The sequence below is a fragment of the Quercus robur genome, chromosome 11, assembly GCF_932294415.1.
Source record: "Quercus robur chromosome 11, dhQueRobu3.1, whole genome shotgun sequence".
NCBI lineage: Eukaryota > Viridiplantae > Streptophyta > Magnoliopsida > Fagales > Fagaceae > Quercus > Quercus robur.
This window is the reverse complement of record NC_065544.1, coordinates 28,630,312-28,702,400: the sequence shown is the minus strand read 5'-3', so window position 1 is coordinate 28,702,400 and position 72,089 is coordinate 28,630,312. Positions and strand designations below refer to the sequence as shown.

General features: G+C 33.7%; 2 protein-coding genes, 1 long non-coding RNA gene and 1 pseudogene across 5 annotated transcripts; 2 read left to right on the top strand and 2 right to left on the bottom strand.

Annotated features, from left to right (window-relative positions):
* The window catches only part of LOC126704911 (pentatricopeptide repeat-containing protein At3g18970-like), an 11,843-nt pseudogene extending 7,335 nt beyond the window's left edge, over positions 1-4,508 (bottom strand).
* An 8,463-nt stretch (positions 4,509-12,971) lies between these two features.
* On the top strand, positions 12,972-18,111 carry LOC126707459 (uncharacterized). Of its 3 annotated transcripts, XM_050407109.1 has the most exons (5): positions 12,972-14,021; positions 14,116-14,667; positions 14,761-15,168; positions 16,478-16,726; positions 17,671-18,111. In XM_050407109.1, the coding sequence occupies exons 1-3, from the start codon at positions 13,047-13,049 to the stop codon at positions 14,869-14,871; spliced, it is 1,638 nt and encodes a 545-aa protein (XP_050263066.1). In that variant the 5' UTR covers positions 12,972-13,046; the 3' UTR covers positions 14,872-15,168; positions 16,478-16,726; positions 17,671-18,111. The 3 variants fall into 3 exon arrangements, with proteins under 3 accessions (XP_050263066.1, XP_050263065.1, XP_050263067.1); XM_050407108.1 differs by lacking the exon at positions 17,671-18,111 and having other exon boundaries at positions 16,478-16,940; XM_050407110.1 differs by lacking the exons at positions 16,478-16,726; positions 17,671-18,111 and adding an exon at positions 15,586-16,471.
* LOC126707458 (K(+) efflux antiporter 3, chloroplastic) lies at positions 17,876-32,338 on the bottom strand. The gene is made up of 19 exons (XM_050407107.1): positions 31,988-32,338; positions 30,522-30,911; positions 29,775-29,876; positions 28,883-28,963; positions 27,757-27,858; positions 27,074-27,151; positions 25,420-25,488; positions 25,184-25,234; positions 24,201-24,314; positions 24,023-24,124; positions 23,798-23,932; positions 22,808-22,989; positions 22,578-22,713; positions 21,694-21,765; positions 21,464-21,565; positions 19,660-19,821; positions 19,242-19,331; positions 18,959-19,120; positions 17,876-18,471 (listed from the first exon to the last, which is right to left on the bottom strand). The coding sequence occupies exons 1-19, from the start codon at positions 32,036-32,038 to the stop codon at positions 18,172-18,174; spliced, it is 2,481 nt and encodes an 826-aa protein (XP_050263064.1). The 5' UTR covers positions 32,039-32,338; the 3' UTR covers positions 17,876-18,171.
* A 21,097-nt stretch (positions 32,339-53,435) lies between these two features.
* Positions 53,436-68,335, top strand: LOC126706735 (uncharacterized). Its single transcript, XR_007648702.1, has 3 exons — positions 53,436-53,831; positions 66,145-67,761; positions 67,873-68,335. It is a non-coding gene; the product is annotated as an uncharacterized LOC126706735 (long non-coding RNA).
* Positions 68,336-72,089: the final 3,754 nt, after the last annotated feature.

Here is a 72,089-nt window from a genome sequence, read left to right as displayed (position 1 = left end):
CACTCTTCGTGCCGAAAAAACATCCTTACTATTAGCATAAAAATGTATCATTGTGGTTTGCACCAAAATATTTGACATAACACCATGTCTCAAAACTTGTCCATGTATCTGTCTCCCTTACCATAATGTTGCCAACGAAGGAGCTCTAGCACCAAGGATGGACCTAGGTAGAGGGCTAAGGGGGCCTGGGCCTAAAAAAAGAAAAAAAAATTAGCAAGTAAAATTTTCCCAAAAAAAAAGGCTTGGGCCCCCCTTGAGTTTTTAGCTCGAGCCCCCCTAATTTTTAGCTCGGGCCCCCTCCCAAAAATCATGAACCCCTAGCCCATCATCTGGCCAGGAGCCCATGACCCATGTAAAAAAAAAAAAAAAAAAAAAAAAAAAACCTCGGCTCTTAAGTCTCAGCAGTCTAAAACCAAATGGAGAAAGCAAAAAGCGAAGGAAAAAAAAAGTGAAAGGCAAGACAGAGAGATAGAGAGTACTCAAAGACGAAGAGACCCATCTTGATCGAAGACCCGTGTCGCCGTGACGGAGAGAGACAGAGAGATAGAGAGCCATGTCGCTGCTGACGCTGTGGTCCGTGACGCTTGAGAGACCAGAGACCCATCTTCATCTAATCATCTTGTTACCTAGTCTAGTACCCATGCTGGCGAAACCCACGCCGCCACGCGAGACCCACTTGCCGCCGCCGCCGCCACCGCCCACGGAGACCCATCACACTCACAGGTATTTACTCTTATCACAGAAACTAAGAATCTGTGCTTGTGATCTAAGAATCTAAGATTCACAGAAACTGTGCTTATGCCTTGTGGACTTGTGTTATTTCATGTTTGTGTTTTTACTGATGAGTGATGAACTGAACTGATGTTGGTGATTGTGAATTGAATCTGTGCTGCCTATGGTGGCTTTTTTTTTTTTTTTGGGCTTTTTGGCTTTGTGACTATCACTCTATGTTTGTGACTCTCTCTCTTGCATTATATAGATAAGAGAGATAGAGAGAGAGAGAGAGAGAGAGTAGAGTTTGTAGAGATAGTTTTTTCTTTGTTGACTGATAGTTGGGCATAATAGGGCAAGTGGAGTTGGGCAACGGACAAGTGACAGGAAAAAAAAAAAAAAAAAAAGAAAGAGAAAGAGGTAAAGTTAAGAAAAGTTTTCGTTAGCAGTGTCGATAGTGGGATTCATTGGGTTAGTGAGTCAGAATTAAAAAGATGGAGACAACACAAAGACACAAAGACATAAATAAAGGCAGAGACAACACAAAGACATAAATAAAGGCAGACCAACCAAACACAAAGACATAAATAAAGGCAGACCAAAGACAAAAAGAAAAAAAAACAAATCATATAATATAGAAAATTGTCACACAAATTTAAGAAAATAACGGTGATTCTTATATGATTTTTATTTTATTTGTAGATCATGAAAAAATCAATTACAATGCTTGATTTTTTCAAAAGAAAAGGTTCAACTTCAAATTCTTCCAAAGTTAACGTGGAATTGCCAACAACTAATGTTGCTATTCCAATTCTAGAAAATGTTGATGTTCCAATTCCGGAAAATGTTGATGTTCCAATTCCGGAAAATGTCAATGTTCCAATCTCTTAAACACAATTTCAAAGAATTGACCTTGATTCTTTGGATTATGATCCTGGAACACGCAAACAAATATTGGAATATCATGTTAATCAACGTGATGAAATTCGACGAGCTTACATTATAAAAGGTCCGCACCAACCTTCTCTAAAGACATTCAAAAAAAGTGGAAAGCACAATCGTAGCTTTCAAGCTTCTTGGTTTGGAAATTATTCAACATGGCTTGAATATTCTCCTACGACAGATGTAGCTTATTGTCTACCATGCTTTGTCTTTTATAATTCAAATGGGGTTGTGGGACAAAATACATTCATTGTTGGTGGATTTAGAAATTGGAGAAAGGTTGGGGGCAAAGATTGTTATTTTCAAGGTCATATAGGAAAAAATTCTAACTCAGTTCATAGAGTTGCTGAGCAAATGTGTAAGGATTTGATGAACCAATGGCAGCATTTACAAAGGGTAATTGATCATTTCACTGTTGAACAAATTGCAAATAATCGGTTGCAACTGAAGGCCACAGTTTTTATTGTCTAATACCTTGTCTTTCAAGCTTAGTTTTTAGAGGTCAAGATGAAAGTTTTAGTTCATTAAATCGTGGGAACTTTTTAGAATCATTGGGTATTATGACTTTTTGGAATGAGAAGGTTGCTGAAATAATAGAAAAAGCTCCCAAAAATGCAACCTACACATCACCTAGGATTCAAAAGGAAATTCTACATGTTTTCTTAGTCAAAGTGAAGAAGGCCATTCGGGAAGAAATTGGTGATGCAAAGTTTTGCATAATGGTTAATGAAGCTCGTGATGAGTCTATGAAAGAGCAAATAGCTGTGGTTTTTAGATATATTGATGTAGAAGACTTTGTGAAAGAACGTTTTTTTGGGCTTACTCATGTTGTTGACACTGCGGCTTTGACTCTAAAGAAGAGGATATATTCTTTGTTATCTCAACATTACTTAGATATACAAAATATTTGAGGGCAAGGATATGATGGAGCAAGCAACATGCGAGGTATGTGGAATGGATTACAAGTTTTGATTTTGAATGATTACCCATATACTTACTACATCCGTTGTTTTGCACATCGCTTACAATTGGCATTAGTAAAAGCATCAAAACAAGTTGTTCCCATTAGTCATTTTTTTCTTACATTACTTTTTCTGATCAAAATTGTTAATGTTTCATGCAAGCGCAATGAGCAATTGAAAGTTGCCAATGCTAATGAAATAGCACGTTTGATTGATCTTGAAGAGCTTGAGACTGGAAGTGGACTTAATCAAATTGGCACTTTACAACGACCTGTAGAAACAAGTTGGAGTTCACATTTTAGATCAGTTTCTAGTTTATTAAGGATGTTTACTTCAACTGTTGAAGTTTTACAAAATATAATTGATGATGCAATTGATGGAGAACATCGGGCAGAAGCAAAGTCAGCTTATGAGGGTTTAACTTCATTTGAATTTGTCTTCATCTTGCATCTTGAGAAGGAAACTATGGAGATCACTAATAAACTTTGTCAAGCTTTGCAAAGCCAATCTCAAGACATTTTAAATGTCATGCATTTAGTTTCATCTACTAAAGCACTTATCCAAAAATTTAGAGATGATGGGTGGGATGGCTTACTCACCATTGTGATATCATTTTGTGAGAAGCATTGCATTGATGTCTTGGATATGAATGCTCGTTATGTTGCGAGGCGAGGTTGAGCTCGTAATCAACAAGATAACGTTACAATTGAGCATCATTATCGTGTAAATATTTTTTATGCTACAATAGATTCTCAACTACAGGAACTAAATTATCGATTTAATGAAGATGCAATGGAGTTACTTAGGCTTAGCTCAGCTTTAGAACCTCGAGAGGCATTAAAATCTTTCAGAAGTAGTGATCTTTGTTTGTTGGTAAAGAATTTCTATTTACAAGATTTCACAGATTATGACAAACAAATGTTGGAGAAGGAGCTTTATCATTTTGAGCACAATGTAATCCAGGATCCAGAGTTCAAAAAATTGAAAAGTTTATCTGAGTTGTCTCAATGGTTAGTGAGAACTGGAAATTTAGAACACTACAAACTTGTTTATAGAATAGTGAGACTTGTGCTTACTCTTCCAGTTTCTACTGCTACTATAGAACGAGCATTTTCAGTTATGAAAATTGTCAAAACTAACCTTCGAAACAAAATGGAAAATGATTTTTTGACGGACTCTTTGATATTATACATTGAAAAGGATATAGGTTCAACATTTAGTTTTGATTCAATCATAGATAATTTTGAAAATTTGGAAGAGCGTCGAGTTCCCTTTTCATAAATGATTGTATAAAGAAATAATAGTGTTTCGTGTCTTTTGTTTTTGTTAGTAGATGATTGTATCTTAATATATTAAGAAACAATGATTTTTTGGTATTTGTCTTGGTGGATAGTTTATTAATACTATATGGATGCGTATTTGAATTTTTTTTTTTTTTCGTTTATCTCCGGCCCCCCCCCCCCCTCCCCAACTAAAAATCCTGGGTCCGCCCCTGTCTAGCACAAGCTCCAAGAATCAAAATATGAGTACGTAAAATCATCAAACACTAAGCCCCCTCCTTGAAACCCAATTGGCAAAAACGAGAAGTGAGTTTTTAGGTTGAGTACATCGTATCGAAGTGTTAAAGAGGAACACGTTTGGCTGCCCAAAGTGTTTGAATACTAAATAGGCATAGGGAGATGATGAAACGGCACAGTATTGGTCAATGAGTTTGGCAAAAAGAGGGGGTGACTTGAGGCCATTGGGGGCATGGATTTATTTGAGGTTGTGTGCAGTTTTGGGTTTGATCTGGTTTAAGAGGGAGAAACAAATTAGTCTTGGGAGGGGAGGGCATATGAGTGGTTCTTGGACTAGCAATGATAGACCAAGAAAATAGGTTAACATATATGACATTAATAAGTCTCAAGTAAATTATAAGCAACATGCAAGAATATCATCTCTAGAATGGTATCCTATTTTGTGTTTTTCCACCCACTTCGTGTGAAACCATCTTATACATGAAAACAAAATGTCTGAGCTAGCCAATAATATATACTACTATATGATAACTACAATAACTATAAAGCCTAAGCTCAAAAAAAAAAAAAAAAAGGCTGTTAGACAAAAATGTCATTCGGCTGTTTAAATCTATATATATATATATATATATATAGAGTCAAAGCAGTAAGAAATTCAATTAAATTTTAAATTAGATTCTAATTGTTATCTAATTTTGCACCAAATATCTTATTTAAGTTTTTATAATTTTTGTCATATGTGAATTAATTTTGTGCAAAAAAAGAAAAGTCTAATATAAATAAGCCATAAAAAACCCAGTAAAAAAATAGTAAACTCATGTCTATATCTATTAAAAAAAAACTGTAAAACTCAAATATATATCTATGATTTAAAAAATGTGTAACTCTTATACTAGGTGTATTTTAAACCTATATATGTTTGTAATTGTGATTATTTTTAATTATACCATATATACACACGAGTTATACATTAATAGAGTATGATTTTAGTAACAAATGATGGCCAAAGGAAATACAAAAAATTAGAAGCACCAAAAACAACATCAAATGTGAAAAAATCCTAGAGAAAAAGTTGTACTAGAGACACTCTACTTTTCAATTAACTAGGGGTTGTTTAGATTTAAAAAAATGCTCACTCATCACTTATTACTCAAATATCATCACTCATCACTCTGTAACTCATCACTTATCACTAAAAATACCACAACTTTCTAAGGTGGCATATTTGACACTTGTTTCCAACTTTGATAACTCAAAAAAATTTACTTTTTGTGGGACCCACAGATTGACTTAGTGCAGCTTTTATTTCCTCTTTTTTCTTTTCTTTTTTCCTTCAACCCCCAATACCCAAATTCGCCGAACCCAAATTGCTCTCAAGCACCGTTCATCGCCTCCCTCTTCATCCATTCACCGAACCCAGCACCCAACGAAAAAAAAACCATCACCGTGCAACCACAAAACATCAAACCAATCCACCAACACCTTCAACACCACAACAAATTACACTATAAAGCTTAGAAAGAACTAAAAGAGGGAAAACAAAGAAGAGAAAAGATCGTGAGAAGTGAAAAAAAAAATGCAACCAAACCCAAAAACCCAATGTGAAGAGGAAAAAAAAAAAAAAAAAAAAGAGAACCCAAGCCCAGAAACCCAGTGAAAAGGAATGAAAAAAAAAAATGCAACCAAACCTAGAAACCCAATGTGAAAAGGAAAAAAAAAAATGCCCAAGCCTGAAAAGGAATGGAACAAAAAAAAAAAAATTCAACCAAAACTAGAAACCCAATGAGAAAAGGAAATAAAAGAAGCAAAAAAAAAAAAAAAAGACAACGTGTGTTAGAGAGAGCAAAAAGTCTGACCGTGGGTTTTATGTATGTGTGTTTATTTACCAAAATGCCATGGAAACTTAGTTTTGATAAATTGAAAATACATAAAATGTGTTTTCAGTTTCCATAACTCATCACTCAAAAATCAAATAATTGAGTGATGGAAACAAAAACTAAAAACACATCTAAACAAACTACTCAACCGTGGGACGCATCAGTTTTGAGTTATGAGTGATGAAAACAAAATTATGAATGATGAAAAACTACAAATCCAAACAGCCCCCTAAACACTTGATAGCGTGACTATTCAAGTGCTAATCTAGGAAGCACGAACGTAGATATGGATACAAGTACAGGTACAACACAATAATTTTTGAAAAATTAGGATATAGGTACAGCAAGAATACGTATATTAATTAATTATTAAATATATTTTAATTTATATCTTTATATATGATTAAGCATTTATTTTGCATATAATATTATACATTTATATATATATATATATATATATCAATTTAAAAGCAATAATGAATGATTCATCAAATAAAAGAGCAATAATGAATGTTTTTTTTATTAAAGTCTAAGAGTCTTTTATATTTATTTATTTATTTAATAGAGATCTAAAATATTATTTCCTTTAATAATTTAAGCCCATGTCCGAAGTATATAAAAAGTTAAAAACTCATTATGTGAGTTTCATTTTAACATGTGAATTGAAAAAAAAAAATATTAAGAGACGCGTGGATGAGAGAGAGGAAGTGGCTAATAGCTGGCCACTTAAAAGTAAAATTGTAAAGGAAGAGATAGTCAGCCTGTCAGCCACAAAGCTATTAAAAAAAACCAACAGATAAGTTTTGAAAACAAAAAAACGAGAGAGAAAGTTAAGAAAGATGAAGAAACACAGCGTGAGAGAGAAACTGAAAAAACATAAAGAAGGCTGAAGACGGAGAATGGAGACGCAAAGTTAAAGATTCCCCCCCTTTCTTTTTTCTTTCTTTTTTTGGCATAAGTGGTGTCCTAGCCGTGTACAATAATTTATAATTAATAAATAAAAAAAAGTTGTGATACACGTGCAGCTGTGTCCCATGCGTATTCGACATGGGCAAAATTCCTTGTGTGCTTTCCAGGTGCTAATACACAAGCCCTTTTCCCTAGATTATATATGTATCCCAAATATTATCATCAAACTCAACTAACCTAAGCCTTCATCCCTACAAAGTAGAGGTCAACTTCATGGATCTTATTAACTAATTGAGCCTGGATATATATCTTTTTTCTCCTACCTAAGGCTCATATTTTTCATTAGCTCCCTTCTTACCATAAAATATATTATCTACAACCAACAAATTATAGATTGAGCTATTTGGTCACGAATGACTTTCATCTCCTCACAATGTCTACTCTTCACATTTTCCTAACTGCTACTATCTACTTCAACGACATTGCTTCCCAATTCACCTGAGTTACACTCTCATCCCATCTAAATCACACACCCTCCCTATCATGGATTCTTAAAAAAAAAAAAAAAATGTAAGATACCATTAGCAACTATAATATTTATTTGGATTAAGGGTATCTAAGCATCAACCAAACAATATTTCCTAAACAAAAACTAACACGTGAGATATGCATGAACAATATCTACTCATAGGTTTTAAAACACTGGTGTTGGCCTTTTTTTGTTATTATTTATTATTATTATTTTTAATTAGAGCCTATTGTGGTGCTTCAAGGTCAAGGTACAGCCCAAATAGATCCATGCCAGCGCTTTCAAGAGCTATAGCAGCGTTTTTGAAGCGCCGGGATATACTCTTTTCTTTTTTTTTTTTTTGGGTAGCGCATCAAGATTTAAAAACTTGTTTGAATCTAACATTTGCAAAAATGATAATTAGTTCATGAAGTGCATATAGTTCATAGATATGAATCCATGACTTGAAATGGACACTTTGCTCCCTACATACATACAATATGATAAGAATGTGAAGATAAATTGTTGTGTGCACTGCATATTATTAGCAGAATGAAGAAAGTTATCACAGAACAAGTTTTATTTTTGTCATTCTTTTGGATAGCTTTGTGTGTCTTCACTAAAGCATATTATATTGATGAATAAATGTTTTAATAACAATTACATAAACACACAAAAAAAAAATCATGAGAATTGGGAATATTCAGAACTGAGTAATTAAAGAAAAAATAATGCTTATCTTATTGTGACACACAACATAAATTAGATTAGCAAGTAATATCTTATTATTCTGACAGACACAAACACTGACACAGACAAACAAATCTTTGTCGGTGTCAATAACTAATAAACTGACACACATCCACACTCAAAGACATTGTCTATAACAAACTTTCCTTTCAGTATCAATGTCTCAAACTTTCCTTTACGGATTTTAATATTGATTATTCCCATGATCTCCTTTCATTTTTAATTCTTTACCCTATATTATATTAGTTAATTAATTAATTAGCATTTCTTTCTTTTTTTCATGGTTATAATCATGGGATCTCCCCAACCCAGCCTAGATTAGTCAAGCATCTACTACTATTAATTAATTCCTATAAAAAAGAAAAAAACTATTTTCACTGGATTTTTTGCACCTACTATTTTCACCCAAAATTATTTGAGAATTGTCGTATTCACAACATTTTTACAATATTTTCAATACAAATTTTAGGTGATAGGTTGTTACGGATTTTTAATCTAAATCTACTATTGAATTACTTTTTTAAACTCATTAGATACAACATCGTTTTTAGGTGATAGGTTACTTTTTTAAACTCATTAGATACAACATCATTTTTAGGTGATAGGTTGTTACTTTAAACTCATTAGATACAACATCATTTTTAGGTGATAGTTTGTTACTTTTTTAAACTCATTAGATACAACATCATTTTTAGATACTTTTTTAGGTGATAGGTTGTTATGAACATATCATTTTTCAAATTATTGGGTAAATTACATATTTGGTCCATATCCTTTACATTATATTTCAATTTAGTCCCTAACCTTTCAATTGTGTCAATTTGGTCTCTAACCTTTCAATGGCGTGTCAATTTAGTCTCTGCCGTTATCTCTTGGATGGAAAAGTCTGACGTGTCAAACAGCCTAAATAAAAAAAATAAAAAAATAAAAACAATTTGCCACATCAACCGCCACCGGACTAACATATCAGTTTTTTTTTTTTTTTTTTTTAAAAAAACCAAATCAATTCTTTTTAATTTGATTTAGAATTTTGATTATTTCATTTAAACAAGGACAATCACAGTCCCATGTAAAACACTCTCCCTAAAATCCAAAATCTCTTCTCCTCCCTTTCAGAAGCGCCTTCTCCTTCATTCCGACGACGCCTTCTCTATTCCAGTGGCTTCAAGTTCGTCCCTCTCTCTCTCTCTCTCTCTCTCTCTCTCTCTCTCTCTCTCTCTCTCTCTCTCTCTCTCTCTTTGTGTAATCCAAACAACAATAAAACATTCCCAAACCCCTGACTCTTCCTCCACAATTCCCTATACCCATTTCCCTACTCCATAGTTTCATCACAAAATTGTCCTTCATGATATAAAAATATCTATTCAATCTGTTGGGTATTGAGAAAAAACAAAAAAAGTTTGATTATGTTCTTTGAAAGTGGTAGTTGTGTATTGTGTTGTTTTCATTGTTATTGCTTGAGTGTTTGATTTGTTAACAGTATTTGATTTGTTCATTGAATAAATTTTCTGGCTTTTCAATGTTTACACTCTAGCGGCATAATATCACGTGTACTTAATTTATTTTGGTATGTTTCAAAAATACCACACATTAATAAAATTATGAAATATAATTAATGTTGATGTATTTATTTATTTATTTATTTGCAAGAATGGATCAATTTTATGTGGAAGTTCATCATGGTGGGAAACTTCTAAACAATCCAATTAGGTATGAGGGGTTTGCTATAAATTATTTTGATGGCTATGATCGTGATTGTTGGTCTACCCAAGAATTGAGAAATATGGTTGAAGAGTTGGGGTATATGAGTTATGGTAAGTTGTGGTATAGGATGCCTATGGTGAGCTTGGAGGATGGTAGGCTTAGACCTGTAACTACTGACAATTATGATTTGGCTATAAGAATGGCAGATGCTATTTAGGGCCATAAGGTGATAGAGTTGTATGTTGAGCATTGTGTGGATGTGCCTAACATAATTGATGATGTGGGAAATTTCACTTAATCTGTTGCAGCTGGTGGTGGGGTTGGTTGTGATGCATCTTTTGATGATGTGTTTAAGGGATATGATTGTGATATGGATGAGAGTGATGATATAAACATTTCTGACAATTCTGAAGACTCAAGTGATAGTGTTGATGATACTTTTGACAAGTTGGTGATTGGGCCAGTTGATTTGGGCCAGGTAAGCAAAGAACAAGATAGTAACATGGTGACGGGGTCAAATGCCAAGATCGTAACTGGTCTTAGTGACAATGACCAACCTTATGAATCTGAGGTACTCTACTTGTAATGGGTTCACAATCTTTCTATTGGTCCCCAATCCCTTCATTATATCAGTAAAACTTCATGTTGTCCACTATCCAAATAATTTGTTACAAACCTATTCAATTCTTCAGCAGTGAGAAGATAAGTTCAGCATATATTACTTTGCAGTACATAACAGGTTTAAAAAGTTATATATAAGGGAGAGTTCCAATCAGACAAAGCCTTCTTGTGGTACATGAGATATAATTGTTGGATGTGAAAAGTTTGTTGTCATTATCATGGTCATTACGATTACAATCAGTAAATTTCTTCATCCCACTATACAATTGTCCCACTTTATGAGATTGAATCTGATTCCTGAAATTAGAAATAGTTTAGTCCTTTCTTTATGCAACAAAATGATTGATTCTGATTTTGACACAGGTTTTATACAACAAAATCATTATGCACTTAAGGGGAAAAAAATCCAATGAATTCATATGAAGAGCAATAATTTATTCAAACAATTGGGTATCAAGAAAATTTTATTTAAACGAAGAAAAGTTCAAACACATCGGTACACAAAACAAGATAAAAAAGAGAATAAAACAAATCAAATCTATCTACAAAAGACCAAGAGGCCTCCTCTGATGCCAACTTTCTTTGCTCTGCCACAATAGCAGGTAGGATCTGCAAATCTTCAAAAAAGAGCAGTAGCTTTACATAACTTCTTATTTTTGTTGACAAGTAGCTTTACATAACTTTTTAAGATCACTATTGCATTCCTTCCCTAGTTACTTTTTCTCATATTGCTTCAGAACAAAAATACTTCACTCCAACTAGTCAAAAGGATGACTACTTAAATCCAAAGCTCCTTAAGGCTAAATAAAGCTTCTCCCACAGCAAGCAGAATGATTGTTGTTTTATGAGATAAGTCTAGCTAAAGTCACAGCCGAGTAAAAAGGTCTGCCATTTCTTGCTTTACACAAAATACCACCTCTGTCTTCCTTTGTTGCTCCTATATCCACGAGTATAGAATTGCTTGAAAATATGGAAAAAAAAAAGTGTCATAAAAAGACCTTTAATGACCTTAAATTAAAGCAAAAGCAGATGAGTAGTTTTAAACAAAATTATGGCTACACTACTACTTCCAATTTACCTATCATGGAAGATATTGTGCTCTTACACACTGGTATTATCCTCCATATATATGTTGTCATTGATCAAAGACTAATAATAGCTAAGGTTCTTAGCTAGAAAATTTCAAACAGCATTCCAAAGTATTAAAGAAAATCAAGAAATAAACACAATTATAACAAGAACAAATTGTTCCCAATATATTGCTCTTAAAATACTAGCACAAGGAATATTAAGAATGAATATATCCTAAATAAGTGAGGGCTGTTCAGAATCAAAGGGTTACTTAAGAGTTTCACAAAAAAAAAATCAAATTGGAGAACTAGATATGGTGTACGAAATTGGGGCTCTCTATCTCCTTGTACCCAAAAATATGTACAACTAAAAGGGAATGTTAAAGGTGAACAAAAAGGAAAACAAAAACATAAATTTGCCTAAAACTACACCAAAAGTCAATACTAGCTCAAACCGAACCTTCGCTTTCTGGTGCGTTCCAAACAAACAAGAGATAAAAACCTACGAGGAAGATAATACCGAAAGAGAGAGATATTACCAGCAGATCGGCGACTCCATCAGCCCTCAGATCGGCAACTCCACTGTAGTGCTTCACCTTTCTCTCTAGAGGACCAAACATGAAGCAATCGTGATTGTGAGTTAGGCATTTTTGTTGTTTATTAAGGAAAGGGATTTTTCGTTGTTGATAGACGTGAGTTAGGGATTCACCTTTTTTTTTTTTTTTTTTTCCTTCTTATTTAAAATTATGCTGACATGTTAGTCCAGTTGGTAGTTGATGTGGTAACAATTTTTTTTTTTTTTTTTATTTAAACCGTTTGACACATCAAACTTTTCCATCCAATAGATAACGACAAGGATTAAATTAACATGACATTAAAAGGTTAACTTGACACAATTAAAAGGTTAGGGACTAAATTGAAATCTAGTGTAAAAGATATGGACCATTTATGTAATTTACCCCAAATTATTTTAACTACATCCTAAAGTTTCGGATCATTAAATTTTACATCTTAAAGTTTCCAAATTTAAATTTTACTTCTAAAACTCTATTTCATTTATATCAGTAGTACCTCAATCTACTTTTTTCACTAAATAAGTATTACGTAAACTTACTGTTTAGCTATCTAATCATTTGCACTCGATAATTTACTGTTTAGATAAAAATTCAAGTGTCATAGTTGGGAGAAATTATAAGATCCACATGATGGACAAGTGATATGATCCGTCATTCCACTAAAAAAACTTCCACTTATTTAAAATTGTCAGTTAGAAATTTCTCCATAATTAGCACCCCTAAACTTTATTCAAAAAAATTAGTATTTATTTAAATTTTTAAAAATTTGAAGTTAAGTAATTATAATTGGCAATCGACGCGGTCATGAAATTCAAAATTAGTGCCTGTCTGGGGACATATAAGTTGAATTTGTATGGACTTGTAGACACACACTTTTTTCGAAGGTGACGAGGAGGGGAGATGATGGTGAACAACAGCAACATCAAGACATTGTCGACATCTCCAATGCCCCATCACCATAATCATCACTTTGAACGAAGCCGAAGCCGACTTCGTCCATGGCGTCGCAGCCGCATTGGCACTGCGGCGGTGGCCGTAGCGGCACTTCTCCTCTCCACCACTGCCTGGCTCTCTCTCGTTTTCTCCGGCACCACCACCGACTGCTGGCACCGCTTCAAGAATTGGGAAGCCAGCCCCCATTCTTCTCTCCGCTGGGCCTGGAAAAACCAATCTTTTGTGTCATCACCACCACCACCACCACCGCCGCCACCCACTCAGTCTCGCAATCGCAGCCTTTCCGAAACGGAAAAGCAGGACGAAGAAGAGGAGTTGTCACTGAAACACATCGTATTCGGCATTGCCGGGTCCTCGCAACTCTGGACTCGTCGCAGGGAATTCGTGAAGCTCTGGTGGCGGCCAGCCGAGATGCGAGGACACGTGTGGTTAGAAGAAGAGGCAGAAGCAGCAGCAGATAATGGATCGTTGTTGTTGCTGCCGCCGGTGATGGTTTCAGAGGACATATCCCGGTTCCGCTACACGAATCCGACGGGCCACCCATCTGGGCTCCGCATCTCCCGCATAATCACAGAGTGTTTTCGACTGGGTTTGCCCAATGCTCGCTGGTATGTGCTTGGTGACGATGACACCATCTTCAATGTCGATAACTTGGTAGCTCTTCTTCACAAGTATGATCCTTCTCAAATGGTCTACATTGGTAGCCCATCTGAGAGCCATTCTGCCAACACCTATTTCAGTCACTCCATGGCCTTTGGTGGTGGCGGCATTGCCATTAGCCACCCACTTGCACAGGCGCTCTCTTCCATTCTCGATGACTGCCTTGATAGATATCCAAAGCTCTATGGCAGTGATGATCGCCTCCATGCTTGTATTTCTGAACTCGGAGTTCCTCTCACCAGAGAACCCGGCTTCCACCAGGTCTCAATTCTCAATTCTCATTTCTCATTTCATTTGTAGTGCTAGTATAGTTGAATGTTGAAAATTGAAATTGAAACATGTTAATTAATTGCAGTGGGATATCAGGGGTAGTGCACATGGTATTCTATCCTCACACCCAGTTGCCCCATTTGTGTCTATCCACCATGTTGAAGCTGTTGACCCTATCTATCCCGGGTTGAGCTCTCTAGACAGCTTGAAACTCTTCACTAAGGCCATGAGACTCGACCCTGCTAGCTTCTTGCAGCGATCAATTTGTTATGATAGACCACGGCGTCTCACTTTTTCTGTCTCGTTGGGTTATGTTGTTCAAGTGTTCCCAAACATTGTGCTCCCCCGTGAGCTGGAACGCTCGGAGGTCACCTATACTGCTTGGAACAAAGTTCGTCAGAGGAATGAGTTTGATTTTGACACCAGGGATCCATACTCTTCTCTCTGTAAAAAGCCTACCCTTTTTTTCTTGAAACATGTATCAAAGCAAGGTAATGCTACATTGGGTTTGTATGCGCGGGCCACACCAAGAGATGATTTCAAAAGAAGAGTTCTCTGCTTTCCTCGTTCACCTCCCCTGCGCGGTTTGAAATATATTCAGGTCATGGGAAATCCACTGAACAAGAATTGGCATTTGGTGTGTTTCTTTTGCTTTGCTTTTTGTTGTTCTATCTCTACAAAGGTTTGTTTCAATTTTATGTAGTTTAATGGTTTGAATGTCCTTGGACAGGCACCACGTCGCCTATGTTGCAAACTTAACCAAACCACTGAAGAAGGTCTTATATTAACAGTTGGACAGTGTGAGAAGGCAGCTTTCAGTTCTATAACTGATTTTCTGTGACTTTTGTTTGGGATAGTGGTGCATCGGTGTATTACTCCTCAATTAATCTGAATATATGAATACTGCCTAAAATGCAAGTGTCTCCACTAGCATGCGCTTTATCTTGTTCAGGCACATTAACTCTACCTCTGTCTTTCAACAATCATTGATAACTGAGATATGGACAATTGATAGTCCATGCTTACAGATTGTAGATATGAGGGCATTTTATTTTATACAAGCAAGTTAAATTGAAGATGAGGCTGCAATCCTTCGGCTTGGTATTTACACTCTCTGCCTTCAATTTTTCTTCAGAAGGTATTTAGTCATAAACTATTATCCAACATCTCAGAATTATTATTGATGTGAGAAAAGTAGTAGTTATACAACATGAAATGCTTATATTAGTGATAATGCTTAAATTGATGATGATGGGAAAAAATAAACAGATGGGCATGATTAACCAGCTTTAGGGTATTCAGAGAGTTTAATTAATCCCTCTTGTGCCGAATTAAAGTTTTAAAGGGGAAGTGCAACTTTGTAACCCATGTTATGACACGATAGAAGCATATATTAGTCCTCCATTGCTACATGTATGTTAAAGGCATTTAAACTTTATCAATTCTTTTGTGTTCAAGACATTTTATTATTATTAACAGTTGATATTATAACTTAAAAAATGATATTTTAAAGTTACAATATAAGTTTTTGTTCATGCTGGCTCCATTTGTGTAGCCTGGGTTCACACTTATCTACTGAAAGAAAGAAAGAAGCTTATGGACTATGAAGAGTCCTAGCAACTGCTCTTGGATTTGGAGGAAACTTTTGAAACTAAGAATTACGCAATATCTGTTTAGATTGTGATGTACACAGAGGTGTTACTAAAAGTTTTGTGCGACTGAGCTATGGTGATCATCAATGATGCATGAGAATGATTTATTTGATGACTGCTATAATCTACTACATCATTCTTTATTATTTTTTTTGTTTTTTGGATTTCGACTTTGGATAATGACCAAGGTTGTATCAAGTATTTGATAATGAATAAGAAGCCTCAACTGTTTAACTTGTTATATCTAAATAAAAATGTTCTTAATTTAACAAGCCCTTAAATTCAATTCATTTTCTTTTAGCAAGCACGATTTTTGTGCCCTTCACCTCTGTGTAAGGTCAGATCCCACTAAATAAAACTTGAGCCACATTCTCTTGTTTGTACCAGTGGAGTGTGGACTCATAAGTTCTGGTGTCATTATTTTAAATCAAATTTCTCTTCCCTGCTACTGTGTATGTTTACCTAGGAAGCATGGACACTTTATTTAGGGTGTCGTACCCATGTCGTATCTGTGTCGTACCCATGTCATACCAATGTCATATTGGCCGTTTCATATTATAATTTTTCAAAAATTTCTTGTGTCATTGTGTCGTACCCATTTCTGTATCCGTGCTTTCTAGATGATTATTGATAGCCATTGTACATAATGACAACCATCTTAGAGAGCTTTCCTCATTCTTTCCTGTTGTGCATTCATTTCTACTGTAATTTCTGTAACAGGATCTAATTACTTATGTGATACATAATTTTCAACAAAGTTGAAATTTTGGCTAATGCCCTGCCTTCTGATGCTAGGAAATGAAATTGATGTGATACGTGGATTATGTAAGTTGGAGGAAAACTTTAGTTTGAGGATGACAAGTTGCTGAGCTAAAGGTGGGGCAGCTGGGTTCAAAGTTGCAATCTTGGTTGCTACTGGGGGCTTTGGCTTGCCTCTTGGCTATGTTGATGAAGAACCCTCTAGTTTCAGTTCTTCATCTTTATGATGTTGTAAACTCACCTGGTGTTACTGCTGATATTACTCACATGGACACTGGTGCTATGGTAATATTTCATTATAAATGCTATTAAATTTTCTTATTCTTTTGTCCCCTCCCTCTTACAATCCAAAGCGACTTCTGGGAATTACAATGCATAATGTTGAGTGATCAAATACTTTTGTGGTAGGTAACAATAACAGGATATGTTGATTTGTGTTCCCCATTTTAAGGATTCTACTAATTTGCATTTGGCTTCATTACAGAAGATATTGCAATTATTTGTTGAGAAAAAAAAATAATTTTCCAACAATAAATATCCTTCTATTGCAACTATTAGGCAAAAAACATAAGGTAGTTTGAGAAATGATCAAGTAAAAAACAGCTCCAAATGCAGCAACACATGCATAAAATAATATATAAGTTAAATATATCATGAATTCAACTCCGCAATGATATAATCCTCTCTTCTTCTTTCCCAAGAGGCCTGACTCACCCCTTCCTCTTGAGCCTAGGCCCAATCTGCTGAGGATTCAGGGAAGGCTGTTGCTTGGCCAGGTTTAGGCTTTATAAGAGACCTTTTTGATCAATAGCATTGCCTCAGCATCCCCATGCAAGATATTTTCCATATTATTGTTCTTGGTTAGATACTAGAGTAAATTCTAATTGTGGATCCTCAATTGTTGCTTATGATTTTGTATGCTTAAGTATCCTCAAGTGATCCACTCTAGTCTTTGTCATTTTCATATTGCTAACCTATGAATATTTTCCTCAATAATTCTCCTGAAACTAAGTGTGACAGAAAAAAATTCCTATATTCTTTGATGCACCTCTTCAACAAAGGATTGCAAGAATAAAAATAAATGAAATACGCCAGACCATGATAAATGATGGTAGTGCACTATTGCTTGCAAAGTGCAAAGTAAAAGCATATATGTTTAATTGATTTCTACCTTCTTTTTGGTTAATAAGTTAAGTTGTATCTTATTCTATATAATGATTTTTGTACAGGCAGAGGTGTTGGGGCTTGATCCTAGGGAAGTTAATGTTGACAATTTTGCCTCCTGTCACAAGATTTGTAAAAATGAATTTTCAACTTCAATTCAGACCCTGTTAATGCAGCCATCTAAGTAATGCATTTTATAATGTAAGCTGCTTTGAGCTGTCAAACAGTTGGTGAAATTAAAAATAAAATAAATTTTATGGGTCTTCTGCAAAAATAAAAAATCAACACTTCTATTGCTCATTATTTATTATCAAATTACACAATGTATACATGATGTGGTACCGTGGTTTAAAAAGAATTTAAACGAGTATTTTTTCTTCTGTTACAAGGCTAGCTACAGACAGCCCCTCTTTTCTATTTCCAAATACACCAGTCTCTCCAACAATTTGTAATGTATTACTCTCTGTAATGTTAGACTCAACAAAATTCATGAACATCTGACACCTTTGGGAGGAACAAAAATCTTGAAGAAGACAAGACTCGAGCACTTCAAGTCTGAAACTTTTTTATGGGTCTTCTTTAGTTATTGTGCAAGGGATTGATGGGTCCACCATATTTTTCTCCCCCTCAGAATCTATAGATTTTCCAGGAAATCCGTTCTCTATATTTAGTTCACAATATAAAACGCCCTTGCCTGAATCCTCAGACTGTTGAAGCTCACCGTCATGTTTTGCTTGATCTACTTGTTCTTGAAACCTCAAGAGGCGAGTTGCATCCTTCTGGTTCGTTCCCGAGAAATTGCCTTCAGGTGAAGTTAAAGGTGCTTGGTCACCTATTTGGTCACCAATTTGGTCAGCAACTCTCACCTTATCAATCAAACCCATGGGTTAATTAGTAATCGTTCCACTGGTACAAACTTCAAATTAAATGTGTAGCATATAACAAATCATAAGCAACACAGTAATTCATTTAATTTAAGAAGTTGGAATTAAACAGCAACAGGGCTTAAAAAAAATTGTCAAACTTGTCACCAATGGCAATTCAAAATAGGAAATTATACAGAAAAGTACATTGCAAAAGAGGGGAACAGCTGCATAGAAAGAAAGTTCTAGTTCGTCTAAAAATCTCGCCCTAATTAGGAAATTGTTCATTATAATGAGGTTTTGTGAATAGAACAATTCATGAATGCTACAATATCCCAATCAGGTTTAAATCTCAAAAATTAAGAGGGACAATACAATGTGATGTAAATTCAGTGCAGATCAGTTCCTTGTATTGGAAATTATTTGCAAACTGACCTCTTCAGTGTTCACTGGGGGACCAAATTATTACATTTGAAATCAGTATAAATACCTGTAATGGCTTCATGATCTCGTATTCTCGATCATCACTTTTGCTGAGTGCTTCTTGAGCTTGTAGTTCCATTGAGTCACGGAGAAGCTGGCTGAGAAAGTTTACATCATCAGACATAAGACCAAGCCCCTTCAAAAGTTTAGAGCCCAGCTGTAAACTTGTCTGCATGAGGAAAGTGAAAACTTTAGTAAGCATGCCCAGACCATAATACCGGAGAGCTTTTAGTTTTCACTTTACAAGTCCAAACATAACTTAAAGAAAATAAGAATACTTCTATTAATACCTCTGCATTTTCCAAAATAGCATCTGTTGCACCTGCTTTCTTCAGATCTAAAAGATGCATGAGGTCCTGCGCTCTGGCATAAATTGGGATCTGATGGATAGAATTTTCGCCACAAGATTCACAATCAAACCAGCAAAAATTCAACTAGAAATATAGTATTATTTATGAAGTAATAACATTAACAAAAACTCAATATAACTTTGAAAGAATAATATTAAGAAAAAATCCTAAAATATTCTTTTATGATGGCACACCTAGTTAACCCCATATACTTTTCCCACTCTTTCTGCATTCTGTGATTAGTGGTGAGCTGATTTTCTGATCTTGTTTGTCATGGTTGTCACCAACAGATCATGCACACATGCATGAGAGAGAGAGAGAGAGAGAGAGAGAGAGAGAGAGATAATGAAAACATTACCGCAGGAAAAGCAAGTCGAAGCCTTTGAACAGCCTCAACTGTCCTGTTCTTCTCTGAGTACATAACCATGACAGCCTTTGGAGAAGAGATACCAGCAGATTGCAAAACTGCTGGACGTGATCCATCCCCATAAAGAATTGGAAAGCCAAGTTTTCGAGATGCCTGTCAAGGCAGTGGTGAAAAAAAAATATTATTTCTTTACCTTGTACAATCTCTTATTTAACACAAAATAAAGAGAAATTGCCAAATCTACATACAATTCATGCTACAAAATTACAACACAAAGGGTACATACTATATCAGAGTGATTCTATATGGATAAAACTATAGGATTTTTATTTGGAGTATGCCCAAGACATAAATTAATTAAAGAGTGAAACTTGCAATCTCAGATCATGAAGATCAAAAATCTTAAAACTGATTCAAAACCACCTAAAATAGTTGTAAGAAATTTCAAAATTGCTATACCAAAAATACAGTTAAAATTTCTCATATTTGATTTTCTTTCTGCTTTCTACAGTACAAGAAACTTGCAGTTACCAAAGGGACTGAGGGAGCTTTGAATTGGTCGGAGGCCTTTGGTGGAGATTTTCTTTCTGCTTTCTACAGTACAAGCAACTTGCAGTTACCAAAGGGACTGAGGGAGCTTTGAATTGGTTGGAGGCCTTTGGTGGAGCTCCAGTGACCAAACGAGATATTTCATTCTGGCAAACTGAATGCGACAAGACTTTGATGAATAATGGGCGGGACGAAACAAATAATCCAACCATTGTTCACAAACAATGGTGGCTGAGCTTTGAGGAATGAGAGAAATTAAGAGATCAGAGGTATTGGTTAGAAGAGAGGTAAAGTGAGAGACTGGAAAATGGAAAGGGGGGCTTGTAAGGATAAAGGGTTTTAATCAGATGCGGGCACACACACACAGATATATATATACATATATATATATATATTTTTTTTTTCCTAAAAACTAAATATGTTTAACTCAGTTTTGCTGTGAGAAATCACAGCACCAAACGTCAAAAAAATTTTACAAGGTAAAACTGATACCGACCAACCATGTACAGAAACCAATTGTGGCAGGATTGGTTTTCTGGTTTTTAGTTGCACCCCTAGCTTTTCCCATTACCTTTTCACTATGAGAAATAAAGGAATTTTACTATTTGTATCTTTGCTGTGTACTTGAACATTCTTCTCTTGTTAATAAAATAGTTTTATTTATCAAAAGAAGAGGAAGAAGAAGAAAAGACTATTTGAAATCAGAATTGTACTTGTTATACTACCGATTGTCCCAAAAGATTAAGCTATTAGGAAATGATGAATTTAATCACTTAACCATAAGTCCGACAGTACTAATGGAAAAAAGTTTAAGCTTCCATCAATTTGTAGAGTTCTTAGGGAAAACATGAACTCCAAATTGAAATCAACAAGAACATCATTACATATGATCAAAGAGCTATAGAAACATTTTTAAACTGAAGAAAAAGTGCATAAAAATATTCAAAATTGGATAAAGTTATCCGGATCATGTGGCAGTTCCTAAGAAGTCATGTGACTATTGAGTAGGTCATATGACTAAAAGAACACATGAATGTTCATTTGACTTGCCACATAGTAGGTTGGAGGAACTTTCCTCAAAACTTTGGATGAAAATTCTGTTCTTCAAAATTCTGGTACGCAAAAATTGGGCACATATCCACCAAGAAAAATCAAATACATCATGGCAATTTACTTTTGGATTATTGAAATCATTTATTTGAGTCAAATTAAAGAAAGCAGTCTTTTAAATCTAACGGTCATTTACCTTAACTATAGAAACATCAAGATCAAAAGCAACATAAGCCTGTCCCACAGAATCACCATCTAATCCAGAAGCCAATGGGGTGGCCAAAAAATTGGCAAGGACCTGCATCAATTTTTTTTTTAAAAATTATTTTTATTATTATTTTTTTAACATAGAACAAAAATCATTGACAATGGAATCATGAGCTACAGCTCAAAGTAATAATTCTCACTGTATAAAAATTACTTTACCTGACCCATTTGTCCAAACCCAAGGATCACTACAGGTTCACTAGCATCAAAGTTTCCCATCTCAGCAGCTTTCTGTGGAAATTTCATATTTCAATTTAAGCATACTAAATAGTTACCGAAGAAATGGGAATATATTATATCTGTAGAGCTATCTAGCAGAACTGACATATTGAATGAAATACTACACGTTCAAAGTAAGGCAAGGCCAAGAATGCAAGAACTTAGTGATAGTTACTGAGTAAATAAATTTAATTATTTAATAACTCATCTGCTTTTATAACTTTCACTTGTTACTTAACCCTTTCCTTGTTTTCATTAAAAATACAATTAAAAAAAGCAAGTGAATGGTTTGAAGAGTAGGGCTGGGAAGATGCAATCAGTATCTAACCTTTTTTCTTTTTTTGAGAGGATTTTTTCATAAAAGTGATGGTTCAGTTGGGTTGACAGTGGCCATGTTGGATCCAATTGGCACTGGCCCATTATCCTTCCACTGCAAAGAGTGGGAGGTAATCGCTGCTCTGTGAAACCAGCCTCATGCATTGCCCTCCTCTTTAGGAACCACTGAACCCAGAGCCTTAGCTCAAGTCCATTGGCTCATCTCTTTGCTTGGAATGGGTGGGCCAGAATGAAAGCCTCACTGAATCCAACCAACTGGTTTGGGCCAAAGTCCCATCACATTTATGCCCCCACTTGGGTTACAAGCTCACGTTACTGAGCTCGGCAATCAGTATCTAACCTAAAATGACTAGATCAGCTACATGTATGGCATCCAAGTTGCACCCTATTTTAGTCGTCATATGCAAACTTAATCCAACCACATTAATGCTAAACATGATTTCCCTATTTATTAAGCCATTTGCTGAGGACTTCAAGTAGGAACATACAATCTCTTCATCAAAATTGTCCCCAATAAATTCAGCGGCCCTTCTTCCAGCATCATTGAGCAATGGAGTTAATGCCATTGACAAGACAACAACAATTATGAGCAGCTTGTTAAGCTCAAGTGGTAGCACACCAAGCCTGGTTCCAAGAAGGCAGAAAACTCTATAAGAAAAAGGAAATATGGAATGCTTAGTCTAAGAAAAGTTGTAAATCAAACTAATTTATGAGTCACCTGTTTGCAAGAGAAAAAACTACAAATCCAAACTCGCCTCCTTGAGATAAAAGTAATCCTATTCTTACACTTTCCTGAATAGTCAGTCCAACACGAGGACCTATTGCTGTTATGATCAGAGTCTTGATGACAATCAAACCTGCCAAGAGTGAAAGTACATTTGGCCACTCTCGGATAAGGAGCTGTAGAGACAGGAAAAAATGATGGCTAGACTTAATAGTGATTAGTGAGCCAAAAGAACCAGCGCAATGCACAGGAACCTTATTAGATTTTAAATTATTAACATTTTACTTCAAAAACAAATTAACAAAGCAGATGTGAGAGAGAGAGAGACTTTTAAGTTTGTTATCCAAAATATTATCCTTTTTTCTTTCTAAGATGACTTTTAATGAATAATAATAACTAATAATTACGAGATACAATGGATGACTAAGACTTAAAGAGATATCATTGAGGAAAGGCAGGCTCCACAAAAGTTAAATAATTTAAATAAATTATTAGAATAAATATGAGAGGAACTCACATAGGATTAATCAATGTAGAGCTATAAAATCAAAAGATTCAGTATGACTAAAATATATTGAGATATTATGCTTTTGCAAATATGGATAATTCAATATATTTACTTATATCAGAGCCAAACGCAAAGAAATAAGTTTCATTGTCACATAGGTTAAAGGGAATTATGACTCATAGATTTCATGTTTTTCAATCTTCCGTAAGATAAATAAGTATTTAAACGATTAAAATTTAATTCAGCCACTTCAAGTGAACCCTTCCCATGCTCCATTCTTGAGAGTATCCATCATAAACACAAATCTTACAAAACATTGTAATCAGAATTAAAATGCACATCCATCTGGGTTGATTAGAAGTATATTTGAGAAAACTGTTACAAAAACCTTGTGTACTTAACAGCTTCTCATCATAATAAATTTCCACCCAAATACACAAAAATTAAGAAATTCAACAATGCATAATATTATATACCTGCATATCAATTGATGTCCCTGTAGTGACAAAAAATAACCCAAGAAGTAAGCCTCTAAATGGCCTTATATCAGCTTCAATCTGTGTCCGGAAATTTGTTTCTGCTAATAGTGCCCCAGCCAAAAATGCTCCAAGCTGCAGTTTGAAATCAAATTTCACCACTGGATGGAAATTAAGAATAAAAATATCAGCCATTCTCCACGCTTAAGAAAAAAAATATCAAACCGTATCACTAAAGCCCAACATCTGGGTGAGAAGTGAAGTCCCAGCAACAGTCAATAGGCAAAGAGCAACAAATCCCTCTGAGCTTCTCGCTTCTGCAACAAACTGAAATAGGAAAAATAAATTAAACCCTCTAAATTATAAGTGTCTTGGGCCCTCATAAAATCAACATGATACGAACCTCGAAAACTCGCCTAAGAAGATACTTCCCTGCAAGAGAAAGCAGACCCAGTCCACCTAAAGCCTTTAAACTTTCTTTGGCAAGCATTGGCCAAATACTTTCCTCTACCAGATTCTGCATAAAACCAGAGAGAGAGAGAGAGAGAGAGTACAAACATGCAAGGGGTCAATAAATGAGATTGTATGTGAGAAGCAAAAATATAATAGAAAAAAAAGTAAAGTGAAAATACAAGAAAATAAAATATTATCAGGGGATAGGACTATAAATGTGATGAGAAAAATTCATTGACAAATATTACTTAGAAATTTTTTACTCAATGAAATTTCTGAATATATCTAGATTAAAAAGCATGGCTAATAAAATTCAAAGTTTTTCAGCTGGATTTTGATAGCGTACACACACGCACAGACATTGGTTTTGTTCATCAATAAAATTTCTGAATATTATCTAGAACTGAAAGCATGGCTAATAAAATTTAAAGTTTTTCAGTTGGGTTTTGATAGTCACACACACAAGTTACTTTTGTTATTTTTAAATTAGCTCGTTAGCTTATTCTTGTATTCTTGCCATATCACTCTAATATAAATATTTGCTAAGATGAGGGATTGATTGATTAAACCCTAAACCTTTTTCTCAAATATCTCTCTCCACTGATTCTCAAAAAAAAAAAAAAAAAAAAAAATCTCTCCACTATTCATTCCTCCTTTAACCCCAATATCTCATACTCACAACTTAACTAAATTTGAACAAAGACATCACAATATATATTGCAGATCACAAAAAGCTCAATCCATCTTACAGAGAATCTCACCAATCATATCCATTAGAGACTACTAGCTGGTTTATAAAGTAAAAGGCAGGTTACATCGACCTCAAAGATTAAAACTCTATAATTACTAGACATTAAAAATGAACATTGTATTTTTGAATGTAAAATATATTTCAGGTACTTAGCTTTAAGAAATTATAGTAATCCTATGTACCTGGCTCTCTAGCACCGGAAGTATGACTAATAGAGGGACAACTGCTATGTCCTGCAAATATCAACCAGTGGGAGTCCAAAAAGTTACTGACATCATACTTGATGTGTACTACTTTGCAAAGATGACCCTAGCAAAATTCAGAAAGGGAAGTAAAAAGAACTATAATAGCACCAGTGTTAATATACTGATTTAACAACAAAACAGAAGACCATGCATTCATCAGTCTCATATAGAACCTGTAACAGAAGTATTCCCAGAGTTGCTGAGCCAAATCTTGTTGGGAGCTCGCCTTTTTCTGCAAGAAGCTATATACTATACTATGTAAGTAAAAAAGAGAGGGCAGGGGGGCAGGAGAATCTAAATTAAACTATATATGGAATAGGGAGTAAAGGATATCTACAATGCAAGTCACTACTAACTGCTCCTAACTCAGCCTGAGACTCTACTATACTAGGTGCCCACAAAATCTATCAACCTAATCACAAGATCCAACACTAACCCATCACACTATCTCTATTGTCTTGTCTTACAATGCCCCAACTTGTGTCAAGAATAATTTAGAAATTTATAAAAACTTTCACATTATCTTCAATCATTACACACCGATAGAATATATGATCAATAGATAATTGTTTCATATATGAGCCAAATTGTGAAGTAACAAGTTCATAACCGTGAGCAATTGCTATGACATATAAGTTGGATTGGCATGCACCTTTCAGGTTACAAGAAATTTGCCAACCTACAGCCACAAGCTCAATCTTCTCTGACAAAATTGATCTAAAACCATTGTAAATACATTTATAAACTAGATTAAAATATGAGGAACAGATAGAAAATTTTCCACTACAGTTGATAGCATCATTCTGGAGTTGCATAAGCATCTATAATTCTATATGCCAACTTATTAATAAGCATATCATCATACTTCTCCAACAGCAAATCTACAAGCTTAAGCTTTCAAGGCAACCCAATTAAGCAACAGTTCCACTGAATGTGCACATATACTCAACTTTGAACTTCACAATACCATTACGATTCAAACCTTACTTATTAAACTCACAAAGTCATTACAAAAGAAACATAAGATAGCAACTCGAATCACCCATGATATATTACTAATTCTCCCAAAAGCTAAAACTGATAGGAAATTTTGAATTTAATCATTTAACCAATATTCTAACACTCTCCCCCACGCATGGGCCCAAATTCCCCTCTAATAAGTGAGTCCCAACATGTGGTATTTTTAAAGTGAGGCCAACTTGTGGGAATTTTAACTTTTTAAATAGGAGGTCGAGTAGCTCCGATACCATGATAAATTTCTAATTCTCCCAAAAACTTAAGTTGATAGGAAATGGTGAATGTAATTACTTAACCAATATAATATTATAACAACCCCCAATCACAATATTAGTTTATTGCATCATCCTCAACCTCGAGTTTCAAATTTGTGTGCTTGGAGAAAATAATTCACATGATCAGGTCAAGAATAGAAAAGGATACAACTCCATATCTTAATATGTGACATTGTGGTTTTTTTTTTTAAATAAATAGATTCTTTAGCAAGAAGTAAGATTCCAAGTAAGAGTCCTAAAAGTTCATAATGCCACAAAAAGCTAGTGGTGAATCTAGCTCACAATTGATTCATAATATCTGAAGAAGCAAGTCAACGTATTGCTACATTGGGTGCTCATTCAAAGATGTTTCCACTTGTTGGAACTTTGAAGTTTTTCAGCATTAGAGAAATCTAGATAGAAAAATTGCCAATATCCAAATTTGAGCTTGGCTATTTGTATTTATCAGAGGGTTTTAATAATTGCACAATGTCCAAAATTACAATACCAATTAATGGGAACATACTTAATATGTAGATACCTACAATAAGAATACCTGCAGAACAAAAGCTGAAGAAGACAGAGAGAGTGCAGCACCAATCACTACAGCCTCATCAATGCTTCTGATGTTGACCTGCAACAATATGGTTGAACTTATATACCAAAAAAGCAACATTATGTTAGGAGTACTTTAGAGCATATAGAAGATGGTTCCAGTAACAAGGCTTTCATTCAACAAGGTCAATATGTATAGTTAGAGAACTCACAAATTTGCATAATCTATGTCAGTAGAGTAAGCATATATTTACATTCTATTTAGAAATGCCTAGCATAGATAGAGAAATACACAAATCTAATGTAAGTAATGATAATAGACATCTCTATCTAGAAAAACAAAAAAAAAAAAAGGGTGTTTGTGTACACAATCAAAAAACCAAAAACCCCATGGTGTCCACCCCAAATTACCTTAACTAACCCTGAAGAGGAGACAGAGAGAGAGAGAGAGAGAGAGAGAGAGAGAGAGAGAGAGAGAAAATATGGTGAAGACTGTTTTTAGATCAGAGATAAGCCTGCAAATGCAGGTTCCAACAAGCTGAACTATTCATGGTATTAAAAATTTCCAGTAAATAGTACATTTCATATGAGATTCCAATTAAAACAAAAAACAAGTGAACAATGATGGTTAAGACAGGTTATTACATGCAAAGTATTGAAGACGTCTAGAAAAAAAGTTCTCACCAAATCAGACCTTGAGTGAAAAAGGAATTCCAAAATTTTTGTTCCAATTGCCCCATTAGGTGGAAGTTCAAATGCTGTGAAAGCAAGAGTAGATAACACAACCTTCAAAAGCACAAAAAAAAAAAAAATTTGGTGAAACAAGATAGGTAATCAATTTAAGGACCCACCCAGAATTCATAGTATTGTTAGTCATTTCTTGCCACACAACTTCAAGAACCACCATGAGAATTAAATGCAAGCTAAACAAGTAAAATCACAAGCAACAGCTCCGATATGGAATGCATTTTAACAAAGCTAAGTCAAGGGGATTCCTATTTCTGAACAATAAATTACTCAATAAACTTATATACATAATTAAATTGATTAATTATACTTATCAAAAAAAATTAAATTGATTAATTATGAACCCAATTAAGTCATCTTTGATGGGACTTTTAATCTTAACATTAAAGGAAAAGAAAAGATATAATTAAATTGATTAATTTTCCATGAAAGTAGCTAATTCACTATGGAAACAACTTTTCATACTCAATTCCAGTAGCGGTTTATCCTAACCAGCCAACCAAAATTGTTAACATCTATCTGTAAAGTGTTGGATTTTTAGCATTTTTGGTTTGGACATGGCCAAAAACCATAATAAATAATAAATTTATTTTTTACCAGTAAGCTATGTACCAACCCTATGGGTCTTGAACCCACAACCTTACCCACCACCTTGCTCTTACAAGGGGATGAGGTGCCATTAAAGCTAGAGCTCATTGGCCAAAAAACCACAGAAACATCTAGAAAATTCCTAAAGAATGTAATTTCCAAGCAATAGAAAACCGAGTTCCAAGTCCAAACATTGTCCAAAAAGGTATATGTCTCTCGAAACAGAACCCACATAAACCTACAATAATATTAGCAAATCAAATTCTTTGTATCATTAAATCTTGAGAGTGCTACAAAAGCACAATTTTCCATCAATTTCTCATCTTGCATGTCAGGAAATTTAATGAACCATTGCCTTAACTTTCCACATTGGATTTTCATTTTCCATAACGCTCAAGAACTGGAATAATACCATCTTATTTACAAGAGTATTCAACCCTTATGGACAACTAGATCTTAGCTTTTGAGACCATACCTGAGTCAAACCCATGCCAAAGGCAAATTTTGCAAGAGCTTTTAGACGTGCAAATGAAAGCTCTAAACCCATCTCAAACAGCTGAAAACGTTACGTGTTAGTCCCAAAAAAAAAAAAAAAAACTTCATCTTAACAAGGTATGCTGCAAAATATTCATTAGTCATTACAAGTGGACAATGTGATAGTTATATAATCTATATCCTCTAATCTTTTCAGAGAAGTTAAAATTCAAACCAAGAAATAAATATCCAAAACATTATGCAAAGAAGACAAACTTTTCTGGGAAAAGAATTCCCACATGTTGTCCTGTATATATATTAACTCTTAAAATTGGAACATGAAACCTAAGTACTTCTCACTGCCCTACCTTTTAGCGTTATAGTTAGGTGCAAGAAACAATCAACTGATAAAAAATATAAAAAATAAAAATCACACACACAGACAGCTTAAAGTTGATACACGTTCATGGTTCAACATCTAACAAACATTTGTGCAGATGTTCTAAAATCAATTAATATCAGATATTTAAGAAAAAGCTAGAACTCTGCATGCGAAATGTAATAGATGTAAATTCAGGTCCCTACTATGTAGTATCAATAGAACACAGTTTGCCATCTTGGCAAAAAGGTTATACAAGGATAAACATTTCACAATAGAAATACTGTCAGGAGCTATGTGATGGACATATAGTGGCAGATGATTAGTTTCAGTAGTTGGTATAGCAATATGCTTTATTGCATTATAAATATTTTTTAATAAAAATGTAATGATAAACATCATCATGAATAACAATAGAATTGAAATTGCAATGCTGTGGTTATGACAACAATTAGTTCCAAAAATATAAGAGCAGCAAAAGTGGCAGATAAAGCAGACAAATGATTAAGCTTACCAAAAAAAGAATCCCCCACTCAGACAAAACTTTGACATCTGTAAGATTTCTAAACAAACCAAACTGATTGAGCACAACCCCCGCAAAGAAGAAACCAAGTATCTGCAAATGATTGGTACTAAAATTGTCAATAGAAATGAAATAATGAACTGATAAGAACTATTGCACCTGTTCACTTCTTCCACACTTGATTTAAACATGAAGCTTTGTCAAGTAGCACTGCATTGTTGTAGGAAGTATGCAAAAACGTGTATGCGAGCTATTGCTTTTGTATTTTATATTAATTGATTTAATCCTTGCAATATTAATTGACTAAGTAGAAAGTTAGAATTCAACCTCAGAATTATTAAATTTTCAACAAAATAATAAGCACAAATATATCATTGTAAAATCTAACTAAGTAAAATCAAGTTAGATGTCTTGCTGATCATTACAAATAAAAAAATTGACAAAAAGAACTGAAATTCAAATGGACAATATCAATCATGTAGATTTTGTTGTATAATTTAGTTACCATAATTATAATGTCTATTTTGCTCATAATTAAGATTGAAAACATTCATCTGTTTGTGTGGTGTGTTTGGATTTTCTTTTCAACGATTGTCCTTACATTGTCACACCTTTTGAGAAAAGCACAGGGACAAATCTAACTCAACTCTAAAGAATATATATTCTTGCATTTGTGTGCATGTGTGTGAGAGAGAAAGAGATAAAGAAAAAAAATCAAAATGCATATGTTACACTTACAGGGCTAGCTTTAATGGTCTTGAAGGCCGGAACAACCAAGACAGTCACACCTAAGAATGTCAGAGTATCCAAACCTAGATCATTAATGACATCAACAGCACTGGCAACATCAAGTGCTGCATACACCCGTGATCTTTTGCAAGGGCCTAGTCTATGGTTAGAAAAACAGAATCCTCCGTAATTAGATACCGAGGAAATCAATGAAGGTGTGCCCTCAAAGATATATCCTGAAACAAAAGATCTATGAATAATCCCATAACTGTTGGCAGATGATGGAAGACATACTTTCCGGTTATAGGAAGAAGATATATGAACATATTGTTCACCAAGTCGTGAAATAGCATGAGAGTAAGCCCGGATTGGGCTCTTTTGTTTGATTATGTTGTATCCCTGGAAGATGACAAACAATTGAAATAGATTAGTGTTACCACCATGGTTTTACCTTTAAGAATTCAAAGTTCAAGTCAATGCACAATAATACACATTTAATAATCAAGCACACACAAATAGTTGAACTAAGGTTGGACATACATGAATAATCACACACATTAAAGAGTTAATCAGGCACCTGAATTAAGAAAGTGAATATCATCATGTCATTGATGTGCCAATTACTCTAGAGAAATTTCCCAGATAAAATTCACGAGCATGTCAAGGAGCACTGGAGCAGGGAGATATCTAACTTGATATTTGCCATTCAAAGATTTTTACTTTAACCAAGATCTAAAACTATCCAACTTCTCGGGGGGGTGGTGTTGTGTTGGGGGGCGGAGAAATGATGAAAATGGAGTTCTCTCCAATTCCAAATTGCATATAAAATAGGATGATAATTAATGATTTCAAAAAATTATTCAGGAATGTGGGAAACTTAACACCAAACAAAACAAAAATAACTTAGCTTGAAGAAGTTTTACAGGTATTCAGTGTATGATAGAAGATGTATTAATATTATTACACAAATACTAAATACTCCACCCTATAATTTGGCACTTCAATTCTATTTGCAACATCTAATTTTTAATATCAGTGAGATTTCCAAAATTAAGTAAAAAATTTTAAACTAAACGTGCTTGTTGGGAGCAAAAAAAGCTAACTTCCAAATATCATTGATGGTTAACCAATGCATACACCTTGAACACACACCAAATTGCATACCAACAAAAGACTCAGATATCATTTCATCAAGAAAACCCAAATCAAGTTAACTAACATTGAAGTGAACAATTTCTGTTTTTTTTTTTTTTTTTCCTTTACTTATTGTTTATTTAAGTGAACAAAGTCAACAATCCTAAATTCAATAAAACCACCATGAAACAAACAAGTTCCAAAAAAAGCAAACACCCATTATTGCATTAAAATAAAATAACCAACTGGGTTAGCCAAAAAAGGTACAATAATTTGTAAAAAACAGGAACTGAAGTACTGAACTAAACAATGAACCAAAACTCTTGGTGAAGGAATACTACCTTAGAGTTATGGTAACAAGCAACTGAGTCCAACATAGTGCTTAGGTTCATGAAGCAAGTACTCCCAACTTGAACAAGTTAAATTGCATTTGGTTGTTTTGCTGACAAACCCAAGTACAGGAAATTGCAGATATTTCAAAGAACACCAAGAAAAAGATTGAAGCTTTGGCTATATATTTAGACAGCTCAAAAAAGTGACAACCACGAAAACAAAAACAAAAGCAAAGGGTGAGAAATTGAGGACAACAAAAGCACACGTTGGAGCCCTGTAAACTTGGAACTTCTTGAGAGAGAAAGAGGAATCTGCTGAATCTGTATCTGTCTGTGAGTGTGCGTTTTTTGTGGAGGAAATTTTAGCGCTCAGAGCATGAATTTGCTTTTGATTGATTATTTTTTGAAGTCAGTAGCTAACGTAATATCCACGTGGCAATTGGGGATTATCCTATAAGGAAATGTTGTATTTTTCATAAAGGAAAAAAAATGTTTAAAATAGTATTTTGACTGAAATACCCTTATAGATTTTAGTCTACAACTCATTTTTGTATCCCTCAAATTTAAGAAAGTTATAATTTTACTAGAAATTTTTTTTCTCTGATGTGGCCTAAACTAAATTTAATATAACAAAAGGATATAAATTTTTCTTTTATTTATATTGATTACGTAGTTTCTAATTAGTTGAAATGATAAAGGTTTTTATTATTGAATAAAAGAGTTATAAATAATAAATAAATAAAAGAAGACCGTTGATATGTTGACTTATGATGGAGCAAACTCCATGATTTGATTGTATTATATCAAAACTAGTTTGGGTTGCAAGTGCTACCCCTTGAGTTAGAAAATTTAAAATAGATTTTTTTTTTTTTTTTGGAGTAGTATGAAATCATGTATTTAAATTTATAATAGTTTTTTAACATATGCACTAGCGACTCCACATGCAAGCTAGGGTGGTCACAGGACTACCCTAACTTGCAAAAAAATGCATATATACACTTGCCAAAAAATTATTACATGTTAAACTAACCTATTGTGACCACTCTAATAAAAATGTTGAAGATCCTGACTTGAGAATTACAAAATGTTGGGTTTAATAAAAATAAAAATAATGCTACATTTACAACATTTTCACAACAAATCTAATATGGTAAGCTGTTACTAATTCTAATTTGGACCTAATAATGATATTATTTTTTTACTCACTAATAACAGCTTTTTGCATAAGATTTATTATAAAAATGCTATGGATATTACTCTCTGTCCCCTAAAAATAATCCTTAATCCCTTTTATAAAACTAAAAAGAAAAAGCTTAAATAACAACAATAAATATTAGCCCAAATAACAACAAACATAAATCAAACAAAAACAAGACAAGACAAACTACATTAAGTGATCAAATTATTCAACAAAAAGCATATTATAAAACAAAAAGATAAAAATCGCTAAATATTCAAATTTATAGCTCGTTCAACCTATTCAACAAAAATAATGTCTAATTTCATTTTTCCCTAAAAAATGGTACTAAGAAAAATATTGTAATTGTTAGTTCTCCTTGATGGTGATGACAATTATATTCTTTTTGACTTTGCAGTTGCAACAATTTTGCTCTCCTTAGCGACTCGACTCACTTGTAGCAAATATTCAATTTATCGATTTATTAAATTTTATATAATTTAAATTTTTTAGTATGTACCACCCTAATAAAAATTCCTAAAACCGCCATTGAACATATGACTATTTATTTACTATGATAATTTCTTAGAACCTATTTACGAAAGGTAGTATCTACTCACGAAAAAATTCTACTAAAAATGATAATGAATGTCATCATCTTCCAATAATAAACAATTAAGTTTTGATAAAACATCTCATCAAAAAAAAAAAAAAGTTTTGATAAAACATTGTCACAATATTTAAATTTTTGCAATAAATGATGACATATGCTATAATTGAAACTCTTCATCAAATTAAATACCTACAACCATTTGTAATGAATATTTTGTTATTCATATTTCCTTCTTTATCATCTTATTTTATGAGCCTAACTACGATATTTAGCTTGCTTAATTTTTAATGAACACCTTTTTAAGAAAGAAAACAAATGAAAAAAGAACAAGATAAGAATAGACATATATCATTGAAGTTTCTATTAGATAAAATTATAAATCTAAAAGATTTAAATCTTTAATAAATTAGTGTTCTCTAGGTAACAATTAGAATACCATACATTACTATTTTACTTTCTAAGTATGACTAACACATAAAAATCAAAATACCCAAAGAAAATTTTTGGGACATTAAAATTTAGTGAGGCATTTTAGATATTGCACAATTAAATATTCTAGGAATCATAAGATTTTGTTAGGGTTTAACTAAGAGGGTAATAGTAGGGATTATATGTTTGTTTACAAAATATAAAGGAGGAAATTATTCAACTTTAAAGTTTAGGAGGGGGGAATGAAACTAACCCAAACATAAAGGGGGAAAGTACTTTTTCCATTTTTTTGTTGTTGGTAAAACTATGTGTTTTTTTACTTTAAACAATGTGTTAAAAAAGGGTCAGCCCAAGAAAATTGTCCATAAAATTATGAATTTTGGCTTAATTACTAAACCAAAAAAAAAAAAAAAAAAGTAAGGAACACAATAAATGTCACTATATTTTCACAATACCTTTATTTTAGCTATAGTGAGCTCTGCAATGATATTTTTATTATTGGGTCATGTTAACAGATATCCTTAGGGCAATTGTTAATAAATCATATTAGGAAAATTTTGACATCACTTTTATGAGAAATATAAAAAGTTGTCAATAAAATTAATTGCTTTATCATTTTCCCATAAAAATATTTCTAAAAATAGTTCCTAAACCAATACTCTTAGGACATTCGATATTTCATTTTATTGTTTTATTTTAGAGTAATGCTACATTTATAAGATTTTCACAACAAATTCTAGATAGCAAATTGTTATTGGTTTTTAATTGGGACAACCACTTTAAACTATGCATTAAAAAAAACAACAAACAAAAAACCAATAGAAGAAAATTATGATCAAATTTGACCAAACCAAAAAAGAAGTCTAACACAGCAAAATGTCACAATATTTTCACAATACCTTTATTTTCAGTCATAGTAAGTTTTAATTTGATATTGTATTATTTATTTTATAAAAATGCTATCTCCATAATATTTTCATAACAAATTTTAGATGGCAAGTTGTCATTGGTTTTAAAATTGACTCACAACTGATATTAATTTTTTATTCATCAATAGTAGCTTACCACCTATGATTTGTTGTGAATTTAATGTGAAAATGTTATGGACTTAGTATTTTTTTTATTTGATCTATAAGAAACTAAGATATCAACAATTGTAAAAATATTGTGATAGCAATAAGTGTTATAACATTTTTACAAAACATTTATTTCTAGTTGTGGTTGGTTACAGTTTCATATTTTATTATTTTATTTTGACTTATAAGAAATTGACACCTCAATAATTATGAAAATATTGTGAAATTTGTAATCACTATAATAATACCATGCCAACTCATATAAATATTTTAAAGAAAAAAGAGTACAAACCGAAATGGAGTGACAAGAAAAAAAAAGGCAAAATAAAAAACAGTGAGTTTTGCTCACCAATTGACTAAACCAAATTTTTACTGTAGAAGTAGATTAATCTGCTGGGTTGGTTATTAAAGGTACCTTTGTTAGTTAAAGTTATCAATTTTACATTATTAACATCTTTACAATACTTTTAGGCGAAACTACAATATTGGTCCCTCAAGTTTACCCTATGTGCGCAATTGGTTCTTCAAGTTTGAAACGTGCGCAATTGGTCCCTCAAGTTTGTTAAATGAGCAATATAAGTCTTTTTACTAACTGTCATTGACGATGTTACTTATGTGGCTAATGGACAATGACTTAATATTTTATTTTAATGATGTGGCATATTTTAATTAAAAAATTACAAATTAAAAGTACACATGAGAAACTTTTTTTACAACGGTACCAAATTTTTAAATAGAAAAAATAAAAAATAAAAATAAAAATAAAAAACTCTTTTTTTTTTCCTAGATGTAAATATATCAAAATTCGTGGAACTCACTGATGGGAACAATACAACTTCTTCTTCTCTTCTAAATGACTCTTTTTTTTTTCTTCCGGCTCTTACACGAAACCCATTGATTGTCTTCTTCTTTCTTCTTTTTCTTTTTATTTCCTATCTCTCTTGCACAAACCCATACACTGGTGGTCTAAGGTCTTCTTCTTCATTTTTTTTTTTTTTTTTTTTTGGTGTTTACTGTTTTGCTATTTTGGTGGTCTTCTTGTTTCAAATAAAATAAAACCTAGTTGAATTTAACCCCACTAACAAAACAAAATTCATAAAAATAGAATCTCAAACCCAGAAAACAAAACACATTTGAGTTTAACCCTCACCCACAAAACACAAACCAAATCAAACATTTAGAGAAAATAAAAGAAAGAAACAACAAAAGAGAAGCAAAGATGCTACGAAGTGCTATATGATACATGCCTTGCTTTTTTGCTGCTATGCCTCTATACTGAGATTCCATGGGTTTTGCTTCATCCCGTAAAGTATCTACAGATGTTTAGTTATTTTAGTTTACTCTATTTCTGTATTTTGTTGCAGTTTTGTGTAGTTGTTGTGTTAATATATGTCTTGTTAGTGTGTGTATCTTTATCAACCCAGTTGGGCTGTGAAGTATATGGTGTTGTAAGACTTTTTAAAGTGTGTTTCTGTTTACATTTAAAAAAAATCCCAGTTTACGCAAAAAAAAAAAAAAATGCTGGGACTTGTTTATGTAATTTTAATTTGTAATTTTTTAATTAAAATATGCCACATCATTAAAATAAAATGTCAAGTCATTGTCTGTTAGCCTCATAAGTAACACTGTTAATGGCAGTTAGTAAAATGACTTATATTGTTTATTTTGAAAACTTGAGGGGCCAATTGTGCACGTTTCAAACTTAAGGGACCGATTACGTACACATGTTAAACTTGAGGGACTAATATCGTAGTTTCACCATACTTTTACGACAAATTTTTTATGGTAAGTTATTAATGATTCTAATTTGAACCCATTATTGAAATTATTTTTTTCCCATTAATATTAGCAATAATAATTTGCTACTTAAAATTTATTGTAAAAATATTGTGGATATAATATTTTTTAATATTAAAATTTTTTGTTTCTCACCCAAACTCAATTTTGGCTTGTTACAAAAGAAAAAAGTTTAAATAAACCAAAAGAACTTAGTTAGAGCCATTCGCTCTTTTTATATAGTTAGTAGAAATATATAATTTATTGTCAAAATCGTAAAATTTTATATTTTAGAGATGAAAATTAAATTTGAGGCAAATTTTACGACTAAAACATTCGCTCTTTTTATATAGTTAGTAGAAATATATAATTTATTGTCAAAATCGTAAAATTTTATATTTTAGAGATGAAAATTAAATTTGAGGCAAATTTTACGACTAAAAACTATTTTGACCTAATTTCACACCAAGAGATACATTTTTTATTAAATAAAAAAAACAACCAAATTGTAAATTTCTCAATTTTAGAGACGAAAGTTATATTTTTTTAAAAAAAAATTATAGGATTAAAAGTATTTTGACATAATTTTTGCATAAAGAAATACTTTTTGTTTAATAAATAAATGAATGTTTTGAGCATCTATGAAACCACGATTCTCAATTGAATACGCCAAACAGATCATAAAATAAAAAAACATTTTTAGACATGGTAATGGAGATTTTGGTCATATGCTCTCCTCTCTTTGCGAATAAATCAAGGCACTGAATTCAAAATCAACATAAGTTTATTAGTTTAAGGTCACACTTCAATGCTTCTCACCAAAATAAAAAACAAATAAACAAACAAACAAATCCAACTTTTAAAACCCAGAATGACAAAGGCCCAATCAATACGACCCTGTTTGGATTGCTCATGAACCTTACCTCCCTTTCAAAAAAAAATGATTACCTTACCTCCCTTTGTTATTTATTTTTTTGCTGAATTACCTCCCTTTATTTTTATCAAATAGAACTCGGCCTACTTATGAAAAAAAAAAAAAAAAAGACTCAGCCCATTTTCACCTTGGATTTTGCATTTGGGTCAAGATCCCTCTATCTTGATGTCCGGCCGGAATAAATACTTCTTTTTAATTTATAAAAAAAAGTAATGATACAGGTATTACAAATTTTATTACATTAATATTATAACCTAGTGTGTATCCAATAAAAATTAAGCAATTCAAATATTCAGCTGTAAGATGGTTAAAAAAAGAAGTGATTTTCACAACATTTTCACAAAAAATCATAGGTGAAAAGTTGTTATTTGCTTAATTTTGAATTACGACTTAAATTACTTTTTTGTTCACCCGTAACAACCAATAATAATTTGCCACATAAGATTTGTTGTGAAAATAATGTGAACATAGCAATTCTCTGGTAAGAATGAAATAAACTAGAACTTGTTTTTGAATAGTTTTTTTATCATATGATCCGATGTAGTCTATTAGATTTGAGTAAGATATCTTAAACTCGAATTTTTGAGATACACATGCATTTCCTCTATCTCTCTAATTTAAGCCCATTTATTGCCCTAAAATAAATAATTTGGTATCAGAATGCATGTATTTAATTTATTTAAAACTAATAGAGTAGAATCTACTTTTTGGGAAATATGAATCAAAACAATAACAATAATATTTTTAGTAGATGTCTTTCACAATTCCTAGAGAGAGAGAAAGTTCACTGGTAAAGCAAGGGATAGGTAATTCAACGTATCTGGATCATGAATATTTGAAATTCATATTATGCAAGAAGTTGTTCATCTAACCAAAAAAAATCAAGAGTTCCAAGTCCACAAAGACTGAGAAAAGTGACTCAAGAACACATTTTATTTTCATTAGGAGCTCCATTCTAGAATTCAGGTGTAACCATTAATTTTATCTACCTGTTGCTCCACTCTCTCTACATGCTTAGCTTTCTTTTTGCTATCATGCTATGGTCCGTTTACTTTCATTTAAGAACAAGGGCTGAATACTTTGATAAAATCCTTATGTTGTTCTTCTACCTCACCCATCGACCTGGAATCAAATAAATTCCTTTGCTTCGGCTGTTTTTTTTTAATGCCCTCTCTGCATTTCCTGGAAAAATATAGGCTTTCATTTTGATGATGCGGATGGGAATGCTTAGTGTTTGTTTAATACATTGGAATTGACTTTGAATTTTCTATCTGCATATTTTGACCAATTCAAGGTGTAAAATGGGGTTGCTTCCACAACAGAACAAGGATAATTAAAGTTGAGCCAAAAAATCTCGATCAAGATAAATTAATGAGGAAGTGAGATCTCTTTGTTAAACTGTTATCTCAGTTTTCTGCAACTTTTTTTCATTATATTGCATCAATTAAATTGACCTCCATGCTGTTTACACCCAATCAAAAGATACTCATGCTATCATGCAGTACACCGCTAAATTCCCACCCCAATAACAAACAAGATCAACTTATCCTCGACCAGTCAGTTGAATCCCAAAAACACACTTATTGCCTATGATAAATCAATGATAGTATAAGAGTATACAGTATGCCAATGACAAATTTATGGTAAAATTAGTGGGTTTGAAGGATTGAGTTTAGGAATCATCCTCTCCTAAAAGTAAAAATAAAAATTAGGGTAAAATTATCTATTAATCTCGTCTTCCACTCCTCAAAAATGGGAGTTGTGTGCTCTTAGTGTGACCTTTTTATACTACTACTAATAATAATAATAATTGAGGTACTTTAAATAAGATATATGTATCAGAAGTCAAAATATTTGCAATGAGAGAGAAGGAAAAGATTTAACCTCCAATATTTCTAGCCAAAATATCCGCTCATTTATTAACTTCATGGTAAACGTGATATGGGATGCACTGTTTATTGCCTCCTCAAGAGATTCTTGCAATTTAACACAAGTGCAGACAAACCTAGGGTCATAGTACTGTGGATTGTTAGTAAGGAAATGATAAAAGTTTAATCAAATTCTAAAATTACATTATGGTATTTCCCAATTCCCAAGTCAAATTTAACCCATAGCGAACCGCCTATAGTTTAACCTTATTATTTGTAATTTTACCTAATTTTATAGAAAAGTAAACCCCCTGATCCATTTCCTATGAGATCACGAATTGTCATTTCAATTGTTGTAAATTGTGACAATTATTTTGGGCTTGGTATTACTATAAATCATAATGTTTTGGTAGGTAATTAGTACCATTCTCTAAATAATAATAATAATTACTCAACAACAACAATAAAATAATAATACTAGTAAAACCATGATGAACTTTGAGGTAAAACCAAAGTTGTCAATTTCATTCATGTGACTGTTTCAATTTGTCACTTGTGACCAAATATTTTGGTATCAATGTATTTTGACATACTATTTCAGAGTTACTACTACTACAATTATTATTATTATTATTATTATTAAATTGATACAATATATAATTTATAATCAAATTAATAATAGTTTATTTTTGTATATTTATATCATTATTTAAAAGTATTATCATATTTATTTTGAGTTAATTCATACATTTTATATCTGGTTTCAGAATAACATTAAATAATTAATTATGTGCTTAAATGAATTTTAATACATGAATATGTCTTCTATAGAATAATCAAATTAAATGAGCGGATTTTTGTGCAAAGAAGAAGGCTAGTGGATTTTAATTTTACAAGGGCCATCCCATTTGTATAGAAACATTTTCCTCCCATTTAAATTTGAGTCAAATTGGAGCAAGAAATCAAATGAAATTTGCACCAAATCTAAATCCAATCCAAATTAGGATTTTAGCCTGTGCACCTGTTAGTATTTTGGGCATAACTTTCAGCACAAATGTCTAATTGAGATGATTCAAGTTGGGCTGGAAAGCTAATTTAAATGGCTACAAATTTTTAGTTTTCCAAAAGTCTGAATTATGAATTTAAATGGACCAAAAATGCCAGTTAGTGAAGCTTGAAAACCTGGGATTTTCTCCAAATGGGAATTCGACTTGTAATAGGATTATTTGGCCTATTTAAAGGCTCTTTAGGGTAAAATTAAGGGGAGAGTTTCTGTAGAAAAAAAATTAGGTTTTATAAAAAGTTCTTTACAATTTTTAGAGTTTTATTTGGTGTAATAGCTTACTAGAAGCCATGCTAAGGCAATGGGTGAAACTCAACCGTTTATTGGTATGTTCTTGATAATTATTTTATGGTTTTAATGTTTATGTTCTTGTGTTCTTGATTGATTTAATTATCTAGAAAAGTGTTTAGTTCTATATAATTATTTGATTTATCGTAGACTTTAAGCATGTTAAATGCTTAATATTCCCTGCAAATTAATTCACTAGTTTTGTTTTGCACCTAAAATCAATCAATTTTATCAAACTACCTTAGACAATTAATTCTTGAGTTCTTATTGCTAAATCATCCGACTAAGATCATCATTCGTATAAATTTTAGTTGAGTTATAAAATAAATATTATTAACACTACCAATAGATGTGTTGAGTGTGGATCCTTAAACCTTAATGCCTTAATATATTGTTATTTTCTCTCAATTTAAAGAACCTTTATCAAAATATCAAAATTTCTCTTTAACATAATTTTATTGTTTTAGTTTTATTCTCTCATGGTTTGCTAATCAATTCCCAATTCCTTGTTGATTCGACCTCGAACTCATCGAGTTATTACTTCGCGACAATCTTGCACTTGGGAGCATTATTTAAGTCGCAACACAAATAATAGTATATTATAAATACTAGTTTGTAACCCAATGCATATGCATGGATACACTTAAAGATATACAATAAGATGCATAATATAATTCCTATATGTATAATTTAAATACTATTGATAGTTATTTTTATATTTTGTTAACTTTTTAAAAAAATTTGTAAGGATATTATTAGATATAAAATGTAAATTGTCCATTTTTAAAAAAATTATTGTGAAGCACTTTTTTTTAAATTTTTTTTTTTTACGATTCATTTATTCTAGACTCTTTGATTTTTGTACTTAATAACTCACTTGGATGAATATTTATGATGTGATCCCACTCCTAATACAATCTATGTAAAAATTACAAAGTTTTGATCCTAGTTACAATCTATCAAAACAAAAGACAAAAAACCTAAGTTTGGGGACTAGGTTACGAAATGGAAAGGTGTTAGACACCCATTCTGCCCAAACAGAGTCTGGTCTTCTAGACTTTAATGAACATTATATACCCTTTTGTATGATATTGAAAGATATGTTGTAAGGGATAAAAATTAGATCTGTTTTGTAAGGGATAAAAAAAAGGGATTTGGTTAATAAAAATTAGATCTGTTTTGTAAGGGATAAAAAAATGGAATTTTGTTAAAAAAAAATCAGATCTGTTTTGTAAAAGAAAAAAAAAGGGATGTGGTTAATAAAAATCAGATCTGTTTTGTAAAGGATAAAAAAAAAAAAAAAATGAGATTTGTAAAAGATGATTCATATTCATAATTCAAATCTATTGTGCTTGCATCACATATCTATGGAATGACATAAGGGTGCTCTCAAAAAAGAGATTCAGGTGCTTGTAAGGGCAACTCTCTTTTGGGTAGTGGTGTGGAGTTGCCACTTATTTTTTGTACAAAAAAAAAAAAAATACAAATTACATCTTCAAAATATTTCAAATGTCATTGATTGAATAAAGACAAGTACAATTTTGGTAAATTAACCTTACAAGGCTTTGGTTCCTAGTTACAATCTATGCAAAAGAATACAAAACTTTGGTCCTAGTTACAATCTACCAAAATTAAAAAGACAAAACACTAATCTACCTATCCAAAAATTCTAAGCTCGGAGGCTAGGTTACTAAATGGGAAGGTGTTAGGCACCCATTCCGCCAAGACAGAGTCTGGTCTTCTAGACTTTAATGACCAATATACCCTTTTTTGCATGATGTTGAATGGTATGTTGAACATACATGATAGACATTTGACCAAAATTAATTCAAATAATTTTGCCTTATGGATGTGTCCTCTTTCCCAAGAAAATTCAGATCTGTTTTGTGAATAAAAGAATTGGATTTTTAAAGAAAAACTAGACATGTTTTAATGTAAAAGAAAGAATAAGATTTTTGTTAAAAAGTATCAGATATGTTTTTTGTGTAAAGTTAAAAGAAAAAAATGTGATTTTCTCAAGAAAGATTAGATCTGTTTTTTATGAATTAAAAAAAAAAAAGACTTTTTTAAAGAGGATCCACATTCATGAGATAAATTTATTATACATGCATTACACATTTAAAAAAACAAGACTTCACCTAACTTTCAATTTCTTCTTTTAAATTTCAAAATTTTCAATTTTGTAACCAAGAAAACTTTTTTCTAAAAAAATCAGATCTGTATTTAATGAAAAAACAGATAAGTTTTTGTGTTAAAAAAAAAACTAATCTGAAAATACAGATAAGTTTTTGTGTTAAAAAAATCATATCTGAAAATACAGATCAATTTTGTGTTTAAAAGAAATCAGATATGAAAAATACAGATCAGTTTTTGTGTTTAGAGAAAATCATATCTGAAAAATACAAATTAGTTTTTGTGTTTAAACGAAATCAGATCTGAAAATACAGATCGGTTTTTGTGTTTAAAAGAAACCAGATCTGAAAATACAGATCAGTTTTTGTGTTAAAAAAAAGGAATTTTGTTAGCCGTTGCAGATTTTGAAACTTAAGAAAAAGAGTTATAATAAACAATTACCTAAGCACATGTTAAAGAGAATTCTAGCAATGTATTTAAGCATGGAAATTACATATCAAGAATAGAACATAATAAAAACACGCTAAACATATTAATGCAACAAACAATAACAAAAATTAATGAAAGAAGAAAAGAAAGAAGAAAAATGAGATACCTCTTGCATGAGCGTGCTCTTCTAATGAAATAATATTTTAGGATTCAAAGAAATTTGTTCAACTCTTTGAAGCCTAAAATACTTTACTTACAAAAAAGAAGTTCCTAAAGCAAAAGCCTCTAGAACGTCTTTAACGTAAGGGGAATTGAAAAGTCAGAAGAGAAAAGCCAGAAAGAGGGGGTCAAAAAGTGTGCTAAATTTTGAGAGGCATCCCCTATTTATAGAGGTTGGAATGCTTTGAAAAATAAGCAAAAAACGTATGGGAAAATCCTAAAAAAAAAAGGAGATTTGGATAAGAGTAAGCTAATTTTTCAGATTAGAACAAGCTTCAGTATTTTGATCATATAGTTTTACTAATAATTCGGATTAAGCTGAAATTTGGACAGCTGAAGGGAAATTCGATTCTCTATAACTTTACCAGAAATAACCTAGTCCGAATATTGAGTTCTACCATGCCAAAAGTCCCTTGGAACGTGAATTTGAAATTTGCTACTTGATTAGCACGTTTTTGAAGTGTTTTCCAACTCTAAAACTGTATTTGTACGAATTTTAGAGTTATTTTCATGATAAACCTCATTCCAAAGTGATAATTAGGATTTTTAAAATAATTATTTTGAATATAATTATCCCAAAAGCCTAATTATTTACAGTCTTTAAATATTATCGGCTTATTTGCTTTAATCCCATGCAACAAATCTCACTTTAAGAAAAATACTTAACCAATCACAAAAATTCATTTAATTAATTTTAATCATTAACCAATAAAAATTAATTTCAATTAATCACATGTGATTGACTTCACCCCATACAATGCATGCAAATCGTGAAAACTTGATCTCGTAATATCTTTTAATCCGACAGTCCGATTTGGGAATCGGACATACCGTCGCAATTGTTAGAATCTCAAAATCATTTTTATGATATGCAATGAATGAATTAATGCATGAAATGCAACTATGATTTATTTATTTTTTTTTTATTTTTTTTTGTATATGAATGGTCACTTTAGCCATCTTCCAAGATTAAATTGTGGGTGCAAAATAGTGTGTCTACATAAGGGGAGTAGAGAAGTCAGAAAAGAAGGGCCCTGAATTTTGATATTTTCCAAATATTTATAGAGGTTGGGATGTGTAAAAAAATAAGCTGAATGAGATCAGATACGAATTGGAATGCGTCCTTATCTCTAAAAATTCGAGAAAGATAGGTTTTATTTTAATTAGGAAGTTCCTGGGTCGGGCCGAGCATTTGGGCCAATCGGCACTTAGGAAGTGCTGATAGGCCCTCTTGGGTGCTAAGCCCCATTTTCAATTTTGGTTTGATTTGGACTAATTTTTTGAGGATTTTTGAATTGGGAATTGCACCTAGATGCATTTTTAATTTGTATTCTAAAAATTTATCCCTTTTTCTTGATATTCAGGTCTTTAAAATAATAATTATCTGATAGATAAATATTCTAAAAAGACTTAATTATCCACAATTTCTTTGTTATTTGATTATCCACTTTATTCCCATGCAAGTAGGCTTATTTTTTACACTAACCAACAACCAATCACAAAATTACTTAATTAATTTTAATTGGTCAACCAATTAGAATTAATTCAAATTAATCTTGAGTGATTGGTTCCAACCAAACAAAATGCATGCAGACCGTGAAAACTTGATCTTGTAATATCTTTCAATCTGATGGTCTGATTTGGGAATTTGGCATACCGTCATGACCGTTAGAATCTCAAGATCATTTTTATAATATGCAATGAATGAATTAATGCATGTAATGAAACTCTTAAATTTTGGATATATGAATGGTCATTCTAGCCATCTTCCAAGATTAAATTATAGATGCAAAATCGAGTGTCTACAAAACTCATACAAAATGATTTTTTTATTCCAACTTCTACCTCTGCTACAGATGAAGCCCTATGTTTCCTATAACCTATTCAATAGCTAACCTCAAAAATCACTTTTTCATAGCAATAAGCTTTTTACCCAATGTTGTACATCATATATGAATATGCAACTACATGTTGCACTTAAAATGTAGAATAGTCTAACAACGTCAAATTCTCATATGCATTTCACTCACAAACAACTATGTTCAACTGTTCCCAACTCACATATTAAGTCTAGAGTTTGTTTTGGAGTTTTGTCACGGAATAGCCAAAGGAGAAGATTGTAAGGTTGAATTTTATCAACCATTTTGTTGGCTTTATTCCATGTCAAATTTGTTTGTATTTTAGCAATTAGTAACCTTGTATTTAGGTGGGAATCATGTAAGGGTAGTATGTGAGAGAGTGTGAAGAGATGCTCAAGATTGTGCAAAGAAGCAGGGATTCACGACTGGATCTCACGAGTGGCTCGCGGCTTGTAAGCCGTCAAATAGTTGCACATGTGCCAAGCATGCCAAAAGTTGAAGAGTCGCGCCAGCTGTTGCACTACAGGACAAAAGTCTCAAGTTGGCCAGGCCGTTAGCTCGCAGCTTGAACTTGCAACTCAACCCAGTTGCGAGGTCAAGTCGCCAGAACCCTGTTTGGGAAAAACTGACTTTTCACATTCCTTCTCACCCTACTATATATATACCCTTATACCCACGATTTTGAGAGAGCTTCCAAAGAGAATTTTGAGAGAGAAACCTTAGAGAAAAACAAGATTGATTCATCCACAATCTTCACATAGAGACTCTTCAAATTCCTCTACTCTCTTCCTCTCCATTGTCAAATCCTTGAGAGTTACATTACCAAAACCTTTTCTCATCATACTCATATCTGTGAAAAGGCCATTTGGTATTTAGGAAGCAGCTAAGAAAGGACCAATTTCATATTGGTAGATGCTATGGTCAAGTAGCGGAATCGGGCAAGCTAAAGAAGAAATAGGTTCGGCGTAACCTCGTTGGAGTAGGAGGTTGGAGGGCTTAGGTACATTGGGTAGATTAGGCTTGGAGGGTCTTCTACTGTTCATGTATCCCAACTACATTCTTTAGTGGATTGTTTACCGCTTGGAGGGCGGCGGAGAGGTTTTATGCCGAGGGCTTTGGTTTCCTCTTCAATAACACATCGAGTGTTGTCCTTGTGTTTGTATCTCTCTTCCCTTAATCTTTTCTATTTAATTTCTGCTGTGGATGTGAATTTATTTGGTTTAGATTGTATATCAATTATGTATTAAGCTTACGTTCATTTTCCGCACATTAATTGTTTGATATTAAGCTTGAATTGGTAATTTGTAAATTGGGGGTCTAAACGTTCAAGGTGTTTTATACACTAATTAAACTTTCAGCTCCTTAAAAACGCCACTATAGGGCTTAACTCGATTTTGAAAAAATCAAGTTTCAAAAGAGGGACATTACCTTAATTAGTTTGGAAAAGGGGGCAAAATGCTAATTTTTTTTTTTTTTTTGAAAAGGGCATTTGCCAATTTTCTCCAGGCTGCTAGTTTCTTATTTATGTGGATGCTAGTAAGGATGGATCTATTTTTGCTGTGTGCGTAAAGTATTAAAATGAAGTTATACTAATGAAGTTAATAAAGTTATAGTGATGGTGTTCAAGATGATGTGATGTTGATATGATTGAAGGGCTTTCATAGAGAACTACTACAAATGCACCTTATATTGATATTAAACTACCCATGATTTAAGTTTGAGTACTTGAGCTTGGGCTGTTTAAAGCAAGTTTTTGTATCTTTATTGAAGCACCCACATAATGTTAAAAGGAGATGGAAAAGAAAATTCTGATGACAATAAGCAATTAAAGACAAGTAATTGCGTTTACTAGGAATCTTAGAAGGAAAAATGAACCAATTAGATCTAATAATATGATTATGCAGAGCTTTTTCTTTCTTTCTTTTTTTTTTGGTGAAAAACATAAATGCTTGTCGTGATTGTATCAGTTTTCTTTCATGCCCTTTGTCTTGATTGGTCTTAATTGTTTATGATTAGAATTTTGTATCAATTTTCTATCCTTGTTATGGTGTTGTTTGGTGTTGAGGGGTTACATCGAAATCCAACATGTGTGAAGCAATGGTTTTCATTGATCAACTACTTTCAAACAAATAATGAAAGTAGCAATATTGTTTGAGCAACTCCAACGGCTTCTCCAATTTTTTGTATTGTTTGGGGAGTAAATAATTACTTTTGCCTTTTATCTACTTTTTTTTCAAATATACTTTCCAACATATTCTCTATCATTTCTCTATCCCATTAAAATATTATTTCTTCATTCTTTCTTTAATCTTCCTTTATCCATTCTCAACTACAATATTTTTCAAATTCCCACTAGCTTACTTTCAAATCTCCCAGCAATAATATTTTCAAAATTTTCAACATATTTTCCAACAGTTTTTTTTTTAATGGTCATATTTTTCATGTTCACATTAATTTTCATTTATCAAATCTATGTAATTTGATTTGAAATTTATTTATCCATTAAATTTTTAATAAAAAATCATTAATTGTTGCTTAGTTCTAATTTTTTAGATTATTATTATTATTTACTAACTTATAATTACCCCTTTCTATTTTTTCTCAAAATAAAAAACCTATTTTAAAGACCACATATTTTCTATATATATATATATATATATATATAACCGAAGCCTCTGCTGATACCATAATTTTCCACGTCAGCACAATATAATATTTTAAAAATTAAAATTAAAATTAAAATTAAAAACAATATTTTATTTTTCTCTCCAAAACAAAACCCGATCCTTATCTTTAAAAATAAACACAAACTTAGCACGCAGACTCTCTCTAAGATCTTTCAACGCCGATAACTCTCCTTTTCTTCCATCTTCTTCTTCTTCACGAAGCCCTATCAAAATCTTCCACCTCTTTTTTGTTATTTATTTATTTCAAATTCTTTGTTGATTTGATTTTCCTAACAGCAACAACGACCAAAGAACCTAAACCTTCGAGATCTCTCTGACCCTGCTTTCACACCCAAACACAACAGTGGTGTGAACAATCTTATTATCTACGTAAGTAGCACAGTTTTCCTAAACATTCGATTTTTTAATTGTGGGTTTTGTTCTGTGTAGGCCTTTGTTTGTTTCTTAGGAATGTTTTATTCCATTTTAGTTTTACTCTAAGGTAAAAGCAGACTTGCTTACAGGGCTTAACTAGACTAGGCTTCTGCTCTAACGACACCAATCAGTCCTTTATTTCTGAGGATTCTTCTGAGAGGGGCATTCCATCAGCTATGTCAAAGGCTATTTTATCGTCTCATGTTAGCACATTCACATTAGCGCACCACACATGGCATCCTTAAGGCTTTTTAGCCACAGTTTGATCGCTTCACTGTTGTGTTGCTTCGCCTTTGCATCTCGAAGCACAGCTTTGATAATAGAAACTATCTCCCCAAGTTTGGTAATCTCGTCGTTGACACTCTAGATGAGCACGATCTCTTTGAGTGCTAGGTTGCTTGCTTTCCCGATAATACCAGCAGCAACGTCGTACAGAATTCCTTCCGCCATTTCTTAATTAGTGAGAATTGAAAGAACGCTAATCTTTATGAGAACTGGAGGGTAAGAGTAAGACCTGAATGATCTGTGATCTGTGTGACTAGGGATGGAGTAGCAGATTGACCTAAAGATAAGACCCTACTTTTTGAATGCTTGGATGATAGTAAAACACGCAGCTGTAGGGTACAAAATGCACAGTTCCCCAACTGGTATCAATAATCGAAAGTAGACAAAACAACTACATGCCCCCTTTGAACAGAAAGAAAACCGTGTGGATCACAACTACAAGTACTGTTCCCACCTTCGCCATTATTGAAGCAACCGACATAGTAGTAACTTGTGGTATCTTTTAAACCTTTTTGGGTTAACGCAGTGGTTCCTAGTTGGGTTGATTTAGGATGGACAAAAGCAATAACAGCTCATTCACTATCTGCAAGAAATAACGTGTCACAATTGCTGCATTTTAACCGAATGTTTTTGCAAATTGGGAATGGACTCTCTTCAAAAGCATTCTCTTTCCATTGCTATTATATTATCATTTGGGATTCCAAAAAATATGCACCAAGTGTTTGATAAAATGTGTGTAAGTACCCTCTCTTGGTGATGGTCTATGTGGGTAACTTTTTTACTCATTTTCTTTTATGTTTTTAGGGTGTAGCTGAATTGCAGTGGTAAATTCGAATTTTGATAGCTTAGTTACATATATATATAGTTTAGTTATTATTCTCGACTTTATTTCCATCATCTAGAAGGGTCTTTGGTTTGAATTTGTTGTTGATTGATGCCCTATATGTAAATCAAAATAAAATAATCTTTTTGGTTGAATTTTTTTCCCTATATTATGCCAAAATCACCTTCTCAATTTTTTTTGCTATATTATTTTGTTGTGGATGTAACTAACAAATATTTTTGTTACATGCACCACACAAATTGTTTGATAAAATACGTAAGTGTATTGTTCTTTCCACAATTTGATTTTGTACAATGTCCTTTTTTTAGGTTTAATAAGTGGACATATACACTCAATGTTTACTCAAACTTGCCTATGCCTTTCATAAAAAAGGTATAATACTCCCTTTTTTAATATTTTTTTTTCTTTTTTTGCACTGTCTCTACAAGACTATGGTTTCTCCCAATGACTACTCTATTTTATGAAATTCAAATAAAAAACAGAAAAATAAATTACATAATCATAGACAATAATTAAACAAATGAAGTTGTTGAATAGCATATTGAACTCAAGCTCTCACTTGAAGGATGATATGGTATTCTTTTTCTTTTAATTTGATAGTAGTTTGCCATTTCATCATATCTTGAATCTCTAGAATGATATATCTCTTTCCAATTTACAATAGAGTATAATATGCAAGGTTTAGAGAATGTATAACAACTCCTTTGTTGTAGCTAATGAATTTATAGGAGAAAGATGGCTTTCATTGGCCACTAACTAGAGGAATTATACTACTCACCAGTGGCATGGAATCTCTTACTTTGTCATATTTATTCCATTGATTCTTTTTGTAACAAAAAGGAATATCATATCAAGCCAGCTTTAGCTTACAATTTATGGAGATTCTAACCTTTTGCCCTTAATTTTAAAAAAAATTTAGCAATATGCCCCTATTTTGAAACTATATAGGGATATGCCCCTGTTTCGATACTCGATTACCTTAAAATCGAGTTTCAATGAAATACTCGATTCATAGAAAATTGAGTTATGCCCAATAAAACTATAAAAAAAAAAAAATGCATGGAACTCGATTTTAGGGAAGTCGAGTTCCAAAATGCCGTTATAAGGTTTTAAAACGTCACTATAGGGCTTAAAAATGCCACTATAGGGCTTCTTGAACTTGGTATGGGGACTTAATAAAAAAATTTACTAAGAAAACGCCGCTATAGGGCTTTAAAACGTCACTATAGGGCTTAAAAACGCCACTATAGAGCACCCTAAGTATGGGGCAATCACACTTACAAAAAAATTTGCAGGAAAATGCTACTATAGGGCTTTAAAAACTATAGGGCTCTCTGAATATGGCGCGATCACACTTATAAAATTTCTATTGCATGGAACTCGATTTCCTGAAACTCGAGTTCCATGCAATTTTTTTTTTTTTTTTTTTTTTAAAGTTTGATCGGGCATAACTCGATTTTCTATAAATCGAGTATTTAATTAAACTCGATTTTAGGGTAATCGAGTATCGAAACAGGGACACGCCCCTGTATAGTTTGCAAACAAGGGTATATTGCCAATTTTAAAAAAAATTAAGGGTAAAATGCCAAAATCTCCTACAATTTATATATATAACAATATAACCTTAGTGCACAAAGTTCAAGGCCCTAAAGGTATGAAATTAGAGGTTGATTTTAACTTTGTACTTGGGTTGAACAAAGCACCCTAATTTCTCAGTGTAATGTTTTAAGAGATTTGAACCTTTTATAGGGATTTGAACTTATATAAATACTCCTGTATTATTTAACATTCTTCAAGAAAACAAAAAAAAAGAAACACAATATATCTTTAGATTTTAGTTTTAGTAGTTTTCTCGTGCATCGCACAGATTTGCGACTAATTTACTCTTAAAAAAAGACCAAGGGATTAACTCAACTGTTCATTATAATTTTAAATACCACACATTTTCACTCCTAATTTATTATTCAACCTCAACCATTTTATTTACTTCACATTTTTCCATGTTGCAAAGAGAGAGACACACACAAAAATGGCCAAAATGGCCAACTGGCCCTAAAATTGTAAGTATATAGTTAGTTGGCTTTGTTTAGAAACATTATAGCGTACTAGCATCTCGAGTCTCAAAGACTCGATTTTGGCGTTCAAAATCGAGTCTTTCAGACTCGGTTTGTAGCTTGGATCAGCTCTGATGTAGCAGAGCTGCGACTTGGCATCAGAGGAAAAACCCAGAGAACAAAAAGAAAAAGAAAAAAAGAAGAGCATCAGAGGAAAAACCCAGAGAAAAGAAAAAAAGAAAAGAAAACCAGAAACAGAAAGGGAGAGAAGATCGAGATCGGAGACCCAGGCGCGCGCGGCATGATCAGAAACAGAAACCGCCTGGGTCTCGCGCGAGCCCCTGGCCGCGCGCAACGCTGGCCGGCGCGAGCCCTTGGCCGCGCGCGACGCTGGCCGCGCGTGACGCTGGCCGGCGCGAGCCCCTGGCCGTGCGCGACGCTGGCCGGCGCGAGCCCCAGGCCGCGCTGGTGAGGTTCTCTCTTTCTCTCCCTCTGATCTGATCTGAGTAGCGATGAGTTTCTCTCTCTCCCTCTGATCTGCGTAGCGGTAAAGTTTGTTAAATTTGTTTTGGGTATTTCTGGCATGTACAGACTTAGAATTTTTTTAAAAAATTTTGGATTGGAAATCGAGTCTTAGAGACTCGATTTCTATGTGGATGCCAAGTGGCAGCTCTGCCACATCAGAGCTGATCCAAGGGGAAAAATAGGTAACTAGCATTAATTCCATAACTATCTAGTTAGTAGTTAAGGTTTCAAAACTATTTTTTTTTATAGCATCTCGAGTCTTTTAAAGTCGATTTTGGGCAATAACTCGACCATAAGACACTCGATTTCTATGCTCTAATTTCTTCCAACGTGGCATAGTTTTCCACGTGGGTAGACAGAAATCGAGTCTCTAAGACTCGATCTCTAAGTGTTATACATAAAACCAAATCAGTGAGGAACCAGAACTTCAGGGAAGAAAGCAGAGAGAAAAAAAAAAAAAAACCAGAAACAGAGGGAGATCGGAGTGGGTCGCGTGAGCCCAGGCAGAGCGGCGCCTGGGTCGCGCGAGCCCAGGGGAGACCCAGGCAGCGCGCGGCCTGGGTCTCGCGAGCCCAGGCGAGACCCAGGCAGCGCGGCGCCTGGGTCTCGCGTGCTTGACCCAGGCGCTGCGCTGCCTGGGTCTCCATTTTAAATACCACACATTTTAAATACCACACATTATAATTTTAAATACCACACATTTTCACTCCTAATTTATTATTCAACCTCAATCATTTTATTTACTTCACATTTTTCCATGTTGCATAGAGAGAGACACACAAAAATAGCCGAGAGCGAGAGAGAGATCACAAGAGACAAAACCTATGTTGCACGGACACGCCAAATTTGGCCAAGTACTTGTGTTGGACACGTGTCGGACACGGGTACTGGTAAGATACAGCTAAAAAACGTACCTAGTGCGTACTTGGAGATTAAAAAAAAAAATTAGCCAATGTATGTCCTGGACACGGGATAGTGAAAAAAAAAACTGGATTTTTACCCCTGGACCATTACTGACCATCGATCAAACGAAAAGCCTTCAGCCTTCTCTCACTCTCTTAGCCTCCCTCTCGCGTTTCCCTCGCGGTTTGTCCTCTTGCATAGATTGGCGACCAACGAAGCACCTCCGATGTAGATCGACGACGAATGAAGCCCCTCCGATGTCACTAAGGCTCTGCCGGTTTGTTTCTCTCTCACCCTTTTGCCCTTGGTCTGGCGCTCAACCTGGGTTTTCTCTTCTTTCTTTTCTTTTTTATTTTGGTTTTCTGCGTTTGGGTTTTCTTTCTTGTTTTTTAACTTACGTTGTGACCTGTCGTTTAGCATTTGTAATTTTGTTCTTTTTTTTTTTTTTTGAGAATCTTGTAATTTTGTAGTTGTGATCTGTTTATTTATTTATTTATTTGTTTTGTTGTTTAGCTTAGCACTTGTAGTGATTTATTTTATTTGTTGTGACTTGCCTGCTGGCTGTGAGCAATTTGTCTATTTAGTATTTATTAAGTTGAAATATCATTAGGTAAAATAATTTATTTGGTTATGTATTATTGCTGTGATATAAATTTTTATATTTATTCAGTTGAAACATTGTAGGTAAAATAAGTACCAAAAAATTGATTGATAGGTTTTAATAATTTTAAAACTTAAAATAAATATAAATTATGTCCAGAAATATTTAAAATATAACTAAAAATAAATATTAATTAATTAACTAGCCTTTGAGCGCGTGCTTAGAGGCTCTTCTATTTTTTGGATAAAGATTAATAATTTACATTTATTATAATTTGAGATTTCTACTTTTTCCAATCAAAAAAAAAAAAAAAAAAAAAAAAAAAAAGAATACGTGGGTGAGTTTTGTAGATTGGATGTGTTTTAAAACTAACAAAAGAGTGATCCTATTTTGTAGGGAGTTAGAGAGTAGAAGTAAGAATTTAAATTAACGTAAAAGTAAGAGTTTATTAGAAGTACGAAGACATTTCAACGTAGAAGTATGAATTTATTATTTTTGTCAATTTACTATTTTAACCCCATTTTTAAGTTTTAGGTAGGGGTATTTTTGACTAAAAAAAGCAATAACTAACTTTGTTTTACAAATTTACTATTTTAACCCAATTTTTAAGTTGTTGGTTAATTAATTTAGGGGTATTTTTGATAGAAAAAAAAAAAAACTAACTTTCTGAATCCTCTTAATATATACAGATTAATAGCCATACCTCAGATGTGCCGTACCCTAATTTTTCAAAAAATGCCGTACCCTCGTACTCATACTGTACCCATACTCATGTCTGTGTCCTTGCAACATAGGGCAAAACTCGTTGAGAGAGAGAGAGAGATAGAGAAAGATCGCCGTTGCGAAGGCCAGTTGAGATCAGCCAAAACCCGAGAGAGAGTTGCCCAACGGACAAAACCAGTGGAGATTGGCGTTAACTGTGCAACTTTGCCTCGACCACTCCATTGCTCGTCCTCCTCCCCACTGCCAAGTGTATGCTAACTGGTTTACCTCCCCTTGAGTTTGGAGACATTTGAGAGAGAAAAAGGAGGTGGGTTGATTGTAGCCGTTGAGATAAAAGTTGAATATTTTAATCAGTTGTTTTTTATTTGGTTTAATTTTTTTGCTAATGAACAGTAGCACTCCAGGCGAAGAGAGTGACTGTTCATAAAAACTTTTTGCATTTTAGAGAGGCTGCTGGAGCATTTCCAGCAGATTAGGCAAAATTTTGTACTGTTTGGAAAATGGATAGTGACTTTTACCTTTTAGCTACCTACTTTTTCAAGTACACTTTCCAATAGATTCTCTATCTCATTTTCTATCTCATTTAAGTATTATTTCTTCATTCATTATTTATTCTTTTTTTAGCAACTACACATCTTCTAACATTTTTTTATTCAATACCTTATTATTATAATAGAAAAAAACATTTAAAGAATGAACAGTAGCCCATCAGACTTAATGAGCTACTGTTCATGAGCTGAAAAAATTTCCGGATTTAGAGAGTCTATTGGAAAATGAATAGTAGCCTATTTTGTGGGTTTACTCTCCAAAGTAGAGAGCATTTTTTGTTTAGCTCTCCTGTTGGAGATGCTCTTAGAGCATCATTTTGTGGTTAGACTCTCTAAAATAGAGAGGATTTTGTGTTTGCCAATGCTGTTGGAGACGCTCTTACTAATTTCTTGACAACTTTGGTTGAAATGGGGACATTTGGTTTAAACTCTAGTTCATTTAAGTCAAGTTCTGTTCAGATAATTTGAATAGTAGGCACAAATAGTTTATAGATGACTTGAGTTTCCTTAGGCTACATTTGGTTGGAGGTGGACTAGGGAGGATAGAAAAGAAATGAGAGAAAATAGCATTTGGTGTTGTTTGGTAAGGAGAGAAAGGATGAAAAATTTTTGGTGGGCCATGCATTTTCTCTTTGGGCCGACCAAAATGTAATTTCCCCAAAATGGGGAGAAAACTGGACTGGCTATTTGGAAAAAAATGTCCCTCACTGCAACGTTCTTCTCCTTACCTTTTTTTTTTTTTTTTGTTTTTCTCCTCTGTTTTCTTTACCGTGCAAAGTTCACTAACTTCTCTGTGCAATGTTATTATTAATTTCCCCAACCAACTTCACTTTTGACTTCTCATTTGTTTTTGTTGTTGTTGTTGTTTTTTTTTTTTTTTTTTTTTTTTTTGCATCGTCTGTTTTGGGTTCTTATATATATATATATATATATTTATATATATAAATTTCTAATAAAAATATAATTTATCACTTCTTTTATCTAATAGGGGCATGAGAGTAAATTTATACAAACTATATTTTCCATTCTTTTACTTTTCTATATCCTAACCAAACACAAACGAGGGAAACTAAAATCTCTTCTATTCTCCCTATTTTCTATCCTCTCACTTTTTCATTTCTTCAACCAAACGGACCCTTAAACTCGATTTTGATAAAAACAAGTTCCAATTAGGAATAATTTTTTGAAATCACCACATCAGCCATTGCCAGCTTAGCCAATGTGACCTACAACTTGATTTTAAAGCAATCGAGATGTACTTGAAAATTCGATTTTGCAAAAATCAAGTTCCAAATGAGGGCTACCTTCCTAAATATTTTGGAATGGGGTCTGTTTGGCTAACTAGTGGAATAATGCCAAACAGAAAAATTTCCCTATTTCTATTTGTTCCTTTTTGGCCCTTGTTAAATCTTTTGTGCCAAACTCAAGTTTCCTATTTTCTAACCCAATGTTTGAAATTTTCTTTCAAGTTTCAACTCCTCTCTATATAAGGAAATGAGGACTATTCTTAAATTATAGCATTATTTTATATGTGCACATTCGTTTGGAGCATTCGATTATTGTGTCTTTGAGCTCTTTCAGCTTCATTAATGGTGGCTGAGACTGCCTTAACCGCCTCTCTCCTTCCATCTCGGATTGCCAAGCATACCCCTTTCACAATTTTCTTCTTGGGCCTCTCCTTTTCAAGTTTTAATCTTCTATGAGCCTTATCAAAAAGTTTTAATCTTCTATGAGCCTTTTAGGATCAGCAGGTCCCTGGTTTCCTAGAGAAAGCCCTCTCTATCTTTGTGATGTAGGGAATGTGTGTAGGCTGAACTGTTTTGGGTTTGTTAAACATTTAGTTGCCTCTCTCCTTCCATCTCGGATTGCCAAGCATACTCATTTCACGATTTTCTTCTTGGGCCTTTCCTTTTCAAGTTTTAATCTTCTATGAGCCTTTTAAGATCAGCAGGTCCCCGGTTTCCTTGAGAAAGCCCACTCTATCTCTGTGATGTAGGGAATGTGTGTAGGCTGAACTGTTTTGGGTTTGTTAAACATTTAGGAGGTGGTTAGGCACTTCTGCAAGAACACTAAATTCCAATGAAAAGCACACAAAGGCTTAAAATCACTAGTTCTCAAAATTGATTTCACAAATGAGAGTACAAGAGTACATATACAATCTGTCCATTAGTTTCTTGCCAAGTGTCAAACTAACACTGGTTACATCTAATACAAGTAACTATTTTTATTAACAAGACTAACTAATTCAAATAAGAAAGACTGCCATATAAGCTAACTGCCTCAAGGCCCTTGTTTGGACACAAAGATAGCTGTAACTAACTGTTCTCAACAGCTAAGGCTGCTAGCTTGACTCAATCAAACATCTTAAAACAGCTTAGAAAATGCTCCTACATCAGGCTGCCCTTCTTAGAAAGCACTTGGCCTCAAGTGCTCTTGGCCTCCGTTGGATCATGGTAAGGAGTAAGCCAACACATTGAAAATATTAGAGATGTCGTGGGAAGGTAGCTCAATCTCATAGGCATTGTGATTGATTCTCTTCAACACCCTGACCATACTTCCTTTGTCTCAACTTAGCATACTGTCCTTTTGGTCTTCTATCTTTAGAAATCAACACCCAAACTAAGTCCCCAACCTCAAACAGTTTCCTGTGCAAATCAATTGCAGCTTTGTATTTGGCATTGGTTGCTTCTAGCTTGGCCTTGACTTGTTGGTGGATTTGCTGCATCACTTCTGTCATGTTCTTAGCCTTTCAATGAACCCTCTGGAGTATTGGCAAGGCTACCAAATCAGTGACATTGGTAGGATTACTGCCATAGACTATCTTGAATGGACTACAGCTTGGACTTCTGTTAATTGAGATGTTATAAGCAAATTATGCAATTGGCAGAATCCCCTCCCACTCTTTAGGATGGTCGGTCACCTACCAAACATCTGAGGATATTGCTCAAGCTCTTGTTAACTACTTCTGTCTGTCAATCAGTTTGGGGATGAAATGTTGTGCTGTAATCTTAGCTGGTACCCACCTTCCACAAAGTCCTTCAAAAATGGCCTAAAACTTGTCCCTTTCTGAAACAATAGAGTGAGGTAGACCATGGAGCTTGTAGACATTCCTGAAGAAAAGATCAGCCACACAGGAAGCATCATTGGATTTCCTGCTAGGAATGAAATGGGCTATCTTGCTAAACCTGTCAACAGCAACATATATACTGTCTGCTCTTCTTACTGTTGGAGGTAAACCCAAGACAAAATCCATGCTAATGAACTCCCAAGGCTTGGAAAGCCCAGGTAGAGGAAGATAAAGGCCAGCATTGGTGGTTGCCCCCTTGGATTTCTGACAAATCAAACATCTCTGGACCAGCTTTGACACATCTACTTCCATGCCTTTTCGATAGTATTTCTGTTGTAGTCAATGTCTTATCTCTTTCAAAATGGCCTCCAGCAGCAATTAATCCCTTAAAGAACACTTAGGAACACATAGTTGTACTCCCTTGAACAGAAAGCCATCCTTCTTATAGAAACCAGGATAGGCTGCATAGTTGCTTGATTGCAACTAAGACAGGCTGCAACTTGTTGTCACCCATGTAATGTTCCTTGAACAAATCAAAGCCAGGTACTATAGCTTGCATGTGGCAAAGCAAGGCCTGTCTTCGACTTAGTCCATCAACCACTTTATTTAAGACACCTGCCTTATGCCTTATGCAGAATTGAATCGCTATAAATAGGCAACCCACTAGGCATGCCTTTTATGCAGATTTTGCTGCTTATGCAGGTGCTTTAGTGCCTCATGATCAGTATTAAGAATAAATTCTTTATAGGCAAAATAGTTATTCCAATACTTGATATTTATCAAAAAACAGAAAAGTAATTCCAATTCTTGATAGCTTGGACTAAAGCATAGAACTCTAAATCATAAGTACATTAGTTCAATTTAGCACCACTGAGTTTCTCACTAAAGAAGGCTATAGGCTTTCTTTCTTAACTAAGAACTCCCCCAATACCATGGATTGAAGCTTCTGTATCCAACTCAAAAGTCTTCTCAAAGTTTGGAACTTGCAAAACAAGTGTTGTAGTGAGAGCTTTCTTGAGAGCTGCAAAACTGTCATTGACTTGAACTGACCAAACGAGGTTCGTTTACTTCAAACAATCAGTTAAAGGTGCTGCTATTGAACAGAAGTTCCAGATGAACCTTTTGTAGAAAGTGGCTAAGCCATGAAAGCTTCATACTTCACTGACGTATTTGGGAATTGGCCACTCAAGAATGGCCTACACTTTAGAAGAATCCATTTTGGTACCTTCTGTTGAAACAACATACCCCAAAAATCCCACTTGATTTGTTGCAAAAGTGCATTTCTTTGTGTTTGCATAGAATTTGTACTCTCTTAACAGCTCAAGCACTCTTTTAAGATGCTCTAAATGATCATTCAAGCTCTTAGAATACATTAAAATGTCATTAAAATAAACCATTGCACAGACTCCCAACACAGGCTGCAACATTTGGGTCATCACTCTCATGAAAGTACTTGTAGCATTTGTTAGCCCAAATGGCATCACCAACCATTCAAACTAGCCATGAGGGGTTTTAAACGCTGTCTTCCATTCATCTCTAGGTCTCATTCTAATATGGTGATACCCACTCCTCAAGTCTATTTTAGAAAATAACTTGGCACCAGATAAACAGTCCAACATATCATCTAACCTTGGAAATGGAAACCTATACTTTATTGTTATCTTGTTAATAGCCCTACCATTTACACACATTCTCCAAGAGTCATCCTTTTTGGGTGTAAGGAGGGCTGGGACAGAACAAGGACTAGTGTTAGGCCTAAGGTATCCTTTAGCCAACAACTCTCCAACTTGTTTTTGAATTTTTGCCTTCTCTAAAGGTGTCATTCTATAAGTAGGCCTATTAGGTAATGATGCACTAGGATCCATATCAATACAATGTAGAATGTCTCTCATGGGAGGTAAATCACTAGGCAATTCAGTAGGGAGCATATCTTCAAATCCCAAGATTATTTGCCTAATCTCTACTGGAATATTCATAGACTCCAACTCTAAAGTAGACAACAACATATAACTTCCAAACTGTCATTCATGAAGGATTTAGTGACCAAGAATGAAGAATTAGGAATAGAGGACTTAGCTTTCTTCTTTTGTGGCAGTAGAGTGAACTTCTTCCCATCTTTGATCAGGCTGTGTGAGTTCCTTCTCCCATCATGCATGGTTCTTCTATCAAATTGCCAAGGTCTGCCTAACAACAGGTGGCAGGGCATTTATTTTGACCACATCACATAGGACTTCATCAAAGAACTGCTTCCTTATTGAGAAAGACACCAAGCACTGCTTGTCTACCTTCACAGAACTCCCTTTTTTTTAAGCCATGACAACTTGTAAGGTTGAGGATGATCAGTTGTCTTCAACATCAGCTTGTCTACTACTTCTTGAGAAACAATTCTCACAAGACCCTCCATCAATGATCAAATTAGACACCCTGTTTTGGATGGAACATGTTGTGCAAAAGATGTTACCCCTAAGCCCTTTTTTTCTCATCTTTAAACTTAGGAGTTAGCAAGGTCTTCCTAGTCACCAGCATGAGACCTTCTTCCCCTTTAGTATCTTCTCCTAACTCAACTGCTTCCTCTTCTTGGATTGCTTCCAGTTCTGACATTGTATTCTCAGCACAAATTTCATCTTCCTCTAACAATAAGGCTTTATAGAAGGTTTGTACTGCAGAATTCTTACATTCGTTAGCCTTATGCCCCTTCTCACCACACATAGCATTTGAATACTACTCCACTGGCACTAGGCTTGGTTGTACTAAAAGATTTCAATATATTCTGCCCTGCAGAACTTGATATTGAGTTCTGACTTCTTTCTTTGTTGACTCCATTGCCTTTCCAAGGCTTGGATGCAGGCAGCACATGGTTTCTTGAACCACCAAGGTTTTGAAGTTGCATTGCCTTTCTAGCAAGTTGCCTTTCCATCATGATTGCCCTACTGTAAGCCTCAGACAATGTACACAATAGATATATACTCAAAGAATCTTGAATAGAAGGCTTCAATCCACTAAGATACCTTGCTATCTGCTGCTCTTTAGTTTCTTGTAGATCCAATTTTGATAGAAGTTTGTAGAACTTCTCATTATAATCATCCACAGAACTTGTTTGCCGCAAACTATGCAGATTCTTGTAAAGAGACTGCATGTAGTTGAAAGGTAGAAACTGCTTCTCCAAGGATTTCTCCATCTTGGGCCATTCTTGAATCTTTCTCTTTCCCATCCTTACTCTCTGCATCTGGAATTGCTTACACCATGCTGAAGCTCTTCCTTTCAACTTAATTGCCACTAACTTTACCCTCTTGTGGTTAGGAATCTCATGGTATTCTAAGATTCTTTCCACTTGATTAAGCTAGTCAACAAAATTTTCTGCCATCAAGCTGCCATTGAATTCTGGAAATTCAATTTTGAATTTGTCTTCCCATTTCTGTTCAGTGTTAGGAATCCAGTGGTTCCTAATGTGGATGGATAGGAATTATAGGGGGATTGATGGGAATTGTAGGGAAATTGACTTAATTCGAGGTAGTCACCCTCCATAGAGAAAGAGAGAGATTAAGAGAGAGAGAGAGAGAGATGCACTAATGCACTAAGAAGTTGGTTTATTTTTCAATTGATATCTAATGTTGAATTACAATCATGTATTTATAGGAAACTAGCTCTAATGTCATTGGCCCACATGGCTCAAGATAATTGGCTAGTTAATTCAACATGTGCTTTATGAATTAAGCCATGTGTTAAATGAGCTACATGTGCTCAAATCCTAGCTAACTTATCTTAATCTCAACCAACTAGCTAACTACCTAATTAAAGGGATTACAACAATTATTTCATATTCCTAATATTTCCCTCTCCTTGAAAACACCTTGCCTACAAGGTCTTGTGAAATGACACCTTCATTAGGGGAAACCGGCCACTAACCCAATACGCCAAAGCATCTTGACTGTTGATTACATGAATAGCTCCAAAGCAATTAATCACAGCCCATGACATAGGAGCATAACGCAAAGTAGTCGTATTGAACTTAACCTTCATCAATATAGAAGTCAATTTCTTATAAAAATTGTGATCATCTCGGCTATGGAATCCATCATTTATCCCACAATTATCACCAAGAAAAAAAGCATCTAGTTCCTTGGCTTTGTGACAGCCACTAATGAGCAAGATGTGGCCCCCATAGCAAAGTCCAAATTCAATGGAATTGCCACCAACAAGCATGACTATTAAGTCCACGCCTACATTCTTGATTACATGAGCAGCCCCATTTGTTGAAGCATGAGTTTGGCCAATGTCAACACCATTTGATCGCTTGTATTCACACCAACAGTGTGTTCTTGCTCCACACCAACAGCAAAGGTTCATGTATTGTGGATTCTTGGTCAGTAGTGTGTTCTTGCTCCATACCAACAGCAATAGGTTCGTGTATTGTGGATTCTTGGTCAATCGAATCAAGAGATTGTAGCTCCTCTTCTATAATATTCTTAAGAACCTCTTGCAATCTTGAGAGCTCTTCATTCATGGCCTTGTTAGATTCAACCAAGGCCTTGACTTTCATTGAAACAACCTTGTGAGATTCTATCAATGCCTTAATCTTCTTTGAAACTTCATTCACCATTTTCAAGATTTCTTGCCAGTCATATTCACCCATCTCATGATTGACGGCTCTAATACCAAATGTTAGGAATCTAGTGGTTCCTAATAAGCTTGGATAGGAATTATAGGGGGATTGATGTGAATTGTAGGGAAATTGACTTAATTTGAGGTAGTCACTCTCCATAGAGAGAGAGAGATTGAGAGAGAGAGAGAGAGAGAGATGCACTAATATACTAAGAAGTTGGTTTATTCTTCAATTGATATCTAATGTTGAATTACAATCATGTATAGGAAACTAGCTCTAATGTTATTGGCTCATATGGCTCAAGATAATTGGCTAGTTAATTCAACATGTGCTTTATGAATTAAGCCATGTGTTAAATGAGCTACATGTGCTCAAATCCTAACTAACTCATCATAATCTCAACCAACTAGCTAACTGCCTAACTAAAGGGATTACAACAATTATTTCATATTCCTAACACTCAGGCTCTCTTGGCTAGACCATCATAGGAACATGGCCTTGCCTATCTTGATTCCTATTTTGCTGCTTTGTCTTTGAATTGGGACAAATGGCTCCTCATTCTCCCCATCCTCTGAAGCATCATTCTCAGCAACATTATGACCAGCTTGCTGCTGTGGACACACCCTATCTCTTCCCAAATGCTCAATCAAGGCATTTAATTGCCTCCTCAACAATGCTACCTCAGCTGCAAAATCTAGTTGACCCCCTTGATCCCCTTTTCGTTGGCTGCTATGTCTTCCCCATCTACTGCAGAAACAGTAGACTTCTTTCCCGTAACCTTTCTTCCCTTCTCACTTACCATGACTTATTGTTGTTGCAAACTAATTGCTATTGCAATTGAAGGCTGTGGTTAACTAAATGAAGGTGTTTCGGATCAGAATTAACAATCAAGATTGAATCTTGATGGGTTCATGGATCTGGGATGAAGAAAAAAAATGCAAAGGAACTTGAATCTTAAGGATCTCAAGCTCTAATACCAAACTGATGTGGGAATGTGTGTAGGCTAAAACTTTTTTGGGTTTGTTAAGCAATGAGAGTTGCTTAAAACATTTAGTAGGTGGTTAGGCACCTCTGCAAGAACACTAAGTTCCAATGAAATGAAAAGCACACGAAGGCTTAAAATCACTAATTCTCAAAAATTGATTACAAAAATGAGAGTACAAGAGTACATGATGCAAATCACATTATGAAGAGCAAAGATTTTTTTATTGTTTTCCTTTTTCTATTTGAATTAGGATTTATTTACTCTAACATGTTGAATTAAAATCCTTTTTCTTGGTTGAATTGGGATTTTTATTGTTTTTCTTTTCCTAGTTAAATTGTTTTTCCTTTATCAAGTAGAAGTAGGTTTATTAATTCTTATCTTAAAAGGGGTAGGATAACTTCTATTCCTATATATACTCTTTATAGGGTGGTGCTTTATTGTTTGCGTTTATTAAAAAAGTTTGCTAGAGAGGTTTTCTCTATTATTTTGCCTACTAGCCTAGTATTCTTGTATAACTTAGGTTTTATGGAAGAGTTGTAGTAATTGTGTGTTATAGATTCTGCTTCTACACGCGTGCTGCATCAGTACTTATACAATTCGTCCTACAACTAGCAACCATTAGTTTCTTGCCAAGTGTCAAACTAACACTGGTTACATCTAATACAAGTAACTGATTCATTAACAAGACTACCCAATTCAGATAAGAAAGACTGCCATTTAAGCTAACTGCCTTAAGGCTCTTGTTTGGACACAAAGATAGCTGTAACTAACTATTCTCAACAGCTAAGGCTGCTAGCTTGACTCAATCAAAACATTTTAAAACAGCTTAGAAAATGCTCCTGCATCACTCTGAACACTAGGTGCTGGTTTGCCTCTCCTATTGCTCAAGTTGTCCCTTGCTAACAGTGAGTCCACTTTAACTTGAATCTAATTCTTTGTTTTTACCTTTAAGTTGGGTTTTTGTTCTCATATTAAATTTGTATATTTCTAATTTTAATATGCTTAATTTGTTCATTGGTTTTTGTTAGAATTCTTGTAAGAATGGTTTCTTGGTTGACAGAGCAACCGGGTATTTTCTACATATACATATTTATGTGAATAACCATTTAAAAAATAAAATAAAATTATGTGCTTAATTTGTTCATTGGTTTGATGAGATTCTTGTAGAAAGGGTTTTTATAAAATAAAAATGGGGTTTTGTAAAACAACTCATATTTTGCAGCTAACTCTATTTTTGCTTGTGAAACAACAACTAAGCCCTAGTCCCAAACTTTTGGAGTTTATGGATCTGAACAGATTAGTGAAGATGAAATCTATTTGATTAATGAGTGAACCCTTAAAAAAAAAAAAATTTATTTTGTACAATGTTTGGTGTCTTTGATTTTGTGAGATGATTCCTTGAGAGATTTGACACTATGGATCCAAAGTTTGGTATTGGGCCCCAATATGGATTAAGGATGTTGAGGATTAGAATTTCTTAACATCTAATGCCATCCTTGTGGGGAGTTTGTAGAAGAACCATATGGCCATGTAAATAGCTAAGTGAGATTAATCCTGACCAAAATGTAATTGGTATTGTAGAACACAGTTTGTGTTGTAAGTGAAAACTTCTATTGATGGATTACATTAAAGTCTCATATTAGAAATGGGGTTTTATAATGTGCTTAGATAGAAATTGGTTGTAGAGATTCGTGGGCGGATGTGTTGTGTTGACGAGTGTCTGATGCTTGCGTTATTAAATAGAGAATTCCCTAATTATTGCAGGGGAATGAGGCATCTGTTACTTTGGCAGGTAGCATTTTGTCAGTTTGAAATGGTTTCACATCATACGATTGGAGAAATCTCCAATGTATTGGCTTGGTATGAGTGATTTGTGACTATGTTGCCTTGTTTTCATGTCCAAAGGGTAGTGATACGATGTTGTACCTCTTCTGCTTCAAAAATCTGTAGATGAGTGTCTCCTAGAAGGAGTTGAAAAGGAATGGTGTCTTTTCTTCATGAAAAAGCCTTCATTTATTTAAAGATGGAGTTGATTTGTTGACCTTTATTACGTTTTCTGTTAGGATATACAAAGGAAAGGAGCAGCATTATGGTCATAGGTTAATGTTCACACTGCACCAGTTGAGATACGTGAAAATCTAGCCATCCCAGAAGCACAGTGGCCGCAAGCAATTAGTGAGCTCTGTGCTATTAAACACATCGAACAAGCTGCTGTTCTTAGTACATGTAACCGAATTCGTGGCTTTGTCTTGGTGTCATGGTCTAAGAAGTTACTGAATGGATGTCAGGTAATTTGTTGGATTCATTTTCAGGTAGAGCCCTGAGCTGGGCCAGCCAACTTATGCTAGGTTTGGAAGTTTGGAGAGAGAGGAGAGTAGAAGAGACTAATTATCTCATATCTTGTTTGAAAGTTTTTAAAATTAAAGGAGAAGGGAATAATTAGACTTCATTTTGTAATTGCTATAAATTGTGAAGGGTACAATAGGTAAGTCAAAATGTTTAATTAGTTCTACAATCACCCTACTCCTTTACCAAATCTCTTCAATTTGGGGAATTAAAAATAAAGGGTTAGAAGTTGTTAAAATTCCTTCAAATCCCTCTCTCTTCTCTCTTAAAAACATCCAAATAAGATAAATTAAATCATCTCTCTTTCCCCTCTACTCCCCCTCAATCCAAACATAGCATCAATCTAATTTTAGGTGCATATATGTTAAGTGTTTGTTTAGGAATAACTTATCTAGTTTTTTGTTGAAAACTTTTTGTTGAAAATGTGCTAAAGTATATTAGTACTTTGAAAAAAAAATTGAAAAAGTGAGATAAAGCAAAAAAAAGTGAGTTTTTAAAAAGGCTACATAAAAATCGAAATCTATAAGGTAAAAGTTTTAAGCAAATGTAAAAGATGCTCCAAGTGGACAGGAATTTGCATTGTGAGTTTATTATTATTATAATATATATATATATATATATATATATTTTTGTCTCTGTTGCGGACTTGGAGTAGTTGGTCCTCTGTTCTCCTCTTTGCCACAGCCCTCGTTATGCCGGCTTGATTTGCCTTGTTGGGCTTTGTGTTGTGTTTTGGGCCATGCTGTACATGTTTTATTAGTATTCAAATCTGGGCCTTCAGACTTGGGCCTCTTAAGGCCCTTAGAAAAATGGGTCACGAACAAAATGTTTTCCCCCTTTCTGTCTGTTAATACCTAATGTTTACTGAACTTTTATTTTCTTTATTCTTTACCATTATTTTATACTTTTATCATTACGGGAGTAAAAAGCTAGAGCATTATTAAAGATGGATTTTTCCACCGAACTTAAAGGGATTTAAAAAGTGGGTGCATTATCAATCATCCTCTGTGCATGTCGGGTCAACTGTCCAGCTTTGCTAGGACTACACGGTCATTTTATCATTGATGTAAATGCTAATTCAATGAAATAACTGTCCAAATGTGCTTATAAAAGTAGGAAATTGGTCACTCATTTTTGCTTAAACTTGATTCTGAAAAAATATTAAACTTTGTTGGTTAGAATTCCCCAATTGTATCTTGATATCTCGATTGTGTTTGTTTGAGAGATGTTGCCATATGAGTTATGCCACAGAATTTTAATTGCTTTGAAAGCAGCCGTGGGATGGTTTTGGGGAGAAATGTTACGTCAGCAGAATAATGAAAGGCCTTCGTTATGTAAGTTGCCACCCATTTGCTTACTGAGCTATTAACGTTAATGCTTTTGTTGTGATTTTTGCTGAATTTTAATATATATTTATATTCCCTTCCTGTCTTTTGATTAATTAGCCTGCAGCTATGCCCCGATAATTTCCGACTCTATAGACTTGCAGAGTAATGCTATCCAGGCGGCTTCTGCTAATAATTCTGTTTTTAATCAAAACCCTATATCAGGGCAAGTCACACGATCGTACGCAGCCAGACATCCAGCAAGACAAGGCAATTTCGAATCTAGTCCAATGACATAGCACGGGCCGGATCGGGTGGGGTTGGATTCAAAGGTCACCAGAAACCCAAACCCAACCCGTTAAGACCAAGTTTAGTGGATGAGGAAACCGAACCAGCCTGCATGGTTTATGAGATCATTGGTCTCTGGTCGGGTTTTTACTCTTTGTTTTTTTTGGGTGTTGGGTCTTTTGGTTTTTTGGAGTTATTTTCTATAATATTGGCAACCAAATTTGTGTCCACATTGAGAACTTGATCAATTCTCAAATATTTAAGGCACTATTATCACTTGCCAAATTTCATTCAAGTTTAATTCTAACTTTGCGTAAATTTATTAATGACCCAAGTCATTTAAAAAATGCAATCTGAATTTATTTCACCTTCCTAATTTATTTCCTTTCAAAGAAAAGTTTAAATTCAAATTAGGATTCAAATTAGGATTCAAATTTGGAATCAAGGTTTAATAGGGTAAGGCTAGTTAATGGAACTATTGTGTCCCTCCTCCTTCCAAGGCCAAAAGAGGGAAATAATATTTTGAGAATACAAACACATCATTTCTACCCATGTAACAATACAACCGCGCACCTTTGGTAAGGTGATCATTTCATAAGTATAAATGCTTGTAAGGTGTGAGGGAGTTTTACACACATATACACTTAGATTAAACTAAAGTAGAAATTCTATCTTGTATTAAAAAAAGGGGATAATTACACTTTGCTCACCTGTGGCTTGCCTCTAATTTTAAGTGCTTACCCGTGGTTCAAATTTTGACACTTTGCTCACCTGTGATTGTCACTGTTTATGTGCCGTGTACCCACCTCTCCCTCACCGTTACTCTAACATAGAAATATGTAAAAACTCACTCCCATCCAGATCAAAATACTCTCACTCAAATCTTAAACATAAACAACATGAAGAACATACTCAAATTTTGAAACTTGAGTTGGCTCACTAAACCCAGAACATGAAGATTAACCAAAAACTAAACCCAGATTTTTCTATTTTTCATGTTCAAACTAATTGTACCCAAACTAAACCCACAATCATGTTCTGGGTTTAGTGAGTCTGAAGAAAAGTAGAAGAACATACTCAAAAACTAAACCCAGAAATCTTGAAGATTAACCAAAAAGTATATGATATTAATAAAACAAACCATGCGTGTACTGTTCATGACCCTATTCTGTTGGAGAAACGCGTTGCTACTTGAGAAGAGACTGAACGGTGCATTTTGGTATTACCACACCCATCGTCACCCACGAAACACATAGAAGCTCTGATCACAACGACAAGGTGCGCGTTGGATTCTCGTCTCCGACGGCTATTTTCTCGGTACAACAATTCTGATTAGGTAATGCAAACTATGTTGCTCCTATATTGGAGGAGATTAATGTTCAACCTTAAACAGAGTCCTCTGCTCCATCTGGGGATTACCTTTCTCCCTTCTTCAATCCAAAAGCAATCTATAACCCCATGGTAGTTGGTGAAGTTAGTGGATACTGTGAAAAAAAAAAGTGTAGTCTCAGCTCTTAGAGCAGAAGGTCGTGAGTTGGATATTGTTTTCTTCTTTTGCATATTTGTTAGTTGAGTTGATTGTGTTGGAATTGTCTGTTGAGCCTTGTCTTCAACTGTGGCGGATCTTTTTTTTTTTTTTTTTTTTTTTTTTTAATGAAATCTTATTGATTTATCAAAAAAAAGAAGTTTTGTTTTCCTTTGGAATGAATTTTTTTTTTCATGTTGTTTAAGAGATGGGCATTGGATATGCAGATATTCGTGGGATGAGAAATATTATTTTTGGGTTTAATTTTTGGTTAATCTTCAAGATTTCTGGGTTTGGGTATGTTCTTCTACTTTTCTTCAAACTCACTAAACCCAAAACATGATTATGGGTTTAGTTTGGGTACAATTAGTTTGAACATAAAAAGCAGAAAAATCTGGGTTTAGTTTTTGGTTAATCTTCATGTTCTGGGTTTAGTGAGCCAACTCAAGTTTCAAAATTTGGGTATGTTCTTCATGTTGTTGATTTGAGTGAGAGTGTTTCGATCTGGATGGGAGTGAGTTTTTACATATTTCTATGTTAGAGTAACGGTGAGGGAGAGGTGGGTACATGACACATAAACGGTGACAATCACAGGTGGGCAAAGTGTCAAAATTTGAACCACAGGTAGGCACATAAAATTAGAGGCAAACCACAGGTGGACAAAGTGTAATTATCCCTTAAAAAAAAAAAGCATGTAACAATCTATTGCACACACTTGGTGCGATGGTTACTCCACAAGTATAAGTGCTTGTGGATTGTGGGGGCAAAGAGATGAGGTTCAAGTCTCTAGAAGGGGGCTTAACACATATATACACTTAGATTAGGTTAGAATAGAATTTCTATCTTGTATTAAAAAAAAAAAAAAAACCCATTGTAAGTGTCATTTTTTAAAGGAAAAAAAAAGGGATTTGAATAAAAAAGAATCACAAAGCAATACTACTTTTCGTGAACAAGGAGGCACCGTTATATTGCAATAGAGCATTTAAAATATGAATTTATATGCGCCACTAACTCAATCTCCTTTTTGCCTTAGAAATATGAGTTACTGTTAGGGTTTGTGCCCTAAAATCCAATTTATTAGCATGTTATAAATAATTAAATTGTTTAATTATATGAGACTATTTATAAATGAATTAATGTGACATTATCATAGCTCTTGAGATGCATTTTATGTGATTTAATTATAAAAGATATAAATCACAAGTTCTTTGTAAACTTAAAATATAGTTCGTAGTCGGTGATGAAATTGGATATTTCATCTGCAAAGACTATAGCTCATCAACAAAGATGGTTTGTCTTGATCATGGAAGTGGAGTCTTCTAGTTGATGTGTTGATATATCTTAAGTGTGTAAGACATATTGAACTAGACTGTTGTAAGATTAATTATTCAATTAACAACTGCCACTTGAATAATTAATCTCACAACTTTTAATTCATAAACTCTCAATCTTGAAAGGATAGTGAATCCAATCATGAAATGTAGGTTACTTTGATATATCATAAGTGAGATCTAGTTTAACAGTCAAAACCTTAGTATGTTGGATAACCACATGTAGTGTTGAAGGAACACATATTCTCAAGATGGAATTCATAATCTCTTTCTATAGAGACACAAAATATCTCCTTGAGATAAGTTTAATGAGAATTAGTTATTTAGGGCTAGCCACTTTAGTAAGGAGTTACTAAAGTTTATATTTATGAAATTAGATTTCATAAATATGAATAACTAAAATATTAAACTAGGTACTTAAGGAATAAAATAGTTGTTTACAAAGTGACAGTTTATTAGGACTTTGTTTATTATGAATATTTCATGGAGGGGTCAAATGATATCATATTAGAGTTTTGGGATATAATTTATTAATAAGACATAAAGTGCAATTATATTTTTATAATAGTATTTGTTATATAATTAATAGTAACTTTGGGCTTGTCAAGAATTGACAGATAAGTCTAAGGCTCATTGGAGTTAGAGCCTTCTTAGTCCCTTTGGTCCTATCTTAAGCCACACACTTAAACCCAATTGGGTTGGCCCTAAAGGCTAACCCAATTAGATAATCTGTTATTTAATTGGTGTCTTGATCTGATGTAAAAGAGTTATCATTAGAAGCGGACGTCATAGGTTGAAACTTTCTCAAAAAAAAAAAAAAAAAAACATACTTTACAGAATCTTGGAAATACACTTTTCCAAAAAGGAAAATTAATGTATGTAAGAATTGATTGAGAGAACACTCATCTTGGGCACCATGTAGAATTGGGATGAAGATTGAAGGTATTCTCAAGTCTTTTTTTTGAATTTTATTGCACCAAAGTACACTTTCTTTTCTTTGTTCTAGAATTGAAGGTTACATGTTATCTATCATGAATGAAGTAAATTCTTGTATTGTTTCCGCTTTGAGTTTTGTATGAGATGCAAAATCAGTTTTTTCCAACAATTGGTACCAGAGCCAAGTTCATGATATCATGCTTGTTTAACATGTGATTGAGTTCTAGAATTAAAGAAAATTGTTTTTTCTTGGCGTT

Bases quoted from the DNA above. Each gene is read 5' to 3' on its own strand.
- LOC126707459 (XM_050407109.1), top strand. From the start codon at position 13,047: ATGATGGTGAACAACAGCAACATCAAGACATTGTCGACATCTCCAATG. The intron at 14,022-14,115 runs GTCTCAATTCTC...AATTAATTGCAG, and splicing joins GAGAACCCGGCTTCCACCAG to TGGGATATCAGGGGTAGTGC. The intron at 14,668-14,760 runs GTGTGTTTCTTT...GTCCTTGGACAG, and splicing joins TGAACAAGAATTGGCATTTG to GCACCACGTCGCCTATGTTG.
- LOC126707458 (XM_050407107.1), bottom strand. From the start codon at position 32,038: ATGAACCTAAGCACTATGTTGGACTCAGTTGCTTGTTACCATAACTCT. The intron at 24,315-25,183 runs GTACATAGGATT...GGTTTTATGCAG, and splicing joins TTCCGGTGCTAGAGAGCCAG to AATCTGGTAGAGGAAAGTAT. The intron at 22,990-23,797 runs GTATATAATATT...CTGTCTCTACAG, and splicing joins GGACATCAATTGATATGCAG to CTCCTTATCCGAGAGTGGCC.